Consider the following 69,337-nt stretch of genomic DNA (forward strand, 5'->3'; position numbering starts at 1 on the left):
AAAACAGGGATGCAGAAAAGGGAGGTATGGGGAAGTCGTTGAAATAAGGTTTAAGAAAAAAAGGTTAAGAAATTATACGTGTTTATATGTTTGTTTGTTAATGTGTTATGTTGTGAATTGTTAGTTTTTGTCTGTTAATGCATGTTGTAAAACCAATAAAAATTTATTATAAAAAAAAGAAAAGAAAACTTATACTACAATAAACTTGTTAGTCTTTATAGTGCCACAGACTCTTTACTTTATCCTGTGACCTATGTATTCTCTGTATTATACTGGATTAAACCAAGGCCAAACATTTATCAGTTGTTCCAAGTTTCTTAGTTCATTTTATCACACTTTATTATTGGAGAAAACTATGTATGTGCCACTGAACACACCATTTACATGACTTTCAACAGCAGGTGTAACCCATCACAGTTTGTATCACACTTTATGTCTGAGGCCAACCCACCATGGGCACTTGGCATCTTTCTCTTTTTCTGATTCAGTGCCAAATAAGTTAAGTTGTCTGATAGTTCTGCCTTTTCAGTTTCTAGGACTAGCTAGCAGTTTCTAGGACACTTCTCCAAGTCATCCTCTCAAACTTCATAGCATTATAAGATGTTGCTGCAGGTTTAATGAACTTCACAGCCAAGATGAAAGGCGTCAGCCATCTGTAAAAAGAAAAGGGAAAGTGTAAGTTGGTTGGAGTCTAATAAAACACACAGAGCACAACCCCTGCTTAGAATCCCATCTCACTTGACACAAGAGGTGGCAACTGAGATGGCCCATAACACTTGGAGCCAGAGGCAGAAAGTATAAATGGCGCCTTCACATTGTGAAAATATTATAATAAGCTAAATAATTGGCAGTTTGATGCCCTTTAGTGGCATCTCAACCTCTGTTGCCTGAGGCAAATAACCTCACCTTGCCTAATGGTAGCACCCATTCTGACTGGCAAGAGTATGGAGAAAATACTGATTTCCCCCCAAGAAGATAACGCCCTAATCAGGTCATTTAACAGCAGCTAGACCAGAAAGGGCTACAGATAGAATTTTCGGATGCTCTGTTATGAGAATAAATGACAGCCTCCTCTGCAGACTCCAGGATGGATTGTGTAGCAGTGGCATCAGAAAGTGATGTGTGTGTGATTTTTTTTGTGGTACAATCCATGGACACTGATACCTGCACTTTGATAGTGGTATTCGGGGGGAGGGGGTTCCTGAAGAAATCGAAAAGGTCCATAGCACTGTTCAGGCCTAATGCAAGCTTGAGCAAGGGGCATAAGGGTTCTACACACCAGCCCTGCTCTCAGCATTCTGTGCTTGCTGGCCTTGCATGCTCCACCCCTCATGTGGAATGGTCTGAAGGGAGATAAGTGCATTTGTTTGGGATCACAGATAACACTGAGATAATGGGAGGGGACAGTTTACACACTGAGGGACACCCTTAATAGAGAACTGTCCTTGGGGAGGGGGTTGAGTTCTACTTTGATGGTGGATTTGAAGAAATCTATGTTAGTGGCGTTGTGGGTTAAACCACAGAGCCTAGGACTTGCCGATCAGAAGGTCGGCGGTTTGAATCCCCACAACAGGGTGAGCTCCCGTTGCTCGGTCCCTGCTCCTGCCAACCTAGCAGTTCAAAAGCACGTCAAAGTGCATGTAGATAAATAGGTACCGCTCTGGCGGGAAGGTAAACGGCGTTTCCGTGCGCTGCTCTGGTTCTTCAGAAGCGGCTTAGTCATGCTGGCCACATGACCCGGAAGCTGTACGCTGGCTCCCTCGGCCAATAAAGCGAGATGAGTGCCACAACCCCAGAGTCATCGACGACTGGACCTAATGGTCAGGGATCCCTTTACCTTTACGTAAGATCAGCAGGATCAATGCCTTAGGCTCACGTTTTTGCACAATGGTGACGCTGGGAAGTGCCAGGTCCCTATTTTTCATGGTTCTGTTCATAGACATGGATATAATGTGGAATTTGATGGGTGGGTGTGTAGGGATTAAATATAAAAAACCCACTGGACTCCTGTATTTATGAGGAGACGGTGAGGGTTGCACAGCTTCAGGGCTGACCACATCCCTTTTATCCCGCAAGCACGGAGCGGGAGGGCTGACGAAGAGCAACGCCTAATCCCCGCAGCCCCGCTCCCATTTACTCGCGAGTAAGGCCCGCTGAAAACAGTGGACTTTACTTCTGGGTAAACACTCAGCAGTGGCCAGAGGACTGGAGAAGATCAGTCTACATCCCAATCCCAAAGAAGGGCAGTGCTAAAGAATGCTCCAACTACTGCACAATTGCACTCATTTCACATGCTAGCAAGGTTATGCTTAAAATTCTACAAGGAAGGCTCAAGCAGTATGTGGACCGAGAACTCCCAGAAGTGCAAGCTGGATTTCGAAGAGGCAGAGGAACCAGAGACCAAATTGCAAACATGCGCTGGATTATGGAGAAAGCTAGAGAGTTCCAGAAAGACATCTACTTCTGCTTCATTGACTATGCAAAAGCCTTTGACTGTGTCGACCACAGCAAACTATGGCAAGTTCTTAAAGAAATGGGAGTGCCTGATCACCTCATCTGTCTCCTGAGAAATCTCTATGTGGGACAAGAAGCTACAGTTAGAACTGGATATGGAACAACGGATTGGTTCAAAATTGGGAAAGGAGTACAACAAGGCTGTATTTTGTCTCCCTGTTTATTTAACTTATATGCAGAATTCATCATGCGAAAGGCTGGGCTGGATGAATCCCTAGCCGGAATTAAGAATGCTGGAATAAATATCAACAACCTCAGATATGCAGATGACACAACCTTGATGGCAGAAAGTGAGGAGGAATTAAAGAACCTTTTATTGAGGGTGAAAGAGGAGAGCGCAAAATATGGTCTGAAGCTCAACATCAAAAAAACGAAGATCATGGCCACTGGTCCCATCACCTCCTGGCAAATAGAAGGGGAAGAAATGGAGGCAGTGAGAGATTTTACTTTCTTGGGCTCCATGATCAGAAAGTGAGGGCTGGCCTTGCACGAAGAGTCGGACACGACTAAACGACTAAACAACAACAACAACAAACACACCTAGGACCGGGCTGCTGAAGGCGCTCGAGTCAACCTTGCCGCCACCGGCGAAGGTGAGCGTAGAGGGCGGAGTTTCACCCCCCGCGGTGCAATTGCCCCGCCCTTTCCTCCGCCGACGCTCAAAGCACCTCCCACGGGCGGCCCGAGGCGCCTCCGCGGCCCCGCCCCTTCTCCTCGGAACGTTCTCCCAAGGTTCGGCGCGCGTGCGCAGAGCTCGGCCAGGCCCAGGCCGGATCCTCCCCTGTGGGCTCAGCTCTGCGCACGGGCAGGCCGAGGGGAGCAGGCAGGGGGCGGGGCGTGCGTGAGGCCGAGCTCGTAGCGGCGAGGCCTGGCTTGGCAGGGCCTTCGCGGGGGCGGGGAAGGGGGGGGGGAGAAAGAGAAAGAGAGGGACGGAGGATGCGGTGGAGCTCCGGGCCTGGCCGGGGGGCGCCGTCAATGGCGCTGTTCCCGCCGGCGGCGCTGCTGCTGCTGCTGCTGCTCCCCCTCCCGCCTCTTTTCCAAGGGGCGTCCGGAGACCCGTGCGCCGCCTCGCCTTGCTCTTGCCGGCGAGGTGTGTTGGACTGCAGCCGCCTCCGCTTGTCCGGCCGGAGCCTGGAGCAGGGCCTGCTCTCGCCTTTGCCCCGCAGCGGTGGCCCCTCCGCGAGGTGAGTCTCCTCTTTTCTGCGTCTCCCTCCTCACGTTCCCCAGCGGGGCTTTTCCACCAGGGGCAGGAGGGTCTCCGCCCCGCAGACACGGCAGGTGCTTCCACCTCCCCCTTCAGTCGTCACGGGCAGAGCGGTATCCTGAGTGGGGGTTTCAGAAGTTGTCCTTTTCAGATCCTAAAGGGCAAATCTCGCCTGCCGTCTCGTTTTTTCACCTTGACGCGGGGCAAAGCTGAGTGGGGGTGGTTGTATGCGTGGATGCTGAAGGATGGGCAGGTAAGAGGATCTTGTGGATCCCCTCGCTTGCAGGTGCCAAGTTCGTGTCTCAAAACAATGGGAACTGCTTATGAGTCTTCTCTCTCGCCCTCCTAACTGGGGATTTGTGTTTGTTCGCCAAATGGTGGGACGCTCACGCGCAACTGGTTTGTGTGAAGGGGTCCGCTTTGGGTTCTGCTGCTGTTGCAACAGCATAGTTCGCCTGCCGGTTTCTGTTGTGTCCTATTATCACTTATTGGAACTTTTTTCAGACAGCGTTACCACTTGGTCTTGATAAAAGTTGGCAGGAGTTGCTACTGATAGTCTGAACCTGGCCTTGGTGAATCTGTGGTATGGTCTGTTAACTTTTGCTGAACACACAAAGAAGACCAAAACACCAGTTGTGGAGTTTTGCTGTACTGGCTAAGTGTCCACAATCAGGGAAATCCGATAGTGTTGTTATTTTAAGGCAAGGGTGGAGAACCTGTGGCCTTCCAGATGTTGATGGACTCCCAACTCTCATCAGCCTAGCCGGCGTGGTCAGTAGTCATGATCAAAACTGAGGTCTGACAAAATCTGGAGTGGACACCAGTTGCTCAGCCCTGTTATCAGATGATGTTTACTTCAAGCCAGGCAGATAGGAGACTGTTTTCAATGTCATTAAGGAGCTTGTGACAGTGTTCCAAGAAGTGCTGAAGTATGTTCACTAGAAGATAAAGGACTAGGTAGTTACTGTGCTATTCCCCCATGAGTGGACCCTTTTATCATGTTACACAGATGTTACACTTGCCTGTCAGTTGTCTCACTGAACAATTTGTACAGATATCACTTACTGGTACTGTATATTAGATATGGGTTATTGTGGAGCAATATATAAAGCTATATAGTATGACTCTTGTTTCCTTTTAAAAATGGTTGTTAAAGTTTCAGCATCAGTTACCATCATTATTTCTCTTATTGTTTCTGTAGTTCTGATTCCAACCTTTTCAAGAGTGTCCCTTTTCTGATTGGCAAATTTGGGGCTGTCTTCATGAAAATAAGTTGCCCCAGTATTCCTTTGCTTAGTGTCTATCCACTCAAATATACATGCTGGTAGTTTTTATGTCAGTGTAGTTGTCATGAAACATGTACACCATGTTGAGCTCATTGAAAGAAACGATGGGATATAAATGTACCAAATAAACCAATTTGACTTCTAGCAACTAATTTTGGTAATTGTAGTAGGCTGCAGGTATTGGAAGTTCTCTGTGAGAAGTTCACAAGACCCCTTGATGGAATCACAGTACTTGGGAGAGGGACAACTGCTAAACTTAGTTGTCTTGCCTGGCTTGGGGAAGATCCTGGGATGTGTCTTTGTGTTATTCAGTCAGACACTGAAGCATCATTGATGGTTAAGGTAACCCTATGCTAAATATTGTTCTGTGTAGTCAGCTAGTGTCTATAAATAGCATACCAAAGGCAAGTGAAAAAGGTAAGGTAGTGCACATTTATGTATTTGTATTTGTATTGTTTTGACATGTAAAAATGGAATCTGTCTGCAATTCATATTGTGAAAGACAGAACTGGGATTTCTTTTTGCAGTGTGGTTGCTGTTTTTGTTCCTGATGAGACTCTTCTAGTCATTGGTCATGAGCCCAGGGCTGTTTCTGACCTCTCATAGTTGGCCTTAATGCCAAGTCGTTTAATTATGAGACTACTTCTTCCTAATAATGGTATTGCTACTGACTGTGGAAGGCAGTTGCTAGTTAGATGATTTTGAATATCTTGGGGATATTACAGTCAAGCCAGAGGAGTGTGATTTATTTTTTTGTCACACGTCTAAATCTGCACAATAAAGCAGAGGATGGCTAAACTTGTCTTGTACACAAGAAAAAGTATTGTGGCACTTAAAATCCAGAACTTGGATCCTATTGACATCAGTATGAAAAACTTGCCATGACTTAGTTAGGTCCTGTTGGAACGAAATGCAGCTAATTTACATAGCAATCTTAACCCTATTTACCTGGGAGTAAGCCCAGTTGAATTCAGTGGGCTTTTGAGTAGATTGCAGCCTTTAATTTAGGGAACAACAGATGTATTCCAGCATAAGATTTTGTAGACATGAGCTCACTTTGTCAAGATTCATGAAGTCTTATCCTCAGTTGGCAGATCATATATACACATGTGGGCACAGAGTGAAAAAATGATAAAAAAAGATAAACAATGGGGTCTGTAACATTTCTGTGCAAATGTATACAGGCTCCTTGCTTAGAAATGTCACAGACCTTTTGCATTTTATGTCCTGTTGGCCCCACAGTTCAGAATTTCCATTAGTTTTGTATGCACGGATGCACGGATTCACAACATGTCTTTCTAAATAAAGGAGCTGTAGCATCATTTATTTATTTTTAATTGATCTTTGGAAGAAATGGGTTGTAAGTGTGTAAGCCCACTGTTTGAAATCTGATTACTTTTCTGCATAGATGTTTATGAAGTGTATGTAATCCTTTAGTGCAGTCTAATCTTAAATCTACCATTTAAAATTCATTTTTTGATACTTTGAATATGATGCCTAATTTATTTATCCAAATTTATAGACCATCACACATAGTGATTTCCAGGGTGTCATGAAATAAACAGCTGTTACACAAATAATGTATGTTAGTTAATAAAGCAGAAGAGCCTGGAAGTACTTAAACACAAAAGTGGGCTCACTACTTTACCTCACATGCCTGGAGAATATGAATGCTTTAGTGGCCGAAACCTGTCAGGGTCTCTGTCTTCTCAGCTTCAAGCAATAGCATATTTGACAGTCAGACCACAACAGAGAAAGCTCTCATATACCTACCTCACTGCCTAGTGCAACAAGCCTACCAACTGCACGGTCCAGGATGAATTGTATGAGAGAAGGAGCTTTACCAGTCTTGCAGTCTGATCCTGTGCATATCGACTTGTAAGTAAATTCCACTGAATTCAGTGGGAAATGTTCCTGTGTAAGAGTTTGGGATTGCAGGCAGAAGTACATGAGATGCTTTCTGCTACTTTGCTTGATTAAGTAAATCTGGTGAACAGCTGCTAGCTGCTCTCTAAGTTTAATTGAAAAAATGTTTTTTGCTTTTAAAGGTTTAGAAAAGTGCTATCATTGCTTGTGGTTCCTCCTCTTAGAAAATGCTCTGCTACTGAGCGTGGGCTTTATTTAATCAAGATAAGAGAGCCACGTCATATGGCATTTAGCTTTCTATATTGTGTAATAAATGTGTGACTTAGTTCTGTTGTGCAAGACTTATACCAAACAGCATATAGATGGTAACACATGGAGCCCTAAAACAAAACATTACAGTGTGAAAATCCTTTGTTCAGGGTTCCAGTCTCTTCATTCCATTCCGCCCCTCCAAACCTCAACAGTTAGTCAGCATCCCATTTTCACTGAGTATGCTGAGTCCTCTAGTGCTTAATCCAAGCTGCAGGAAAATCTTTTATTCATTTTTTCAACTCCTTATATACTGCTTAACACTATAGTTTCTAAGTGGTGTACAAAAGGGATATAGTGGGAATAAAATGGTTTAAAGTTAACTGTAAAATCAGAAACAATTATTTAAAATATCTGCTGTAATTTTAAAAAGTCTTCATCAAGCTCCAAGAGCATACTGATGACACTTTGCTCCAAATCCTGAAGTGATTGCTCCTTATGTCTTCACATGGACATTTAATAGCACCGAGGACAAAATAGTGCCTGGTGGCACCTCATAATACAAATGCCAGGTGGGTCAAGAACATGCCTGCCACATTGCTCTCTGGAACCAGCCTTGCAAGTAAGACCAGAAGCACCTTAAAGCAGTGTTCCTGACACTCATCCTGCAAAATGTATGCACCTAGAATTTTGTTTGATCTAATTTTGAATACATCATTGAACCTTGCTTTTTATTTTTTACATGAATGCTTTATGATTTCTAATCCTTGTTCCCTTTTAAAAACTGTTTAATAGTTACTGTTAAACTAAACATTTTTCTTTTAGTTAATTCTGTTTTTACTTTATCACTTGATAGCCAGAGGATGATCACCATTTTCTTTTGCAAAAGCAGTCAACTTAAAAAAAATAATCAGTAATATTAGCTTAGCATGGTGGTAGAGACAAGAACACGCCCCTCTCCCAAGTTGAGGCAGCTGGTTCATGATGACAAACCTTCACTTGCAGTCAATACCAGCCAAGAGTTGTTGACCCTGTTCATGCTGTACAGCAGCTAATGGAGTCCACAGACTATGGTGATATTAAAAATATTTATAGCCCACCCTTCTACAGAATTGTTAGTGCTCAGGGACCTAACATTTTAAATAACAATGAAATTCAAGAGGCATCCAACATCAGAAAAAAAGGCAAGTGCAGAAGATGCAACCAGTCTTTAAAATAAGATCACATAAGTATCCTGAAGAACTCAGCATGTCAAATGCCTGTTGGACTAATACTAAAACGTCTTGAAGTGGCAAAAAGCAAGGAGAGAGAAGGCCAAACTGGCACCCAAGATAGGGAGTTCCGCAATCTAGGCTCACTTCTGTGATCTAACCAGCTGTGCCTTGTTCACAATCAAAACATGAAGAAGAGCTTCCCTAATGGATCTTAGGGTGGAGGCAAGTTGATATGGGAGGAGACAAACCCTCAGGGATCCTGAGCACATGCTGTTTATGAGTTCAATGATAATCACCAACAGTTTGAATTGTGAATAGGCAACTAGTGCAGCTGTTGTAAAACTGGTATAATATGCTCATGTAGACAAACATCAACTAGTTTTGTTGCTGATACATTCTGGATCAACTGACTTTTCTGTAGGCTCTTCAAAGGAAGTCCCACGTAGAGTGCATTGCAAAAATTAAGTCTAGTTGCAGTTGGTGCACCACCCTAAGCAGGGCTAAAGTGATAGATTCATTCACAATCTGTCAAACTGATAGTTAAATAAAACCTCCAGGTTCAGAGGCATTATATAATTTACAGTATTCAGTGCTGGTGACAAACTATGGGAGAGCATTTTGCTTTTGTGCCCTGGCCATTCCCTGAAATGTATTGCTGGTTTGGATAGGCCTTTGATCTTGCTCGTTGGGGCTGCTTTTCTCTTTCCAAAGTATGTAAGGATATGTTACTTTTTTCTAACCTTTATTTGGTCTGACATGCTATATATAAGATTTCATCTTGCATTATTTCACTCACCATGTTGAAGGCACACCATCAGTTCATCCATTCTTTTCCTCCTTGCCTCTCTGTCTTTTAAATAAACATATTAAATAAATAAATCTCCACTTGAGCTTCCAATCCATGCATTTTAACGTGGTGTCCATGTGGAGAATGGATGATGGTATTGTCTTATGGATTGACTGGTTTAACTGTGATCTGTATCTATAGCCCAGGTGTCTTTCTGGGAAAGGATTCTTCATTAACAAACAATGTCTGAGCATCATATTCCCCACCCCAAAAAAAGCATTTGCAGAGTGTGTCAAGTATTCAATTAAAGCCCATAAATTAGAAGATGTACCCTATGATGAGCTACACACACCTGTCATGTATGATCTAATTGAGATTCCTGCATTGCAGGGGGTTGGACTAGATGACCCTCCCTCAGGGTCCCTTCCAACTCTACAATTCTATGATTCTGTGTATTTGCTAGCTCTCTGGATTGTAGGTATAGTGTTCATTGGATTAATGCAAAGCACTCAAATCCTGAGTCTTGTACAGAAGTTTAGTTGCTTTGAGTTTTCTTATAACTAAAAGTATGGGTGGTTTTTTGTGCTAATGCGGTGTGCTTTCCTGTCTCTCCTCCCCTTGTGTGTGCCTTCAAATCTGCTCTGGAGGGTTGGGGACCGAATCAGGAGGTGAGGGGGAGGAAAGTGGAGATCATTCAGTTGCTCCATAAGGCGTCCTTGTGGTGATGAAGTGTTATTAGGAACATAGGAAGCACCCATATACCAAATCAAACCATAGCTCAGTATTTATGCTGACAGGCAACAGTTCTCCAGGGTTTTAGGCAGAGTATCTCTCATCCCTACCTGGAGATACTAGGGACTGTGCCTAGGGTCTTCTGCATGCCCTTCGAGCCACCTTGAAATAAAATAACTGTTGAACGTCTTTGAGCACAATGATACGTACTTCAAAGTAAACATGTAAGATTTGGAATGCATATGTGTTAATTTCCTCAAATTCACTAAATTGAAGGGGTGGAGATGAGCAAGAACTCACAACCTATAAGCCGTTTGGGATTAAATCAGTTCACACCTTGAAAATAAATAGTTCTTGTATTATAGCCAAGTATTTATCTTAATTAAATTTTAAATGTTCTTAATGCCAGTCCTAGCCAAGACAGTTTATGATTTTACAATTACTTAATGTGAAACAAAGGAAGTTCTCTTCTGTGTCCCCTCCCAATCCCCCCCCCCTTTTAACTCAGTATTTGGTTTCCAACAAAAAGTAGGGGGAAGGGCTAGTATATCTGGGGAGAAAAGCGGAGGAGCTACAACACACTTTCTCTTTTTCTTGCTTGTTACATTATAAAAAATTTAGCTCAAGGCTGCTGAGCCATCTAACTCAGTATTGTCGAGTCTGGTGACGGCTCCCCAGGGTCTCAAACAGGGTCTTTCCCACCTCTGGAGATGCCAGGAATTGAACCAAGGACCTTCTGCATGTAAAGTGTGTCCCCTGTCACTGAGCAACAGCATTTCCCCATTACTATAACGTGCAGTGAATGAAACAAAACAATGATTTATCTCTTTTAAAACTATAAAGTCTGTAATTTAAAAAGTACTTGTTTTGGCAAGGGTATCGTAGCCATTCTTAAGAACATATGAAGAGCCTGCTGGAGCAGGCCAGTGGCCCATCTCGTCCAGCATCCTGTTCTCTCTAGTAGCCATTGATTGCCTTTAGACTCATTAATTTGTTTAATTCTCTTTCAAAGTTGGTGGCCGTCACTGTGCACTGTGTGAAGAGTTATTTTGTCAGTCCTGACTTCTCCGATGTTCAGCTTCATTGGATGTTCATGAGTTTTAGCATTATGGGAGAGTGAGAAAAGCTTTTCCTCTATCAACTTTCTCCATGCCATGCATAATTTTCTGCACTTCTATCACTTACTCACCTTTTATCTAAACTTAAAAGGCTACAAATTTGACATCCTTTCCTCATAGGGGAGTTTCTCCATTCCCTTGACCATCCAACTCCACTCTTTGCAATACCTTTTTGTTTTAAGAACTGAACAACTTAGTATCATTAGCATCTTGGCCATCTCGCTGCTCACCTCTTAACCCCAGATGGTTTATGAACAAGTTAAAAAGCACAGGTCCCAGTATTGATCCTTAAGGGATTCCACTGTCTACCTCCCTCCATCAGGAACGTTGTCCATTAATTCCTGCTCTTTGCTTCCTGTTGAGCTCCTCTTGGGGAATAGGAACTACTTATTTATTATTTCATGATTGCCAAAGAATTTATGCTGGAGGAGACTCTTGAGAGTCCCATGGACTGCAAGAAGATGAAACCTATCCATTCTTAAGGAAATCACCTCTGAGTGCTCACTGGAAGGACAGATCATGAAGCTGAGGCTCCAATACTTTGGCCACCTCATGAGAAGAGAAGACTCCCTGGAAAAAACCCTGATGTTGGGAAAGATTGAGGGCACAAGGAGAAGGGGACGACAGAGGACGAGATGGTTGGATAGTGTCTTCGAAGCTACAAACATGAGTCCGACCAAACTGCGGGAGGCAGTGGAAGACAGCAGTGCCTGGCATGCTCTGGTCCATGGGGTCACGAAGAGTCGGACACAACTAAACGACTAAACAACAACAACAACAAACTTACTTGGGGGTCTGTTGAAAGCTTTTTTTAAAGTCCACATACATAATATCAAGTAGATCACTTCTTCCTATTATGCTTGTTGATACTGTAAAAGAACTCTCATAGGTTAGTGAGACAGGGCTTACCCTTGTGGAAGCCATGCTGGCTGTGCTTCAGCAAGGCTTATTCTTCTGTATATTTGGTGATTTTGTCTTTAACGGTGCATTTTGTCAGATGTTAAGCTGTGTGGCCTGTAATTTTTCAGGAAAGCTCCCCCCCGCCCCGATTCCTTTTTTAAAAAATGGTGTTACATTGGCTGTTTCCGGTCCCTGGGTATGGAGGCTGAACTGAGGAAGGGTTGTTTTCCACGTGGCGTATTGAATCATGTGAGAACCTTGCTTTCATTCTAAAGTGGTACAAATAGACCAGAGTTACATTTTGGTTCCTTAACACTTCATGATAATTCAGAAAATAAGTGTAGTTCCTGATGGAATTCAAGTGAAACAGTAGGCTTTATTAAACAAGACACTCCTGCTTTAACTCTACAAAGCAGACTGGGTAGACCAGTCCCAGTACTGAAATTATCTTATTTGTGTTGTAACTGCCTATCAACACAATCATCAGTATACAATTGTGGTATATTCACAAACAGTTCTCTGACACTGACATGGGTTTCTATCATCATTCTCTATGAAGCTGAAAAACTATTTTGCATCAACTACTAGACATTTGATCATTCAGAACCATCCGCACTGCCAAAATGTGAGAATTTTCATGTAAATTGTAACTTTAAAAGTTAATCCTTTTTTTCCCTCACTCAAAACATGCTAGCTAGGAAATGCTCTGCCTGTGGTACCTGTGAAGTTGAGCTTAATATTACTTAAGTGCACTAATAATGTTCCAACATTTATTACATTTAACAAGCCTTTCAAGTCTCTTCCAGGTTACATGTAAGCCTTTGCCAAGAAAAATGGTTTCCTCATCAAGAATAAGTGAGGTGTTTCGTTAGGAAAACAAAAGAAAATCTTTCCTTGACATTTGTAATGAGAGCAGATTTTTAGCTTTTCCAAAAAAAAAAAAAAAAAAACCTTATGTCCAAGCAGGCAAAGGATTGTGTATACAGACCAGCTTAGCAGCAAATACAGTGAGAAGGTGGAGTTCTCATGTTATGCAATCTTCGAAGTGCTGTAAATAACAGCATGGGTACATTCATTGTGATTGTGGAGCATTTTGACAAATAGCAAGTTAATAGTGTGTAAAATTATTACTTTTCACTTGAATTGGTCTATAATAGGTTTTCAAAGACAAAAATCAGTTGCCAGATGTCATACTTTATTGTGATGTGGGGCACGAGGGCTTTGTTTGCCCTTGGCACATCTGCCCATTAGTTCATAACTTGCAGAACAGAACCTCAGGGGATTTTGTTGGCAGTTTCTGTTGGCATAGTGGTGAAAGATACCATAGGCTGTTTTTCTAGGGCTGAATTATGAATCATTCATGGCAAAGGAAAATAGCAAGTTGGATACCCCCATGGGGGTAGCTTTGTGCTAATAGCTGATGCAGTCGAACAGGCTCTGTGGTGGGGTATTCAATATAATCAAAGTGATTACTATTTTCTCTTCCATTTCTAACCAATCTGTCACCCTTTAGAGTGTTGCTTACAAGTGCCAAGTGAAGCCTTGCAGTGTCAAAATAAAAATGTGCTCAGTATAGAACAAATGTCTAGAAATGTTTAACATAGCGAACCTCTAAAACTTCATAGGAATAATAATTTAAAAAATATTAATGGTAATTGAGTGGTGCTAGATGCATGGGTGGTAGTGATTCTGAGGAGTTTTCCATAAAGCATACATGGCTGGCTGCATTTCTGCAGTCATATGCATATTCCTAGGTGGATGAAAATGATACCACTCCAAGTTCCAAGGCTGCCACTCATCCCTTTCACAAGCCCAAGAAAGCACAGCTAGCCAGAGGAAGAATTTTATGCAAGCATCTTCTAAATGATATGGGCATGATAATGAATGCTGTGTAGCAGACTTTCTCAACCTGTACATAGTGCAAACTGCTGCTTAATAATATTATCCGAAAGTTCTACCCTATTTGCAGTTAACTAATAACTATAGCAACTGCTCACTTGGAGCAGTATTATTAGAAAGTCATTTCTGTTGACTCTGGAAATGATGATCTAATACCATACATTAAGCCGGACACTTTGCTGACACTGACTTAATGTTAGAAACCTATGGTGTCAGTTTGACCTTCTTGAAAGAGGAGACTTTTGACATCAGGCAGCTGTACCATTAATCTGGGTCTAGAAGCTGCAGACAGAAGGAAATTGGCAATACAGTTTGAATTTCTGTGCAGCTAAGACAATCCCTGATCCCTTTTTGCCCTGGTATAGGTTGTGGTTTTTGGATGGGCACTGATTAAGCATGAAAGGTTGCTAAAACCTTTTTCTTTTTACCATAAGTGATGATGGTGGGACAAAGATGTGATTAGCTTCTGTGAGGGTGCCTCAAGTCTGCTGGAGTCTGTTCTAGGTCTTAATGTTGCGAAGCTGTGTCTATAAAGTCACTGTGAGTATTTGTGTGAGTCTCTTATTTGCTGCTTCCCTCTGAAACATCTGCATTTTCACTAACATCACTTCTGGCACCAAGGAGCTGATGTTCTTCCCTCATTCATTGCCTCAGGGACCCATTCTAGTGTGAACAAGTCCCTAGTCAGCAATGTTCTTTTTTCCTACTGTGAAGCATGAGCCTGAAGGAAGGTACAGTTTCTCTGGCAATTTCATACTGTGGAAGAAATACAAAAATAAAGGCCCCACTTGCAGTTTACAAATATAGCACAGTTACAGATTGCAGCACAGTTTTGTAGATGTCTTTGCCAAAGTCTGTAATAGCACCATTAATGTGTAATTGGTGTTCTAAGTGTTCCAAGCTAATATTTGAAGAGTAATGGGTTTTTTTTTAAAAAAAACAACCCTGCTGCCCTTGTTTTGATTGCTGAGGAAGGAAAGATCATCTACACTTCTCTGCTACTTTGTAAAATTCAGACCTAACTGCTTCAAAAACGTGCTGTGATTCTTCATACCTTCCTTGAATTATTTACAGCTTCATGGTACCGAACAGCTACATTAACAGCACCTCTGACTACATGATACTGGTATTTTAATAATTCATTGCTTACTACAGCTGAATCCCTGTAGACCAGAATATGTAGATGCTTGGTTTATAACAGCAGTAAAAGACAAACCGCTTTCCCTGCTGAGACCAGCGTTAGTGTATTTTTCCTGTTGATAGTCTCATAGTATGTATAGTATTGAAAAACTGAAGAGAAGACAGTTTTAACGGGCTTTATCCATAAAATTTCATGCTAGTATCCTATCTTCTTCTTCCCCCCTCCAGCCTCTTGTTTATTTCAGGAGTCCCTCCTGAACAATGTTTGATAGGAGGGTATTGGATGATTCTCATCCCAGCAGCAACCCATCCCATATTGTCCATGAGAGCCCTCTATTCTCTACCTCCTACAGAGGCTTTTTAGAAGACAAATGAGAGAACGGGAAAGTTTACTGATGTGAATTTCCTTATGTTTACTTACCTTAGGATTCAGGCTCTATATTGGAATGCTAGACATTAGAATCCAGCTAGGCTGGATCTAAGCATTTCCAGAACCTTAAAGATACTATATTACCTTTTTGTCTGTAAAGCAGGGTAGATAAAAATCAATCATTAAAAAAATTCAGATTTTTAAAATTGGAATTTTTAAAAATTGGATTTTTAAAATAAAATGCTTTTGGAGGAAAAATCTTTATAAAGATATTTTTCTATTTAAGTTACATTATAGTCCAAAGGCTATTCATCAGGAAATAAGGATTAGTTTTAAGTTTTTCATGTGTGCTAAAACTCAGTCTCTTAAAAAAAAAATTGTTTGATCACATCAGTTAACGAACATGGATACATATGCTATACTGTTATTGTTTTAGTTAAATAAATTGTTATTAAGGAAATTATTATTTTTCTCCTTCCAATAAACTACAGCATAAAAGTTGTCCAAATATAAGCAGTTAACCTATTAAACCTCACAATAATTTCATAATTATCTGTCTATGTATTTCTAATAGTATAACCAAATCAGTAATTTTTGATATAACTATAAAAACTTCTCTGAAAATTTATTATTCCAAAAATGAAACCTTTCTGTGTTTGTAAATATTAAGATGATACCAGGAAGAATAAGTATTTCTGTAAAAAAAATGATTTAAATCAAGTCTTACTGACTAGTGATTAAAATCGTGATTAAAATTGATTGGATTTAAATCAAATCCACCCTGGTGTAAAGTACTTTAATGACTTAAAAAACCTGACACGAGCAATTTTCCATTTCCATTATACAGTAACAAAAATTGTTTCACTTCTGTGGTTTGTTTTCTATACAGTAAAACTTTGTGACAGGGGAAGGCTTTCTCTTTAGAGATTTCTTAATTGCCTTTTGTTTGTTTGTTTTGCAACTCTCCGTGAAATCCCTATTGTAGACAAGCGTAACTAGATTTTATTAAGGCAGCTGTACCCTCCTATACAGGTTTAAGTTAAGCTTATTTTAGCAAAGAGATATCTGCTTGATCTTGTAGTCAGCCCTTCAAAGTCCACCAGCTAATGTCCTTGCCAAAGCAAAAACAGAAACCTACAAGATAAACAACCAGCCGTGTAGCGATGAATCTGACTTATTTGCCACATTCATGTCATAAAATTATAACTGGTTGTGACCTAATGACAAAATAGATTGCGTGATTAAGGACACTAGAACAGCCTGCTGGATCAGAAAAATGGCCCATCTGGCATCCTAGTCTCAGAGTGGCCAACCGGATGCCCCAAAGTAACAACTCTCTCCTCACTTGCAATTCCCAGCACCTGGCATTCAGAAGCACTCTGCCTCTAACAGTAGAGGTAGATCAGATTCAGCTAGGTAGCCGTGTTGGTCTGACACAGTCGAAACAAATACAAAAATTGTCCAGTAGCACCTTAGAGACCACCTAAGTTTGTATAAGCTTTCCTGTGCATGCACACTTCTTCAGATACCTTCTTCAGATACCCAGTAGAGGTAAAACAGTTAAGCAGCAAAACTCGACTCAGCTTTTTGTTTCCATTTAAGGTTATTACGAATTTCTTACTTGCCCTAGCATGACTTTTGTATGCTCTGACATGTTTGGAAAGGGGAGGGGGAAAATCTTCTGCTTGAATATGATTATCACTTTGTTCCTAACCAGTTATTGATTGCTTCATATAACAAGGTGCAGTTATTTTTGCCTAATATGCATGTTGCTTTTGCAACACAAGCAGCAGAGCTGCCTTTGGAAAACCTGTTTGTTGCTACTTCAGTCTGTTTAAAACATTACTAGCTAAATATTGCAACGGCATGATGGTGTGGCAGGTTACTGGATTACAGTATAATTCAAAATATGAAGCTGGTCATTGCAACATTTGGTAGAAAGAATAACAGGGTAAATTATTTTGAGGAAATGTTCCTCATGTTTCATTACTAACCTGATAGTGGTGTGTGAATTGGCTCCTAATTGTCCACTGAGTTGCTTTGTAGTAAAAGGATGTATCAGACTAACTAAGCCATATTTAAGAGTAGTGTGAACTTATGACTCATGACTAATTTAAGTCCATTATTTCAATTGGTCTACTCCAAGTATGACATAATTTGACATAACTCAAAGGTTGAAAGTTCAAAGCAGCAAATTTGTATCCTCTTGAGTCTGCTCAAACCAGATTTTTTTTTAAAAAAAACCACAATTAATGAGAATTTATTTTTGATCTTCTGTCTCCTGTTTTGGTGTAGCACCTCCATTATAGCAATAATAATATTGCATCTTAAAAAGAGAGGTGCTATAAAATGTAAGTAGCAGGTTCTGTTATTAGCTAGGGGACAAAGCTTTTAGAAAAATCAGGGGAGAAATAGCTACTATTTCATCGATAGATAGGTATGGCTGACTAGCTGGGCTGGAACTTTCTGTTTTAATGGAGATATTGTTCAAACATGCCAGCATCTGTCAACAGTTCGGTCATTCTGACAAGATAAACTGCTTGCCATCTTTGTTATCTGGACTGTTTCATAAACTTGCTCTAGGTGCCAACCCTGCTCTCTCACATACTGTGCTTGAGCTGTCAGCACAAGCAACCTGGGTCTCATCTCCTTTCTGGAAGAGAGCCAAAATGCATTAACAAGGTAAAAATAGAAGTCTGCTTTGATTATTGTATGTTTGTAGTTGTTTTAGGAGTGCCAGTTTTAGGCCCAAGGTCTCACTCTTAAGAATCAGCAGGGAAATTGTTCTTGCAATAAGAAACAGCAACCTAGTGCCCCTTTGAAAGTTCAGGTTAGAACCTTCCATAAAATGCATACAATCATGCTGATGTTGACGGAATAAGTTTCTTTTTTATTCAACTTTCAGAGCATTATTACTATTATTATTAATTTCAGTTCTATACTGCTTTATATTTTAAAGAACAAAATCTCGAGTGGTTTGCAACACATTAAAACATCAAATAAAACATTAATGAAGAAAGTAAAATATAAAATTACATTCAGAGCAACATATTAGCAGGAAATGAAAATATTATCTAAACAGCAAAGTTAACACACACAAAAAACACATTTCAAAAGAAAACATTACTTAAAGGAAGCCAGTTAGAAAATGCACATTTAAAACAACATAATTAACAAGAGAATAAAATATTATCATAACCATTGAGCATATCTGCTGCTGTTACTGCTAAACCTGCCATGGCAGGTGGCAGCTGAGGCTTAATGACTTGGGTCTGCACCAAGATGGTATCTGTCCACTTCAGCAGTCTCAACTTTTGTAGCTGGAGTCAGTCAGGGTCTTGCCTTCCTAGGCCAGGTGGGAAAAGGCCTACAAGGCAGGGAGCAGGTCTCCTAGGACTCACAGCCAATAGGTTTCCCAAATACAGTATATTATCACAGGGATAGTTAACATGGTGTCCACCACACATTTACTGGACTTCAGTTCCCATAGTCCCTGACCATTGGCCATACTAGCAGGGGCACCACCTTGGCTATATATGTATTTACCATAATATTCCATGTTACAGTTCTGTCTTTTGTGAATATTGTAAATTCCAGGCAAATCTTGTAAATGTTCAAAAACTTACATGCATCTACCTAATCATGACACTCAGCATTTATAACGTAAATTGAATAAAACATTAACAATTTTTAACAGTTAAAAATTCATCTTGGCGTGGTTGGCATTCATGTGCAAATGTAAACATTCACCGGATTTTTAGACACTTGCTGTAACACTCAAATAATATTGGCTACATAAGATTTAGTAGAAAGGTGTGCATGTTTTCTGAAAGCTTTCAGTTAGGTTATAAACCTTGCTTTAATGAAGTCACCATGTCAGTGTTGAATATTTTGACTGGATATGTATGGTGCCCCACCTGTCAACTCTGGTATGGTTTGGATGTTTAAGTTCCTCTTGATTTCTTAACAAATGATTCCTTGCATAAAGCTTTACCTACCTCAAAATGGTTTGCCAGAGTGGTGGTGGGATATATATAGAAGGGAGAATTCCCTGGATTCTAAGATCCAGTTTGGGGGCAAGTATGTTTTGGTGAAAGAACCCCAGGAGAGATTTAAAATCATAAAATACGCAGCAAAATAAAGTGTGGAAATATAGGCTGTTTCACCTTTAAAACATGCCCTTCCAAATTCCTTCCAAAGTTTCCCACTTCCCCTAGCACAGAAAAAGACCACACGTTTGGTAAGTTCATGTGTTTCTTAGACTTAAGCATGTTGTTTGTATGAGGCTGGTAATCCTACAAAAATTATGTCTCATAGGAAAAGTACACGTCAGAAATAATTTATGTATCTGATATAATCTTTTGACATGTGGTGTGATATAAAACAAATGGCCAGCCATACGAAGTATCAGAGTACAGGCCCACAAGAACTTTATCGTGTAAGGAACTGCATGTTTAAATTGATTCTGGCATTGGGTTATTTTAATTTATATTGTATTAATTAAATAAAAATAGTCTAGTGTGCCTTCAACAGTTTCTGCCCACAAATATTTAAATAATCAGTTGAGACTATTGTTCATAGTAAGTAACTTGAAGATGCAGCTTACTACTTTTGATACACAGTATCAGTCAGTTTGTCAATTCCTGCTATTTCCTGAACTTTGATTAGTCACTTTCTATTGTTGAGCCCATTCACCTCTTGTTAAAGCAATACATTCTGGAGTAATATCATAATTATAAGTAGTATTTCTGATTTATCTCAGGTTCTTCTTTAACCAGGTCTTTGACAGATTGATATTCTACAGCCTTTTAAATGTGTTTGTGGGAGGGGTTCTTATTTTGTTGTTGTTTTTAACTATTTATTTGTGCCTTTGCATTGTACGTATTTTTATCTTGTGAACTGCTCTGTGATTTTCTAATGACAGCTCTATCAAATATGTTTCTCTACTTAAAAATTTCTACCTGTGTTCACTTCAGTTATACTGTAATAGTATTTTATTTTATTGCTTCTTTCATAGAAGCTGATATTGAAAAACGTGAGAGATATATCCCTATAGTCAAATCTGAAATATTTTGTTGTAAATCCTGATTCTACTGTAAGTCAGGTGACTTATTTTGCAAGTCAGGTGACTTATTTTTAAAAACATTATATATAACTGAGACTATATTCTTTACATTCCTCCCACACTTACGTCTTGCAGTATGTTAAAAGGTCTTAGTTAACTCAGAATTTCCAGTATGTTGACTGCTTAATAGTATTTAATAATATAATATTGCTAATTTAAACCTTTTCTAAGTAATACATGTGTTATCTTGGCAAATCTTGACAAATTAGGCTTTTTCTCAATAGGTTCGTTTAATTATTCCCCCAAGCAAAAGTTGATATATTTTGGCTTATTTTGTATTTATCTCAACACTTTAGCAGTTGATTTGGAGCTGGCATTTGTCTCAGATACATTTTACATTTAATTTCTTCAATCCATTTTAAAGCTGACATAGGGAGTGCAATAGATGCTTGTTCAAACTAATAGCAAGCATTGGTTTTGTATTCAGTAATTGGTAATTTATCCACGTGGCACCTGTCCAATTGGGATATCACAAGCAATCTGTGTTCGTTTCTAGAACATCTAGAACATCTAAAACATACTAGGGGAAAACCATGTTCTATCTAAGCAGTCTATTCAGTCAGTTGTATAAAAGAACTAAGAGTGCCATGATCCATGTTATCAATGTAGATTAGTTTGCCCAATTTGATATCTTTTAACCAAACTATCATACTTTTAGTCAGAATATTTAAAGCACATTCTGGGCCCTGTCCCCCTTTTAATGAGCATTTCCAGTGTATTAGGACTTTGCACTACTAGCTTGAAGTACAGATTGGCATGTGGTAGTTGCTCAGGACTAGATAACTTGGATGAATTTTTGAATGAATGAATTAAAAGCTGCAGATGTGAGACTAGAAGATTCTCTGTCTCTTTGATGTAACGTTAGATTGTATGTAATCAGTTTGCAAATACAGTGGTATCTCGGGTTACAGACGCTTCAGGTTACAGACTCCGCTAACCCAGAAATAATACCTCGGGTTAAGAACTTTGCTTCAGAATGAGAAGAGAAATCGTGCGGTGGCGGCGCAGCGGCAGTGGCAGGCCCTATTAGCTAAAGTAGTACCTCAGGTTAAGAACAGTTTCAGGTTAAGAATGGACCTCCGGAACGAATTAAGTTCTTAACCCGAGTTACCACTGTACCTCTACCATCATTGAAGTTTTATAAATTTAGTTTTATACTGTCTGAACTATTCATAATCTTGCAATTTTCTTTTTCTATCCTCAGAGATTTGAGTTATTTATTATCTTCTAACTGGAGCATTGATTCATCGGGTCAAACACTACAAGAAGTGTAAGTTCTTCTATATTGTAATACACCATGGGTTTGTTTTGGTGGTAGGCATAGTAATGTAATTTCCGTCAGCAAACAGCTGAGCTGCCGTAATATTTCAGGGGGACAGAACAGGCAGAGGTTTAGGAAAGGAGAAATAGAAAAAAAATCTGCTAAGCAGAGAGGGATGGCCAGCCTGGTGCCCTCAGTTGTTGCTAGACTCCCAAGTCCCATCAGCCCCAACCAGTAGGTCCAGTGGTCAGTGCCGATGAGAGTTGTAATCCTGACAATATTTTGAGGGCACCAGTTGCCTGTCTTTTTGACAGTAAGGTTGGCTCAGGGAACAGTCCCAGGAAGGAAAGCTGATTAGAAGATGCAAGTATGGCAGGTACTATAGGTGGTTGTCATTTGAATACTGATATTAATCGACCAGCATAATCTTTGGCTGCATCCCTCTAGTAATTATAAATGCTTTAGATTGAAGGTGAATAGTGTTGATTTCGACACAACATTACATATATTTTTTCATAAGCAAGTTCCATTGTCTTCAGTGGGTTTACTTCCAGGTCAGCATATGTAGATTTGTAGCTTTGGAGTGCTGTGGTGAATTTTTTAAATCTTTAATCCTAAATGTTGTGACTTGCTTCTGTGACCTTGGCAGACTACAGTTAGTTGGGAGTGTGCGCTTTTTGTTGGACTTCCATTGCTTAATTTCTGATTATTAAGATAGAAATAGTAGTGCTGTGTTGTTGGGAATTTTGTTAATTTTGACTTCAAGATTTAGCAATAATTTCGACTCCCAAATATTTGCATGCTCAAGCGTCTTCAGAAAACAGTAGAGATACTATATTTATGAACATCAGGAGATTTTAGGTGTCAACAGCTCCTGGGATGCCCATCAGGGAAGGCAAATCTATAATCTAAATTCAAATAGTCATATTTTAATCTTCAGAATATTTTATATGAACATCATATCTTTACTTTTCATTGATAAGGTATATCAGGGTCAGTTTTATAGTACTACTACTAATCTTGCTAGCTGAATTCTTCGCACAGCCATGATGATTGAAATTCTTGGTTTTGCTAATTTAAGTAAAACAGTTATGTGCTCTGCATTGCTTAGCTTTCCAGACTTGTAATTATGTTCATAGTTGAGGAATATGCTAGCTTTGTGTTTTGCAGGTGTCAAACCAGCGTGAAAGGGTTGTGATGATATTTAAATACATACAGTGTTTAGGTTACCCTTTGTCTTTATTGACCATCTATATATTCAAAGTGCCAGTAAAGGAATCTCTCTTTCAGAAAAATGAATTACAATGAACTAACTGATATTCCGTACTTTGGTGAATTGACTTCTAATATCACGCAACTCTCGCTGTAAGTAAATATTTATGGGTTTTTTAAATCTGCAGTTGAGCATGAACAGTGCACAAACATTGACTGGTGGGAACATTGTTAAAGGAAATTGAAGCATGCACTTGAGGTTTTTTTAATGTTTGATGTTTTGTTCATGTTTTTATATATACTGTAAGCTGCCCAAAGTGGATGGGTATGGGCAGGGTATTATTATTATTATTATTATTATTATTATTATTATTATTCAGTGTAAATCTATGTTTGAAGTATTGTATGTCTTTACATTACAAAACACCAGTTAATAGCTGAATAGTGTCCATAATCTTTCTAACTTGCCCATCTGATTACTCTGACTTTTGTTACATTGGGCTGTTCAGTTAAGTTCTGGAATCGTAATTCCCAGAGAGAAATGTTCTATCCCTTGATGATGCTTTGCTGTAAACTCAACCTTACACTCATACTAAGAGAATGAGGTTCAGCTTTCAACTGGCTGTTTAAACCAGATTCCTACAGGCATCAAAATAACTTCCGTGTGTTGCATTAGAGACACATGGCATTAGACTAAAATATTTTAAATTTTGCTGCTGAACTTCAGGAATGGTCTAGCACTTTTCTTTCTATTTTTAGAGTGCATAATACAATCTCAGAGATTGTCCCTGATCAGCTACAGCATTACATTTCCTTGGAGAACCTTGACCTCAGCTCTAACCTAATCTCTGAAATCAAAGCCTCTTCATTCCCACGGATGCAGCTCAAGTATCTGTAAGTAGGAGGAGGTTGCTAACCTGCTATGTTGAAAGCACATACTTTAACATCTGTATATCCATCTTCAACACCTTTCCCAAAGGATTCAGGAACTAGCATGGAGTGCTGTGCAACAGAATTCTTTTATGTTTCATCTTCACATAACTTCTCAACAGCAGAATGATTTCTGAAACAAAGTTATAAATCTGTTCTGATTACTAATGTGGTCAGGAAATGCTATAGTTTCATAATTCAAGGTCTTGTAACCGAGTCCCTCTGGATTGCAGGAACATGCAGTTCTGTTTGCTGGAGGGGGCAAGGAGGATGAACATGATAAATGTTTATATAATTGTTCATGGTGTGGATTACTCAACTGAAATTGATTTACACTTGATCAGGGGTTGCCAATGTTTTCTGATGAGTGGGCTCATTTTGAATTTTGAGAGAGGGCACCAGTTACAAAATGGCTGCCATGGAGGCAGCATGGCATAACACAAAATGGCTGCTGCGTGGAGTGTGGCATGACACAAAATTAGAGACAACCAACCTCAATAACCTCATTCTTACCCTGGGAAGTCAGCTATGTCCTGCTGGTGCTGATTATGGAGATCACACACAAACACAGATGCTATTTCTGTCTAATAACAACAGGGAACATTCCACAGCACCAGGGAAAATATACAGCGTAGCCATACCACTCCAATTTCATGGAAATCACTTGTAAGGCGCCTGCACATTTTGTTCCAAAACTACTTTATAAGAGGACTGGAGACTTACTTCTTTTTTTTTAAATGAAAGCTGAGGCATCTGCTCAGGGGCACCACTAGAAGCTTTCATGGGTGGCATGACACCCACAGGTGCTGGGTTGGTAACCCCATACTAGATTCAAGCAGACATAAAGAAGTGGAAATTAGTTCTCCCCAGGAGGCATTGATGACCACCAACTTGAATGGCCTTAAAATAGTATTAGACACATTCATGGGGAAGAGGTCTATCAGTGGCTACCTCCACTGGTTTCTTACAGGAATTAAGTTGGCTACTGTGATAACAGGATGCTAGAATAGATGGGCCCTTGGCCTGATCCAGCAGGCTGCTCTTATATTCTTACGTACATAATTGTCCTTGATTAGCTCTTGACTGTAGCCACTCAGGACCAGTGAAATAACCTACAATAAACTTTCTCCTTTTTGAAACTGGGCTTCCTCGAGGGAAGGAATAGCAGCTCCTTTGAAATTATTGTGTAGTTTGTCAAGCAGGATTCAATGATATAAAGCTGTGTGTTCCTTTTGACTGTGCTTTAACAGGAATCTGAGCAACAACAGAATCACTACTCTGGAAGCAGGCTGTTTCGATAACTTAACCAGCTTCTTAATCGTTTTGAAACTAAACAGAAACAGAATAAGCATGATTCCACTGAAGACCTTCAGGTTGCCTCATGTACAGTTATTGTAAGTGATTATACCCTATGGGTTCTGAACCTTCATGCTGAATATGCCAAGCACTGTTAGCAACAGCATTTAGGGTATGGGTGCAGCTGTGCTTCACTCACTGGACTGGAACAGGGTCAGGAGGAGCGCTAGGTCACCAATAGTGTCCACCTTGCAGGTGCAGGCGCATCTGCAGGGTTGCCACTGCTGCTGCCAACCAGAGTTGGCAGGATGGGGACAATTCATTCTGCCCCACCCTGCCAACTGGCTGGGAGGGCACTGCTACCACTCCACCCTACTCATTTGCTACTGCTAAGCGCTATCAAAAAGATGTGAGATTAAATATATCTTTGCATTTTATGTGCACATTTTTTAAAAAATGAAAGTAGCCTCCAGTGGGATAATCATCACTGCAGGAGGTGGGGAGGGCAAGTTCAAGCAATTCCTTCCGTGCTGTGGTCCGGATGTGTATTGCTCCTCCAAAACTGCAGAGAATTGGGAGGGAAATTCATACTGATAATCAGTGAATTCATGTTGCATGATTTTGCAACTAAGTTCTTGCTCACTTGCATTTGATTTTTTTGTAGTTCTGCTGCTTCCCTTTTGAATGGCTAAATGACATCCACACAGATCAGAAACTTAATAGTACTACTAGTGTTTTTGTGAGACAAGAAGCATAAAGCAAATAAAGATTATACTCTGATTTCAACCAACTAACATTTATAATACTATAATTTAGGGAACTTAAAAGAAACCGAATTAAAACAATAGAGAGCCTTACCTTCCAAGGCTTGGACTCCTTAAAATCATTAAAAATGCAACGGAATGGAATTAACAAGCTAATGGATGGTGCCTTCTTTGGACTGGATAACATGGAAGAATTGTAAGTACACATTGTTATGGTCTCTTCATAAGAAGGCCTGGAGGATTGTACTTGATTATCAACAAACCTAGGACTGGATTTAATTAACCAGTCCTGCTAGCAGAAGCCCATGCAAGGACATCCACTCGCACAATGGGTCTCTTCCCCGCTCTCCTTCCTCCTCATTGTTTTAGGATGAATGGGTGGGAGAACTTCCAGAACTGGGAGGGCACAGAGAAGGAAGATCATTCCATCAGACAAGCCATCTCCTGAGCACTATGCTGAATTACTGGCATGTCTTCTGATTGAGTTGATTACTTCTCAGTTATGTTCCTTCATAGGACAAAACACATTGTTACGATGTCTTCGTAGTGTTAAAGTGATCACCACTTTTTTAACTTTAGAAGAAGCAAAGCAGAACGATAAATGGATGCCTCTAGAGATTTGAACAGTTTCCCAGGGTTGAGTAGTTTGGACCAAGCTGGCTAACTGGTTTTGGTAGAGAGTGTAATCATCACATTTAACAGTTTGTTTCCTATTGTGTAACTTCTAGGTTTCCATAGAATGGTGGCAGGTCATGTTCTCCCAAATAATAGAATCATAAACAGAATTGAGTTACTGAATTCATCAGCTAACCCTGTTCCTGCCTCACTAGGCCACTTTCCCCATGTCTCTTGCTTCCTAGTTAACCATTTTATTTCACTGCGCACTCTGATTTTTACTTGTGTGTTGAGAACTATTATGAAGCTTAGCATTTGTAAATCACTCTGCATGTGTCCCCAGTAAAGTGGTAGAAAAGTATAGTGCTCACATATAACATTTGCTTTTGCTTCTACAGAGAACTGGAACAGAATAACCTGACAGACATAAACAAGGGTTGGCTGTATGGTTTGAAGGCATTACAGCAGCTCTATATCAGCCAGAATGCCATTAACAGGATCAGTCCTGATGCGTGGGAGTTCTGCCAAAGGCTTTCTGAACTGTAAGAACTATGATTTGATTCCTTGGGGCTTTTTTCTGATGTTAACTGGAGTAAAATCAGTAGCAAAAATGATCTTCCTTTAGTTTCTGCAGGGAAAGTTGCTTAATTTCTCCAACAAAAAGGTCTCATTCTTCTTAAATGGTTTCGTGATGTCATTGCACTTCTACTTTTTTATCTATTTAAATTTTTCTCTCCATTGTGTTACATTTCAGCGATCTATCTTACAACCAGCTGACCCGCCTAGATGAATCTGCTTTTGTTGGACTGAGTTTATTGGAGAGATTAAATCTGAGTGACAACAGAGTCAGTCATATCGCAGATGGTGTCTTTAAAGGACTTTCAAATCTGCAGTCTTTGTAAGTGCGTAAAACAGATAAATAAAGTAGACATTTATTATGAAGAGTATAGCTATTTACTGTGATAAGTAAAAACCCAATAAAAAGTAGCAGATTTTAAATTAAAAAATGAATGCAGATGTTAAATGTTGGTTCATTTAGCACATGCCTAAATAGTCACAGTCTTCAGAAAAGCTTATGTAAGCAGTTATAGTCTCTTAATCTTAATACAAACTTTAAATGATCCAGTTAAAACTAATCTTTTAGACTTACAATAGCATGAAAAAGAGCAGCAGTTTAATTAGTGGATTTTGTTAGAATCTAAGGAGGTGTCAGGCAGCTGACCCACAGGCTTTTTGGTTCAGGGTCGCTGGCTCTTTAGACAATGGGGTGAAAATGTTTAACAGGGCTCCAAGCATTCATGCCTAACCAGGCATGAACAGCAAACTCAGCTGGCCCACACAATAAGGGCCTGCTTTGAGTTTCTTAGGTTCTTCAAAAGAACTTGCCATGCTTCAAAGTGGGATGGAAATGTGGGAATTTTAACAGCCAAGAAAATTCTCATAAAATTGAATATATTCTATTTTTATTACTTTACCACTTCAAGGACCTAGTTCCAGGCAGAAAAGTGGCCCTTAGAAGATTTGTTATGCAGTACAGTCATACCTCGGGATGAATACGCTTCAGGTTGAGCATTTTCGGGTTGCGCTCTGTGGCGACCTGGAAGTAATGGAACGTGTTACTTCCTGGTTTCATCACTTGCGCATGCGCAAACACTCAAAATGACGTCACGGGCATGTGCGGAAGCAGCAAAACGCAACATGCGCAGTCGTGTGTTACGTTTGCTTCAGGATGCGAACAGGGCTCTGGAACGGATACCATTCGCATCCAGAGGTACCACTGTACAAGCTTCTCTTTGCATTTGTAAGGTGTAAGTTAACGCTAGCGGACCTATTGGCTGTGTTAATACATCACTCTAAAGCAGCTTAGGTCAGAGACAGCCAATGTGGTGCCCTCTAGATGTTGTGGACTGCAACCCCCATCATCTCTGACCATTGGTCATGCTGGCTGAAAGTACCACATTGGCTATCCCTGGTTAAGCACAATTTCAGTAACTAGAATCAGCCATAGTGAGCCTCAGACTCACATGATCCCCCCTCCCATCTCCTCTTCCCACAAGGTCAGCAAGAGGCTTTCTGAAGCTTCTGAACCAACAAACTGTGATTTAACTTGGCTTGTTTCAAACACACTAGTGTTAACCACAGCCTCACTACAATTTGATGATTTGGACAGAACAAAAAACCACAGGGAAGCAGAAACCACACAGAAAAAGAAGAGCTATTATGCATAAGCCCATAGCTTGCTTCTTTGGGCCTATACATATTTTGCTAAGCTATGGTTTAGCCGCTTAATTTTAGTGTGACCCGTGAACACAGCCATTGAGAGAAATCTTTTTAGTTATGGAACCAGCCAGTAGGCAAGGCATTGGACTACAGACGTTTATGCAGTTATGTATAAAGCATTGCAGATCTTCTTAAGTGTATTCTCATTTTATAATATTAATGAAACAAATGAAACAACATATTTAATGTTGTGATATATACCAATAGATTGTATCAAACAGCAGAATCCCCCTATTTAAAAATGCAGTATTGATTGCGTCTTATATGCCTTGTCACTGATAAACTGCTGGCTAAGCTCTAAATTCCTCTGTTCACTGAGCTGTAATCAAAATGAGAATTGTTGCTGTGATATATTTATGACCTGCCTTGTAAAGGAAATGCACTGCTGAATCTATTAGACCTTAATGAAGCATCTTCCCCTGCCCAAGAGGACCTTGCTGAATTGGTTTTAAACAAGAGCCTTCTCTTCTGTGCTGGGGGTAGAAGTGCAGTGTAAGGGTCAGACAGAAATCCCATTAGCCTGTAACAGGATTTGTGAGCAGAACCACCCACACTTCTCTCTGAAACTCTACTCTTTTATGCCTAGCCGTTCTTCACCTGACCTGTATATAATCTCTTAATATGCTAACGTTATTACAAGCTTCTCACTCCAGAAGATTAAGCAATGTACAGGCAGCATTAATTCAATTCATAAGTCTCTTATGAAGGCTCCCCCAGTTCATTGTCAATGGCATATTGTGTTTACTAGATTAACAGATGTTACTCTGCTGAGGAAACAGTGCTGCAGGGCATGTGAGTCCCAAGCATGCTGGTAACTTTAGTTGACTGAGCAGTTGTCTTTCACTTTGTATTGGTTCCATAGGGACATTTTCATATATTAAAAGTGCCCAAAATTGCTTTCATGCAAAGATGTCTGATCATAATGGGTTAGGGTAGGGTATGTACTATGCACTAATATTACTGTCTCTGCAAAGAGTTCTGCTGTCTTGAAGCCAGCAGATTTCTCATTATGAGGATCTATAGTCCCAGTCTAGTAAAACAGGCGGACAATCTCTTTGCATAGATGAGATTTTACGTTTCAAAAATCACAAGCCAGCAAAGGGAACAGAGGGGAGCTGGTGTTGGAGTTGTGGCTAAAGTTCTCATGTGTTGTTCTTTGGTGCATTTGTTTCTTTAGAGACTTGCGAAATAATGAGATCTCCTGGGCCATAGAAGACTCAAATGAAGCATTTGTTGGACTTGACAGGCTCAGTAAATTGTAAGTCTTACTCGTTATAGAATTGACATACCTACCAGAATGGAAGTGAAGACCCAAGTATTTGTATTTAGTAAAAACTTCAAAAAGGTATGCAACAGTAGCCCCACTCAGGCATGTGATTGTGCTGGAAAGCCTCCACCCCGCCTTGGTTACCCTATCCATCTTTACAACCACCATGAATTAAGGCATTCTTTTGAACTGGGGAGCCTCTTCTATTATTAGAAGCTCCCTGCTACACAATTTAGAGCTTTGATTACACTCATACAAATGATCACCTGAAGAGTTTTACTCTGAATTGAAAAATCTATTTAGTAACACTTATGATCAAGGGACGCGGGTGGCGCTGTGGGTTAAACCACAGAGCCTAGGACTTGCCGATCAGAAGGTCGGCAGTTCGAATCCCCGCCACGGGGTGAGCTCCCATTGCTTGGTCCCTGCTCCTGCCAACCTAGCAGTTCGAAAGCACGTCATAGTGCAAGTAGATAAATAGGTACTGCTTCGGCGGGAAGGTAAAACGGTGTTCTGGTTCGCCAGAAGCGGCTTAGTCATGCTGGCCACATGGCCCAGAAGCTGTACGCCAGCTCCCTTGGCCAATAAAGTGAGATGAGTGTCGCAACCCCAGAGTCAGCCACGACTGGACCTAATGGTCAGGGGCCCCTTTACCTTTACTTTATGATCACTAGTACATCAAGAAAAAAATTGACTTGGACATTCCAAATTTGAGCTAGGATTTTTCAGGTAATTTGTCTCTTACAGTATATTCTTACAGACATGGTTCAAAGTCATGCCCATTTTCATCCCATATGGAAGGGAAGTCAGGAAAGGGGTAATTTTTAACCTTTTGATTTCAGGGTCCAAGGGCTTTTGTAGCCTTGTAGATAGCACAGTTCAGCTTGTGTTCTTCCTCTCCCTTCCACCGATCACACTAAAGGTTTCTTACCCTCACAATTTATGAAGGAAAAGCCCCTGCACCACCATGTGGTGGGACACAAATTACTTTTCACCTCTTGTATGTTTATTGGAAAACAAATAGCTATGGGGAAACTTCTAGCCACTGTCAGGGACCCCTAACCTGTAATTTTTATATCTTTTCCCAATTCTGCCCATGCAATTTGCGACGTGCCTACCACTTGACTGCCTGTCTCTGCAAGTTGCCTTTCCCTCCTGCTGGTTATTTTCTGACCCTTAATTCTGTGCTTTGGAAATGTGTATACTCTCCTCTTCCTCCTCTTTTACAATCTTAAGGCCAGAGAAGTAGGAGGGGCGCTTGAAGCCATTATAGTAGCAACACATTCTGCATCAGAGTTGGCGGGGGTGGTGGTCCTAAACACTTATTTACCAGGCTCCCCGATTCTGATGTCGTAACAAATGTTGGTTAATTTACTTAAGATTACTTAAGATTTTCCTTTGGGCTATATTTTAGGATTCTGCAAGGAAACCAGATTAAGTCAATCACAAAGAGAGCATTTTCTAGCCTTCAGGCTCTTGAATATCTGTAAGTATATGTTGCAACCTTTTCTCTGTCAACCAAGTTTTCTCTTCAAATTTGCATGCATCCCAGTTTTCAGAGGTGCAGAACACAATTCACTCATGCAGGCATGATTCTTACTTAATTTTGCAGAGATTTGAACAACAATGCAATAATGTCTATTCAAGAAAGTGCTTTTTCCCAGCCTCTTCTTAAAGAACTGTAAGTATCTAGTCCTACATATTTTACTTCAATAGAAATGTTACAACTGGTATAAATATTTTACTTGCAAGGCACTTGTGATCAATAAAAGTATATTGGAACTCAGTTTCATTTCTTCATGGTCTTTAGTAATACATTCTCAAATGCTCCATTGGTTCTCCTCCCTTGTTCCTGCTGTTGCACCACAGATAAAACAAGCCAAAGTCTTACTTGTCCTGTCTGATCATACGCTTATGGTTAGTTTCCTTGGCTTGTTCTTGGCTTACTCCTCATGGTCTGAGAGAAGCAAACCACTTCTTTCAGGGTTTGGATAACATGACAAGACAGACTCTTGTTTCATCTGCAGCATGGCAGGCATTGGGAATGAATGCCCTGTGAATATTTGAGCAGGGTGCGCCAACACACTGCTTGTTCACATTGAACCATAGTTTGTTTTAAACTATGGCTTGATATAACATGCAAACTGGGCTAACAATATAAATGGCTTTAGAAATTTCCTGACAATTTCAGTTAATGACATAGTACTGGTCTGAAGTACACCACAATCTGTATACGAGTTCATTTTTGCTGTAGAGTATATGCAGTACTCTAAAAACAGCCTTAGGTCATACATAAATCATTTAAGCTGATAATAGAAGTTCAGGATGGGGGGGAGGAGCTGGTAAAGCTGGTCCTGAAAATATTTGTGGTGTTTCATCTGAGAGGCCAATGGTTAGATGACCCTTTTAAGAATGAATATGGAATACCAACTGTTTTCTTACAAAAGAAATGGCGGGATACATATACGGTAAGCCTGATGTCTGAAGCAAAATGTTAATATGGTTTGACATCAGAAAACAGAACAGTCCCCCCTCTCAAGGTGCTAGAGTCAACTCAGTTCCACACAAGGTAATTTTCAGGCAGCAACCGTCTGTTGAAGCTCTGCATAAAACACAGATATGCAAACAGATTCATGACACGCCCAGCAAGTCATATTTTTTGGTGGCGTGGAGCATGTGGTGGTTGGCTAGTCAGGTATCTGGTACACCATTCACAGGACTGAGTTCCAAAAATTGGCATGAAATGAGTACCTGAAAGTAATACTGATGAGAAAATGGACAGTGAGGCTTAGGAGAGAAAAATAAGAAAACATCTAGCCTTGCAAGGTAATGAGACAGCTTTGTGTACTTTGAAAGGGCCAAGGTCACAGTGCTTTCTCTGTAATTGGAAGAAGATGGAGAATGCTGTTCCACATTATTTTCTTGTGGAAATTAATATTTTTCTCTGCCTTGTGAGTAGCTGTTGTCCTCTAAGCATCAGGCTTGTTTTTTCAGAATCCTGCTCTTTCCTTTACAAGCAATATCATATAAGCACTCTCTAAAATGAAGAATATGAAGACTGTTTGTTAAAACTGTTTCTCAGTTAGCTAATTCTTACCAGATGGACTGTAAAATGCAGTCTTGCTGAAGGTTCTTCCCTGCACAGGGTATAGAGGTCAAAATTGGCTCTGCACTTGAGCAATTTAGGACCATTTCCTGTGTGTGTTCAGGAAAAGAGTTCTCAAATGGACTGATACATTACTCTGGGTTTTCACCAGTTACTTTCATACCTGCTGTCAAGAATGGGAGACATTTTCAGAATTACAGTGTTTGCGAAAGGCATTATTATGAAATCAGTTATATAACCAATAAGATACATGTGTATAATGCAATGCTAGAAATTGATTTAGTCCCAGAGGTATTCTGCTCAGCATCATCTAAACAGTCAAATTACAGTGTCATGTTTTATTTCTCATAGACTGCTCATTGTTTTGATGGAAATCTTAGGTTTATCCTTGAGGCATGATTGTGGGTGTGGATATAGTTTTTAAGGGTATGGATTGGGATTTATATTCTTTTGCCACATATTTACACTACAGTATATTTTATATTAAAGGCCTGCAATCCCCTGAACTGTCTAAAACAGAGATAGGAAACCTGTGGTCCCCTGGAAGCCAAGAACCTTCAACTCCCACAATTTATGGCCATGTGGGGCCATTGGAGTTAGTTCAACATCACCTATAGGGCCAGATGTACCCTATTGCTGTCTAAAACATAAAGAACATCTCTTAATGTCTTTTTACGCTCTTGACTTGGTTCATAGTGTGTGTGGGGGGGTGTTCATTCTTACTTGTCCTTTACGTGATTGTACTTCTACTGTCCTGCAAAGGATGCTTTTAAAAAAGTGTTTTGTAGGAAGGTGACCTTTTTGTGGAATAGCTTCTCATTTAGAATAACACATTATATGTGAAGATGGAGAAATGTGAATTTGTTTACAGCAACGAGAGACACTGAAGCTACTCAGAATACAGTTAGGACTCATTACCAGGCAGTTCACATATATAGTGTTACAAATACTTTAGCAGATGTATGGGGGGGGGGGGGAATCTGCTTGGTGACTGCAGATGAAGTGTCATTTGCTTACTTACAAAAACTTAGACATTTTCCTTTTGCCTTTACATTTTCAGGGTATTGAACACTAGCAGCTTACTGTGTGACTGCCAGTTGAAATGGCTGCCCCAGTGGCTTAACCACAACCATTTGCAGGATGCTGTCGGTGTCATTTGTGCCCACCCCGAATGGCTGTCTGGCCAGAGCATCCTCAGTGTGAACCCTGAAGACTTCATCTGTGGTTTGTGCTCTTAACGGCTTTATTTATTTACTGCATTTGTATTGTAGCTTCCCAGGGCACATTGCCCTTATGACATCTGCCTTGGAATATAATCATGTGTGAGAGTTGGGGAGAGGGGAGATGGCTTCAGTGGGATATATTCAGTGGATTCTTGTTCAGTGGATATATTACAATCCTGTGCATGTCTAGTCAGACATAAGCCCCATTGAGTTTTGTGTGGCTTACTTTCTGTAAGCGTGGTTTGGATTGCAACCTGAATTGGATTTTCATGGATTGTGGTGTTACAAGACAACATTTATGCTTCCTGTTTATGTATATTGCGCACTCTTGTATCCAGATTCCAAAGATTAACAGGAACACTGGTTCATTTAAAGATACTTCTAGATCATCATCTGTAGGAGTTTTCCCACAGTGGAACCATTATAGGAAGTCACTGGAAATGAGGGGTGGAGAACTTGTGGACCTCTAGAAGTTGTTGGACTTTGATCTCTCATCAGCCCCAGCCAGCATGACAGAGTGTGGGGATTATGGGAGTCATAGTCTAGCAATAACTGAAAGGCCTATGGGAAATCTGTTGTGGAGGGAGAGAGTTAGGGGCAGAGAGTGTGAAAGAAGCCTTTGTTTTGAAGCCAGTGAAATTATGTCATGCTGAAACGTAAAAGCTCTTCCTCTCCCAGGATCTAAGCCAGGGGGTGGCAACCTTCATTTGGCCCATGGGCACATCTCAGAACATAAGAAACTATTGAGGGGACAACTCACCCCACACTACAGCCCCAGCAATTAGACTTGCAAAAAAATAATTGTTTGTTTGTTTGTTTTGTTTCAAGCCTAAAGACATTGCTACAGTTAGGCTTGCAAGAATCTAATTTTCAAATCTAAATGCGGAGTGGGCTACATTTTCTGGGGTTAACTCTTCCTTTCCCCAGCTGTGGCAGTCCTGAAATTTTCCGTCCTCTGTTGTAGAGACTGTAGCCAAAAGAAAATTTCTTTCAAGGCTAATTGACAGGTGGGGGTGGGCGGGTGTCACAGTGGTGTCCACACCCAAATTCAGCCCAAGCTGTAATTAGCCTTCAAAAAAAGCCTTCTATTTGCCACAATAAATGACATTTTTTTCAATTGCAGCAGGGATAGGAGGGTCCCCTCAGGGCTACCAGGAAAGACCTTGACATATGCATGTTGACTACCCCTTAATCCAAAAATCTATTAAGAAGAGGCTGCAGTATTGCTGTTTAGTACTACTGTTGAATCTTTGCACCTAACTGCAAAGACTTTAAACTGGGTTTTTAAAAAAAGCAATTGTAGATATTAACATTGTAGTCTGGATCTTCTTGAAGTCCTTTAGGTAGGCAGAATCTGAGCGCTTGAGTATCAGGGCCTTTATCTCCCTTCCAGCAACAGTTGGCTGCACATAATACATATGCATTGCCAAAATACTCAGGAAAATGATGAGTGTGTGTTAACAACTAAATTGTAATTAGGGAAGGAAATTAATATTGCCCAGTGCAGTATGGCTTAATTCCTGAAAGTAGGTAGCATTCAGATAGTTAGTGAGCAAACATTGTGACAAGGAAGTGGTAATATCACTTGTGGTGAATGCATAAAGTGATTCTTTTCCCCTCCATTTGTTTTTTTTTTTTTTTATAAAATTTTTATTAGGTTTTAAACACATAATAAAAGACAATACAAGACAATACATAAACAAACAAACATATAAACACGTATACTTTCTTAACATTTTTTCCTTAACCTTCTTTCGGCGACTTCCCCATACCTCCCCTTTCTGCATCCCTGTTATCAATCTTTTCAGCATCCCCTAATTTCCATATAAGACTTTCTTTAGATCTTATTTCTCATATCCAATTGCTAGTCGCTGCAATTCTGTTTTGCATTACCCAAAACATTTTAGCATTCATTAATTTTACAACAGTTCTTAAGATAGATTTTAAACTTCTTCCAATCTTCTTCCACCGTCTCTTTCCCTTGGTCGCGGATTCTGCCGGTCATCTCAGCCAGTCCCATATAGTCTATTACCTTAGTCTGCCATTCTTCCAGTGTGGGTAGTTCTTGTGTCTTCCAATACTTTGCTAATAATACTCTTGCTGCTGTTGTAGCGTACATAAAAAACGTCCTGTCTTTCCTTGACACCAATTGGCCTACCATACCCAGGAGGAAGGCTTCTGGTTTCTTCACGAACGTGCATTTAAGCACCTTTTTCATTTCATTATAAATCATTTCCCAGAAAACCTTCATCCTTGGGCACGTCCACCAAAGGTGGTAGAAAGTACCTTCAGTTTCCTTACATTTCCAACATTTATTATCGGGCATGTGATAAATTTTTGCTAGCTTGACTGGGGTCATGTACCACCTATAGATCATTTTCATGATGTTCTCTCTTAAGGCATTACATGCCGTAAACTTTATACCGGTAGTCCATAACCGTTCCCAGTCAGCAAGCATAATGTCATGGCCAATGTCTTGTGCCCATTTAATCATAGCTGATTTAACCATCTCATCCTGTGTATTCCATTTCAACAGCAAGTTATACATTCTTGACAAATTCTTAGTATTGGGTTCCAAAAGCTCTGTTTCTAATTTTGACCTCTCCACCTGGAAGCCAATTTTCCTGTCCTGTTTAAAAACTTCATTTATCTGGTGGTAATGTAGCCAGTCTCTTACTTTAGACTTCAACTTCTCATAACTCTGTAATCTCACTTTCCCCTCCTCATGTTCTATAATTTCCCAATACTTTGGCCATTTAGATTCCATATTAAGTTTTTTCACTTCCTTAGCTTCCATTGGTGACAACCACCTGGGGGTTTTGTTTTCCAGCAAATCTTTGTATCGAGTCCAAACCTTATACAATGCTTTCCTAACAATATGGTTCTTAAAACCTTGATGGATTTTTACCTTGTCATACCATATGTATGCATGCCAACCAAATCTGTTGTTAAACCCTTCCAAATCCAAAGTGTCTGTGTCTTCAAGAAGCAGCCAACTTTTCAGCCAGCAAAACGCCGCTGATTCATAGTACAGCTTTAAGTCCGGCAGGGCAAACCCCCCTCTTTCTTTTGCATCAGTTAATATCTTAAACTTTATTCTGGGCTTTTTGCCCTGCCAGACAAATCTAGATATGTCTTTTTGCCACTTCTTGAAACAATCCATTTTGTCTAAAATCTGCAATGTTTGAAACAAAAACAACATTCTAGGCAAGACATTCATCTTAATAACAGCAATACGGCCTAACAAGGAAAGTCTCAAATTTGACCATACTTCTAGGTCTTTCTTAATTTCTGTCCAGCATTTCTCATAGTTATCTTTAAAAAGATTCACATTCTTAGATGTCAAATTAATCCCCAGGTATTTCACCTTCTTTGCTATTATTAAACCAGTTTCACTCTGGAACTTTTCCCTTTCAACAGCTGTTAGATTTTTGTCCAGTACTTTCGTTTTCTGTTTGTTCAACTTAAAACCTGCTACTTGACCAAATACTTGTATTAGTTCTAAAACTCTTTTCGTACTAGTGTCTGGCTCTTGTAAGGTTAAAACTAAGTCATCTGCAAATGCTCTCAGTTTGTACTGTTTAGCTCCGACCTGAATCCCTTTAACCAGCTGGTCCTCTCTAATCATATTTAATAGAACCTCCAGGACAGATATGAAAAGTAGTGGGGATATTGGGCATCCCTGTCGTGTCCCTTTTTCAATAGCAAATTCTTCAGTGACCACATTATTTACAATCAGTTTTGCTTTTTTACAATCAGTTTTTCCCCTCCATTTGAGGTATACAACTGGGTTTTAAGAGACCTTGCAACTGTCGTTCTGCAGATTTATTCATGTTCATATTCCTTAATGGTGAGTTCTAAGGACTCATGACAAAATCCCTTCATCTTGCAGTGTACCTCTTGCTTATGCTCGTAACACTGACATCCTGCTTCATTCCCACATAGCCAGTTCTAGTATAAACACATAGATAATAGATGTCTCTTAGTTAGAGGAATTAAGGGCAAGTGTCACCTCCAGCACAAGCTCAACTGTTACAGTCTGCATCAGTATTTGTTAGCTTAGTTACATGCTGAAGAAATGTGATCTGTGTTTCACAGATAACTTTCCCAAGCCACAGATCAGAGCGCATCCTGAGACTGCCATTGCACTAAGAGGCACCAACGTCACCCTGACTTGCAAGGCGGTGAGCAGCAGTGATTCGCCTATGTCCACCACCTGGAGAAAGGACAGTGAAATACTGTATGATGCAGACATTGAGAATTTTGTCAGGTACCAGCAGCAAGATGGCGAAGTACTGGAGTACACTACTCTCCTGCACCTTTTCAATGTGAACTTCACGGACGAAGGAAAATACCAGTGTATCATCTCCAATCACTTTGGATCTAATTATTCCAACAAGGCCAAGTTGACTGTCAATGGTATGCAGTAGTTTTTGTTTTTCCTTTCTCCACATGCACTCAAAAATCACTAAAACGGTTTGGAAACTTTGGATAGTTCACTCAGAGGCCTAAAGGAAAGGCACCCCCAGAGGTCTTCTCTTTTGTTAATCCACTAGAGCAGGGGTCAGCAAACTTTTTCAGCAGGGGGGCAGTCCACCGTCCCTCAGACTTTGTGGGGGGACAAACTATATTTTGAAAAAAATACTAATGAACGAATTCCTATGCCCCACAAATAACCCAGAGATGCATTATAAATAAAAGCACACGTTCTACTCATGTAAATACACCAGGCGGGCCCCACAAATAACCCAGAGATGCATTTTAAACAAAAGGACGCATTCTACTCATGTAAAAACATGCTGATTCCCAGACCGTCCGTGGGCCGGATTTAGAAGGCGATTGGGCCTGATCCGGCCCCCAGGCCTTAGTTTGCCTACCCATGCACTAGGGAAACTGAAGACATTGGAATAGTTTTGGATGTAAAAAAGCTTGGATTGCACAAGTCCCCAGAGACTCCTTCTAACCAGACATAGAGAGCTGCCCAAGCAGCAGCATTTCCCCCGAGCATTTTCTAGTTTGGAAATGAGCAGTGTTTGTACCAGCTGTAATCTCTTTGTGCACAGATTCATCAATCCAAGACTGCCTCTTTAGAACTAGTCCATGTCTAAGAAGCAGCTTCAGCTGCTTATTATGCTAGGCAAATAAAGATTCTCTCTTGCCTTGCTAAAGGTGCAGCCAGTTTCAAATTATTCCCTTGTGTATTACCCTTTACTAAATGAAAGCAGCCTAATGGGGTTGTCTTTGCCAGGGCAGGTTTTTACTTACCTTTGGCTGAATTAAAATAACTCACATCCGCTGTAATCAGTATTAATGGGTGTAAGAGGGACAGAAAGAGAGCTCTCGAGGGGTGGCATATTCGAAAAAGACAAAAAATCATTTGTCTCTCCTGTGAAAAATTGTTAAAACTTCTGCAAGCAACCTCATTCAAGAAAAAAGCTCAAACATGATGAGGACTCACAAGCTTGCTGTGTGCCAGTTTATTTATTTCTTTTAAAGAAAGGTTAGGTGTAACATCCTCCTTTCTCGTGAGATCTGAATTGCTGTTTAGGGTGGTTTTTAAGAGCAGTATGCTAGAATTCTTACAGATCTAAATTAAAGAGCTTGAAAAACTTAACAAGGGTTATGCCATTCTTAACAAAGTGAAAGTTAGGGATGCTGTGACTAGTATTAGGAAACCTTACTTAGTTATTTTAATGTGTGTCTTCATTCAGAGCTGCCTTCTTTTGTGAAAACTCCAATGGATCTAACAATCCGGACTAGAGCTGTAGCTAAATTGGAATGTGCTGCAGAAGGCCATCCACCACCTCAGATTTCCTGGCAGAAAGATGGAGGCACAGACTTCCCTGCAGCTCGTGAAAGGCGCATGCATGTGATGCCAGAAGACGATGTCTTTTTCATAGCAAATGTGAAAATAGAAGATATGGGCATCTACAGCTGCATGGCACAAAATGTGGCCGGGAGTCTGTCGGCAAATGCCACATTGACAGTGTTAGGTAAGCAAATTATTGAAGCCTGCATGGGTTATTTGATTACTGTATATTTTCATGCTTGTAATTGGTGGTATTTGTGGGCTGCCTGAATGCTCTGGCTGCAGGAGGAGTAAAGTTCACGCACTTCATCCTCATCTCCGTTCGCCATGTGGAGAAGGTAACAACCAATCTTGAAAGCCCATTCTTATCTGAACATGGCATTACTTTAGTAACCAAGGTACTCAAATTACTAAAGGATAGTTTCAATATTTGGGGTTATAGTAGGCCAGATGTTCAGATAAGTACAGGATCTCATAGTTTAGATTTTTCCTTTTCTGATGAAAAGATAATTGAATCGTAGAATTGTAGAGCTGGAAGGGACCGTGAGGGTTATCTAGTCCAACCCCTTGCAATGCAGATACAATGGTACCTCGAGTTGCATATTCTTCAGGTTACAGACTCCGCTAACCCAGAAATAGTACCTCGGGTTAAGAACTTTGCTTTAGGATGAGAACAGAAATCGTGCTCCAGTGGCACGGCAGCAGCAGGAGGCCCCATTAGCTAAAGTGGTGCTTCAGGTTAAGAACAGTTTCAGGTTAAGAACGGACCTCCAGAACGAATTAAGTACTTAACCCAAGGTACCACTGTATCTTTTTGCCCAATACAAGACTCAAACCCATGACCCTGAGATTAAGAGTCTCATGCTCTACCGACTGAGCTATCCCACAGGCAAATGAAGGAAGCATACAAGGAGGAGGAGGAAGCCTACAAGTCTGAGAACTGCTCTAAGTCTCACCTTATTTGGGGGGTAGGAACAAACTTGGGAGATAAGTTAATTGAATCAGCTTCGCCTACTGGTTTGGATTTGCTAAAATTATGTGGTACTTTTCAAAAGTAGTTTTGAGCTCATTCCAGTGGATGCAATTGCAGCATTGAAAAGGGACACCACAATTTTCTCCTTCCTTTTTTGTTTGATTTACAATCTGGGAAGAAGCTGGTCTGGTATTTCCCATAAAAAAAATTTCCTAACACAAATAATTCAAGAGCATCTGTTTTTAGTATGGTTGCCTGCTGCTGACCCACTTAATTTTGGATCATTTGAAAGAGATCTGGTTTAATATGCTGTCACTGCTATGCTCTCCTGTGCTAAGTTTTTAGAGACAGACTCTGTATAGGGCATGCATGTGCAGTAAGAATTTAATTAAACAAATGATACGTCCCCCTAAAACTACTTCGTCTTTAGAAAACCAAGAACTCTTTTAAAGGTGGCTGTTCTCATACTCCCATGAGCTTTGGCATATGAACTGGACAAAGTCTGTAATTAAGCAGAACACCCCTAGACACTTTCAGCAGAGGTAGTTAACCAGTGGCTGACTGGAGTTGTAATTCCACAACAATTTGAAGGCCACAGGTTAGCCACACCAGGCTTCTTTCTCTGTCAGAGAGAGTATAGCCTAAAACACACACATTCCCCTTTTGTTTTGTCCATGAGCTACATTGCTGTCAGATCAGTCTTCAAAATCACAATCTGCATATATGTAGCAGTGTATCTTTGGTTTCATGCAGTTGTCATTGTAATTCTGTAGCATTAAATCTAATCTGGTCCTTTTTTGTGTTCAGAAACGCCTTCATTTGTCAGGCCCCTGGAAGACAGGACTGTGGCCCAAGGTGAAACAGCAGTGTTGCAGTGCATTGCTAGTGGCAGTCCTGCCCCTCGCCTTAACTGGACCAAAGATGATGGGCCTCTCACAGTAACAGAACGACATTTTTTTGCTGCCGCCAATCAACTCCTCATCATTGTAGATGCTGGATTAGAGGATGCTGGAAAATACACTTGCATAATGTCCAATACACTTGGCACAGTGCGTGGCCATATTTACCTGAATGTCATATCCTCACCAAACTGCGACTCTTCCCAAACTTCCCAAAGTGGCATGGAAGAAGATGGTTGGACGACAGTTGGCATTGTGATAATTGTTGTAGTCTGCTGCGTTGTGGGCACCTCCTTGATATGGGTTATTGTTATCTACCATATGAGAAGGAAGAGTGAAGACTACAGCATCACTAGCACAGGTGAGGAGCACTCGGCATAAGTATGTGTGGGATTGGAATCATTCAGCTCAGCATGACCAGAAGAAAATCTTGTGTTACGGTTAGGAGTTTTGGTATGTGGTCCCTTTGCCAGGGTGGTTCTTCATTTGGAAAACAGCCTGACATCTGATGGAGAGGGTATATAATGGATATTATATGCACATAGGTATGGACAGTCTCTGATACCATGTAACAGTCAAATGAGCAAAGGGACGAAGTAGGGGTTGGATAGGAGAGGATTTCAAACCAGTAAATGAGCATAGACAGGATTTAGTCTGGCTGCTTGTGATGATCTTGTAGCTTTTCAACAAAGCCACAGAATTTGAGAGAGAAATTGCCATTATAAATGGCAAATGTTCAGAATATTGGTTCATTATGCTTTGACAAAGGGGTGTTGTATCGCAGTGGGGAAATTTCATTTTTACAGTTGTGATAGATTGCCATAAATCAGCATTAGAAAGGAATAAAAGGAAAATATTCCTAGGAACTGCATTCTATCCCCACAAGGTGATCTTTATTTACTTGTATACTGTCTATGTGAGCACCATCATTTTTACAGACATCTGCTGGATGATTTTGTTGCCATAGCAAAAATGCAGTATCATATTGCTGTTGTTTTTTTTCTCTTTCAGAGGAGGTAAATTTACCTACTGACATTCCCAGTTACTTATCCTCCCAAGGGACTCTGTCAGAGCCACAGGAAGGCTATAGTAATTCTGAAGCAGGAAGCAACCAGCAACTTATGCCTCCCTCCAATGGATATGTGCACAAAGGCACAGATGGTAAGCCCTGATTCTCTTGATCAGAGGTGGACAGAAAATAGATCATGGTCCACTGGCCAGTTTCTAGTGGCTCACCAAGTGCCTGCTAGTTGCTGAAGTTATTGCAAAGAATGCTGGACTTTGTGGTGCTTGATGTGATCAAGCAAAACACTTTTTGCATTCTTAAGCAAAAGTGCATGTTCAAAGCATAACTTATGTGTTAAGTGATCTGATCCCAGCATGAGACTTCACTTGCTACATCGCTGAAAGTCCCCTCTGCCTTCCTTTCTACTTCTGTTGGCTTATCACAGTTAGCCTCAAGGGAGCAGATATCTTCTCAAATAACCAGGTACTTGTACCAAATACATGCTCACAGCTTCTATCCTGTGTAGGCAAATTGTCAAATACTGGAATCAACACACACCCACGCTCTCTGTTTTTTGTGTTCCTGTGCTTCTTTTAAAAAAAAACAAAAAAACCCTAAGTGCTACTATGTTAACTGTGATGGGGGAAAGAGTCCTTTCCCTTTCGGCAAATGTGTATAAGTGCCTCACTCGTTGACTTTTATTTTGAAGCTTTCTTCTTGGGGCTGTGACACTTGCTGATAAGACTCTTCTATGCTTTCAAAGTTGTTTCCTAATATGCACAGAATTTAATATATGCACAGCTGCCAATTCCAGCCAGTTGGCTCAAAGGACTGCCATCTCTGCAAGCTAGGCTTTATGCTTCTGCCACCTTGTAAGGGTCTATAGTGATGACCCATGCCAGAATATTCTGCTAACTACCCACTATTCTGCTTCCACTAGGTGGCACAGGGCCGTTGGTAATCTGCTCAGATTGCTATGACAATGCCAACATCTACTCCAGAACCAGAGAATATTGTCCTTACACATACATCACCGAAGATGACCCACTTGATCAAACGCTTTCCAGCCTAATGGTGCAGATGTCTAAAGAGCCCTATCCAGTCTGCCCCCAGCATGAAGCCATCACTCTGGATAGTCTCTCAGGTGACAGAGACATGTCTGTTTTCCTTAACAATCAAGACAGACTACATGAGAGGAAGCCATGCTCTCAACCATGCAGCAGTGGTAAGTGGTGTATTTTGATGCTATTGTATCTTGATTTTAAAATTATTCCATTTTCAGCTGAATAAGAGCAAGGCAGTCTGTCACAGAACAGATAGTTAAAGTACTAAGTGGCTGCATTACAAAATAAAATCAAACATTCTGCTTTCAATATGATATGATATGGTATGTGATATGATACAAGTATTCCTTAATGCGTATATTCTTAACACTTGCTTCAGCTCACTTAGAAATCTGTTCTGGTTTTTGCAGGTTCAAAAGAATATTCTTGTGGTTGTGTTTTTGTAGGGAGCCTCTTGTTTCTTAGGCTTGTGTTTGTTGGTTCTAGCAATAATTTTGCAATATTAGGAAGAGCAAAACCAGTTTGACTTAATAATGTGCCTCTCACTGCCAGAATTTCAAAGACAATGGAGAACCGTTGTGCTGGGAGCTTTCTTCATAAATTCAGTCTTTCTTTTTTTTCATTTTCCTTCCACAGATCCTTTTCAGCTGCCTTTATGGGGCATCAATAAAGATATGGGATCATTGCATCCTCACTTCTCAACTCAACCAAAGACCCATGAGGTGCCTCGAGTTCTGCAAAGTGAATGCATCACAGAGACTGAACGTGAGCAAGCTATTTCCCCCAAACCTTGCCACAGGTTACATGAACATAACTTTGACTTTAACAGGACTCGGAACATACAGGAACATCATGAAGCTACATAAAATGCATCAAAAGTAAGAAGCCTTAGCAGCAGGCTTGGAGTTAACAGTATCTTTACTACCTCAGGTTTGGCCTCCTGGTCAAAGATGTTCCATGCTTGCAACAGAGGCTTACAGAACAATCTTAGGCATCTCTACCCAGAAGTAAGTCTCTTTCAAGTTAAATGGGTCCTACTCCCAGGTGTATGTGTGTAGCATTGCAGCATCAGTGGACAAAATCAGTGACTACAAGCTACAAGTAAAGAGGGAAAAAGGAATGACAGAGTCCTTTCCTTCTGTTCTGCATAAGATGTGCACAAGGCTCAACAGTTTAATGAACTGAATGGTGGGCAGAAAAGAATAAAGGATACACAGCAATGGATATGATAAATGAGAGGTTTTTGTTTGCCTGGGAGCAATCCCCTGAAAGCTTCACAGATGTTGTTTCCTGCTGAAGAAATAAACTTGTAAGAGCCCATTTTCAAGATCCCTCAGTAATCGTAAGCATGAAGCACTTGATTGACTTATATTCTCCTCCTGATGACTAGCAGGGACTCATATCATTGTGCCCAATCACAAACTTACTCTACCCTTTCTGTGAATAAATACTTCAGTTGTAAATACATTTGCATAATATAAATATTTTGTATACACTACTAAACACATTCAGGCTGAAATGTTAAAAAACACTATGCCAAAAACTACACATTGTCCTGTCATTTGGACATTTGCTGACCAGATACTATAAATGGCTTGTTTCCTAGGATTGAAGGCTTGAGGGCCAGTTTATACAATCATGTTTTGCACACGATGGTTATAATTACCATATGATACTTGGTTTGTAGAAGTTTTCATTATGTGATGGCTCTTCACACATTTTTTGTCTTAGGTGTGGGTAGTAGCTGTCTTGCATGGGGCTTTCATGTGAACTGGTCCATACCAGGGCAAGCCCAAGTCATTGTGCTACCTGAGGTGGAAGGAAAACATGGTGCCCCTGCCCCTTTTCTGTACAGAAGCCAAATGGATTGATGGTTGAACACTGGCAGTGGGCAGCATCCCTGTCACATCTGAGGGCAACAGACTAGCTAAGAAGTGCAGGGTAAGCCATGGGGGCGCTCAAATGTGTGTATTCCAACACTGCACTGCTGCTACCCTTTCCCCAGCTTCTGCTGCCTGAGGCAGCCATCTCATTCTACCTAATGGTGGGGCTGGCCTTGCAGAGGAGCAGAAACAAGGTTAGATATATGTAATTTGGGCACCAAACTTAGCTCAAGTGTTTTCCTGTGTCAGTTACTGTTGAAAGTCTCAGGTAAATGAGCTGTCAAGTTGGGTCATTTTCTAAAATTCACGACTGCTGTGAAAGATTAACACCATGGCAGCACTGTGTCCTAGAGATTAGAAAGATGGAAGTGATAACGTCTATATGTGGATGAGCTGTCAAAGGTTAGGTAGAACTTTTATATCTCAAATAATGCTTTCCGGTGAGATCTGAGAGAAATCAAGTGTCGGACATACATGGGTCTTCAGATTTAATGAGGCGAACACCTGTAGCTAGCCATAGAGGAAATATTGGTTATTCCAGCTGTCACAGCACGAATGGAAATGAATTTCTCACTCTTCAAACATGCTGTTGTACCCCAAATTGTCTCCTATAGCACATGATCAAAAGTAAGGGGATTTGGGGAGAAATTGCAAGCAAAGAAATGTTAACTCAGGGTAAAGAAGGTCAAACTATTAGTTCTTGCTAATCTTAACATGCTGTGACATTTTGGGGTTCTAGAGTGCAGCTTGAAGACATCCTGCAAGCTGTAAACATGGAATTAGATATAATTATATTATCTATGGCCTGGCATGTTCTTAAGTCGGAACAAAACACATGAAAAACTATATGTGCAGATTAGCCACAACTCCTGTTCTGTGCAGCAATCTTTCCATACAGCCCAGTAAAAAGTGTTACCTGGACTGTTTGGGTGTCATTTTATATTAAGATGATGTGGGTAAGAAAGTCCTGCCAGGACAATCGAGATCCTAGTTAAGTCAACTTATTTGCATACAGCTCATTATGAATCAGACTGGGCCATGTTGATTGCAGGCTTCCTTTTAGTAGTTAGAATTCTGGGATTCTCTTATGGCTGTGTATCCTCTTACACGAAGCCGGAGTTCTAGCTGAGAACAACTGTACTTTCTTCTTCCTTTGTACTTAAGAATCCCCAAAGGGCTTGTCCCAGTTACAGCAAGAGCCCAGCCAGGCACCTCAGCTATACAAGTGCAAACTCATTTCATGGCAGTTCCTTGCCTTTATTTTATTGGCAGTAGTGGATAGTGCCAACTCTCATGCTGCTTATTCCTGCTTTATATTACGCCCAAAAGTCTTACAGGGTTCTAAAGCAGGGGCCTTCAAAAGTGTCTTAAACATCTAAAGCCAAGTCAGCTTGTGGTCCACAAGAAGCCTAAATCCGCTCTTTCTCGGAGCAGAGAGATGTAGCCATCTATCTTTGTCTCTGCCAGGTGTTTGCTTCACAGTACTGAATGTATATGATCAGCATTAGAGTATCACTGCTAACTGCCGCCTCCTTCACTGCTTGATGCCTTATTGTCTGTGATAGCCCATATCTGATCTATAGAAGCAAAAGTGAAAATACTGGATATGCAATATTTGGGTGGGGAGAGGGAGGAGGAGAGCCATCCCATCATTCACAGAACAAAGGCACTTTAGTCTCAGATGTCAGGGGATTTGGTCTTAGGCCAAGAGTTGTGCAAGAGAAGTGTCTTTCATTTGGACAGCCCCTTGTGAAGTACTACGTGCTTTTAAGGGTAAGAGTAATGCAGTAGCTAAAGCTGATCTGGTCTGCTTCACATCTTTTGAAGAAAGGGCAACTGGCATGAATTGCTCTTTTGTAATCCAAGTCAAAAGTGTGTCATGATGTCACACTGTGGTTAAAACCATTCATTAATGGAAGGCTGTACTGCAGTGGTATCTCATGTTGCTGATTCTGCATGTACAGCAGCACATGCCTCCAGTTAAAGCATTCCTCTCCTGCCTGATGTAAAGCTGTTCCAGTAAATGAGCCCTTGCAGCTCTCATCCCACACCCACCTACCCCGAAAAAGTTAGGACAGCTTGACTTTCCCATAGAAAATCTGGTATGCCTTATTCAGGTTTTAGGAAAGAGGCTGGCAAAGTGTACAGTGACAAGGTCTCATCCTGTATCAACATGCATTACTGGAGTGAGATATGCCAGGATTCAAATGAACCATGGCATAAATGGTGCTGAGTGTTCACACTAGAAACTTAAAAGCATAAATACAGAGAGAAATTTACCAGCCCAAGCCTTTTCGTCAGTCACTCAACTTCAGTGCTTTACCATCGTGGCAAGATTGTTGTGTAAAGTACCGTATTTTTTGCTCTATAAGACGCACCAGACCACAAGACGCACCTAGTTTTTGGAAGAGGAAAACAAGAAGAAAAAAATTCTGAATCTCAGAAGCCAGAACAGCAAGAGGGATCGCTGCACAGTGAAAGCAGCAATCCCTCTTGCTGTTCTGGCTTCTGGGATAGCTGCACAGCCTGCATTCGCTCCATAAGATGCACACACATTTCCCCTTACTTTTTAGGAGGGAAAAAGTGAGTCTTATAGAGCAAAAAATATGGTAATTCACGCAGGTTTAGAGGAGTGATGGGATTTAGCAGTAGAGCTGGATCTTTGAGCTGAGCTGAGAATATTCTTGCACGTAGAGGAAAGAATCTAAGAATTGTGAAGTGCCTCATTCTATGTGTGGTATAAATTGGGGGGGGCGGGGGGACTCCTTGGGTGAATTTTTTCTCTCATTCTAAAATAAGAGGCACTGTGAGGGATATTGTTTGGGACTGAAGCAAGGGCACTTAATTTTGAAACATGCTTCACCCATCTCTTCTCTATGTTTAAATTGATGGGAGGAAAGTTCTTTCCACTGACTAATACTTCGATTTTTGCCAATGCCAAAGTAATTGTAGCTGGACCTTTCTAAGGCAGCACAAACCAATGCCTCCTTGCTTGCAGCTGTCATTTCCTTGTATCTATTTATATTTTTCTCACTTATCAGAATGTATATTTTGTATAGCATGTGTAATATGTTTGTCTATTGTAATATACCTTCATCCAATAAAGAGACACAGTGAACTCCTTGGTTTTTCATGGTAAATATAGAGGAAGAGGAAAGTCTTACAAAGGACTAAGTGCGTAGTCCATTTCTTGTGTCCAGTATGAATATATTTTACACTTGTACTGAAGGAAGGAGTTCCTGTTGAATGTTATTTCTGTTCCTTGGAATACTGGTAACTTGTAAGTGGCTGTCCTGAGCATCCTGAATAACTAGAGTGAGTCTGAACTTGATTTTTATCCACTCCTGAGCCTTGATTTCCAATGACATGATAATAAGCTACCACCATGAAAAAAGAGACTTTAGGTAGATGCTACAGCCTTGAAATTACGTTGGGAAGACATGGGTGTTTCACTTATCTGTTAAAGCCACTGGCATATGTTGAAAAGAATTGTCTGCAAATGATATGAACATATTGCAAGGCTATGAGTACTAGACTGTCAATGCTGCTATAAATAAGTTGCTACCCCATAATTACTTTCAGGGCTTCTCATAAGCATAATGAAGAAAGGAGGCAGGCATGAAACTTCAATATGCATCCAACATCTGAGTATCAGTGAAAGTGTATACCAAAGTTTCTATTTGCTGTAATGTTGGCATGTGGACCCCAACAAATGAGAGTTCTAACACCCAGATACTTGGATGCTATGAAGCTGTGCAGCTCCTCACCTTCAGCTTGGATCAAGAAAGCAACTCACACTATAGATTTAATTGGGCAAGGTAGCCTTGTATGCAGAATTAGCCATTCAATTTGAAATATATGTGGAGGGAGAAGCAGTTCAGCATGTAACTAAAATTGGCCTTTAGTGTGGGTTGAGTTGTGCTTCACTAACAGACTTTGCTCTGTGTTCACTTTGACATCTGGTATCAAAGATCTCATTTAAAGAAATACATTTTCCACGTTTACATGGGTTACATGTTTTAACTTATATCAGAATGCTGGTCTGGAAGCGGGATTGTGTGAATTCACTAATTTCCCCACCATATTAATCTTTAAAATGTATTAAATTAAGCCACTGTTATCTGAGGAAAGCAAAATACTGAATCTGAATATTCTCTGTGAGAGGTCTGAAGTGGTTGAAAAAGGATTTCAGAAGGGTGTATTACATACAGCCTTCCCCAATTTGGTGTTTTTCAGATACTTTGGACTATGGCTGTCATCAACCTGGGCCAACCAGCTGTGCTGGCTGGGGCTGATGGGAGTTGAAGTGCAAAACATTGCATAGTCTTTAACGGCCTTCCTTCCTTCCTTCCATCATTCTCAGTATCAGAGCTGCACATGGGGGAACCAATCTCATAAAAGAGAATTCAATAAAACCTAAATTTTAAAAAGACTGCCAGCTGGCATTTGGATGTTTCAAAACTGGCCATCCCATATCTGAGAATTGGCACTTAACTGCTTGCATGTGCCGTGGCAGCCATTCACAATTTTGTAATTAAGTACTGTGTTATCTATCACGGCTTTGTTCCAGTATTCTGCTTTCCAGCTGAACAGCAAATTATTTTCTGTTGAATTCAAGCTATACACCTTTTGCGTCACATAGTTCCTAAATGTGTGTATGCCAAGGGAAAGATAATGTTTTGTGCCTCTTCAGCTGACACCAAATGCATTTATCTACACAGGGAGTTGAAAGTCCCTAGGCTAACAAATGTAGGGCACACAGCTATGGCCTTCATGGCTTAACCATTACTCAATCCCCTGAGTAAAAGATACTTTTGAGCAGAGCTATCTGAGGCAACTGTGAATGAAATATGTGACAGACCTGTCCACCTGCTCCTTTGGCTGAGCTTCAAGTACCAATTTAGGGACTTCTAGTTCCAACAACCACTTCTGGGATCCCTTCAATCTAGACGGAAGATTACTTCCAGATTGTAACCCCCATTGTACTGGCCCAGGGCCATTTTGGTAACTTTCAAGAGGGTTAATCTATTAGACTTAGCATACTAACAGTCTCGGTGGTGTTGGTTGATAAAAGTAAGAACCATAGATACATTCAATTATATGTGTCAAAACTTGTGTTTTGTTAATTGTTCAGAGATTATCCACCATACTTCATACTAGATTATGTGATTGCCACCTCTCATACAGACACTCAAGTTTTAATATCAGCAGAGAGGCGACCTTGGCAGTTCTAGCACCTTTAGAAGGGGGGTGGGGGAGCCAAGATGTGGTGTTTTCCCCCCACAGAAGTGTATCTGGCACCTGCATTGTGTAGTTTTTGTCATAATTTGAGGATGCACATCTTTACCATGGCCTTTGTTATGTTTTAAGAATCCACCTTATTAATTTGATTGTAAATTGTTTTAGCTAATGTTAATACTGCGCTTTTGCACAGGGACCTTACAGCAAAGGGCAGAGAAGAAATAAAACAATCCACATTCAAACATGCGATGAGTTCTGGCAAGACTGTTTTTAAAAAGTAAATATCAAAATGCTAACTTCTGCAGATATTACATGTGCTTTTAATAAGATACTGTCCTGAGCTTTTGTAAACCAAATGTAAAAATTACAAATGCCACAGTCAAGGGACACAAATGCTTTTAAAATTGCATTTTAAGGTGACATATCAAAGCGATTTAGAGGCTAAGAGTGTGTGGTTTTGTGACTCGGAGAATTCCTGGTTCAGATTTCATCTCAACCATATTGTTGAGGGGACATTGCACATGCTGCTGTTCTCTCGCTCTCAGGTTCCCTTCTGCAATACGGAGGTTGACTTTCCTTTCAGAATTAAGGCTGAATACAATGCACTTTTAAACACTTTATGAAATGCCAACTACAGTGGTACCTTGGTTCCCGAACTCAATCCATTCTGGAACTCCGTTCAACTTCCAAAATGTTCGCAAACCAAGGCATGGCTTCTGATTGGCTGATTGGACCTTGAAACAATGCCGATAGCCGAAATGGACATTCGGCTTCCAAAAAACAGTCGCAAACCGGAACACCTCTGGGTTTGTGACATTCGGGAGCTGATTTGTTTGGGAGCCAAGCTGTTCGGGAACCAAGGTACCACTGTATTAGTATTAAATACAGTTTCCAGTACATTTCTACCATTTTCTACTAGCTTGCAGGAATGCACTGGTTTAGAATTCATTATGATAGCCTTTTTTTCTGATGGAGATGTTTGTGCTTCCATCATGGGCGTAGCCAGGATGGATGCAGGGAGGGCAGCTGCCCCCCATCAAGTATATAAATAAAATACATAACTAACTGACCAATTACGTTGTGTATAACTCAGTTCTGCCCCCCTAACATAAAGCCTTCCGCCCAAAAAACAAATCCTGGCTTCCCATTCTCCTTTGCCGTGTTGCTTGATGCTCCAAGCCTTTGACTTGCTCCACCCTTTTCTGCCCTTACTTGGTAGTAAAATCCTATCTTTGCTACCTGCTAAACCAGCAGGCTACACCTGTATGAGCCCTGGAAAAACGTGCACTGGGCACCCCAGCTGCAGGGAGTGATGGTTGACTCACGTTTGATATTCAAGTCACACACTTGGCCTGGTGCCACTTCTAGTAGGAGGAAAAACTTTTGCCCTACTTTTCTCTTAGCTGTTCTTGCCGCTGCAGAGCTAAATACCGTCACCCACAGGACAGTTTCTCAGCTGCAGCAAATTTCAGACTGCCTTGGCCAGAACTGTGCTTTTCCAGAAGGGCACAGGCTCCAGCTTTGCTGCCAGCTGTCGAAACAGCCTCTATTCACTAAGAGTTGGCTGCAGCCCTGCTTACTCAGAGCTTTTGCCAGACGGGGGGGGTAGTATTTGCCTTTTTCACAGGCATCCTTGCAATCTGAGTATGTCTTGTCCAGGCAAGGAGTTTAGTTCCAAACTGCTATTTGTTTGTGAACCAGAACTATACTTGCCAGTATAGCTGAATCCCACTGAACAAAGATCCATGCTGGGGTTTTAAATCAGTATTTTGAAACTGAAAATCAATGGGCCGTATCCAGCCAGTGCAACAGAGCTTCCTTTTCCTCTCCTGCCCCATATGCACCCTCAAGATTGACTCCAGAAGATTGGGCCCTCTGGAGCAGATTTAGGGGGTGCATGTGGGGAGCAGAGGAAAACAAGTCCTCTTGTGTGACTGAAACCCCATTGGTGCAACATCAGATGCAAACCAAAATGTCTTAATTATAAACTAATGATTACAGAATCTTGCAACAAGACCACCTGGGGTTGCTGTTAGAAATACCTGCTTTCCTATGAAAGCAGAATAAAATTAAAATCCATCCGTTCTACCTGCAAATATGTCCTGGCAAAAGCACTCTTGGCAGTACCAGCATGAAATCTGGCATTCTGACTTCATTAGTATCCTTTATTAATACAGTATCCTGTAAACCACCCTGAGACCTGCAGGTATAGGGCAGTATACAAATTTAATTAATAAATAATAATAAATAATTAGCATGGCGCGATTACAAAAATACAGGCATTCATGCTACATGCGAACTAGGGAGCAGGGGTCCAAAATCATGTGTGAATAGGAATTATGTAATCAGCTCTTTCCGCTTTTAAGTAGAGCAGACAGCTTGTAATCACAAATAAAATATACAGCAAAACTACTTTTGGTGAGGGGGGAAGAACCCAAACTTATTGAAGATAAAACCATGAATATTTAATAGCCTCAGTTCACCAAGCATATTTAAAAATTAACTCTGCAGGCTGGTGCAGCCAAGATTAAAGATCTGGGCCTTTGGAGGGGGGGGGGAGAGCGCAATGGAAAACAATCGCTTCCTCCCTGGGGTTTCCTTAATAACATTCCTTATTCTAGTAGTTTTGTGTTTATCTGATTCTTGCCTTAATCCTTTGGTGGCTTAAAGATAATTGGATGCTGCATTAGAGCCATTTTTCTCGTCCTTAATTTCTGGCTTCTGGAGTTTAATGTTGTCTCCCTAAACAGTGTGTGGCCTCTGTGCAAACCTCACTGAACGGCGAGGCTCAAGTATTAATGAGCAATGAGCCTCTACAGGTGGAGAGGGGTTTGTCTTCCAGCAACAGGCTCCTTTTTCTCCTCTTGAGGGAGTTGATTGTAAAAACCAAATTGTAAAGGTCTTGGAGAATACCCCTTCCTGCTGAAGGTTATGTGTGCAGTGTAGCCCCTAGATGGCACACTAGCACCGTGGATATCACTGTCAAAGGGCTGGGAGAATTCTGATGGGCGTACTTATGTAACAGCTTGCATCCATCTTTGGCAAGTGCAGCGTGGTGGTAAAACAACAGGAGAACAAAAACACATTTAACACCCAGTAGGCCACTTCCAGAGGATAGGGATGATTGCCAGTGGTGACGAAACCTTGGTTTAGGTCACCATTACTCACTTTGAGTCTGCAACAGCCTGCAACTCACTTTGAGTGTCTGTGCAGTAAGCGTAGGGCTGGTTTAATTGACCCGATTCAGCTAATTCAAGAGTGACTGTCCTGTGCTCACTGCAGTGTTGCTGGAATTGGCCTTGCTGGCTGGGGCAATGGGAGCTGGAGTCCAGCAACACCTGGAAGGCCACATGTTAGCCACCCCTGAGATAATGAGTACAAATGTCACCTATCTGAAAAATTTAGGACTTTCATCTTTCCTTAGGTCTGCAAGGCTTTTCAATCAATGGCTTTTTTGGTATAGTAAGCATGCAGTTACTCTTGCAGGGGGACCTAGATATCTTGCCCTTAAGGCAGTACATCTGTTGCAAAGAGATTGTGGTTGCCGGCGAAATGCAATTGGTGCAATATAATGCCATGAGAAATTTATTTCTGGCTCAGGCACCTATTGGATACAGCCAGAGACAAGCATCACACACATTCTCTAACCTATTCTCTCCCAACTATTGTGTGGCCTTTAAAAAAGTGTGTGGAGTAGTTGAGGTTGTTATAAAAGTAGAACACTCTGATATTATGCCGTTATATAGATGTTTTCAGAAACCTGTCGAAGTAGTAGAGCTAAAATGAAGTTTTTGAACTGTTCCAAAAACCTGCGTTCTGAGAATCAAAACTTAATCCCATAATTCAGACTGGAAAGTCATTCATCTAAGGTGATTTAAACAAATGACTGGAACAAATAGAGAACTTCCTAAATCCTATTTCAAATTGTTCATCATGTACTGTTAAAATGAACTGCAGTTGAAAACCATTGATGTCAAAATGTTGCATATCAAAATAAAAAAACATCCACAGAGAATCTTTGCCATTAAAATACAAATAAGGGTCTTGACAATAATTATTTGCGGCAAATTAGGCTCATCTCTACAAAAAGGCTACCTCCAGCCCTCTCCCCATCAGCTGTTTTCTCCTCTTTTATGAACCTTGAGTCTATGTGCGTGTCCCTTTTGAAAATACAAAAGTCAACAACTATTATTTTTCTGTCCTTAGAACCAGTGGTGGTGGTTGCCTGTGGAAACTATTATAGCAAATGGCAGAGAGGCCAACTGTAGGTGGAGCCAGAACCAATGCCAGGCGGAACCAACTAATTTGCCCCTAACTTCCTCCCTCCTGAATTATATAGTGCCAATATTAGACTATGGAAGAGGAAGCCGACAGCCAGTGTCACTCCCTGGATTGGATGTAGGGCAGGCAGCCAGGGCTGGGTAAGGGCAGATTGAAGTCGGTGGGGAAGCCACCAGAGAAGCTGGTGGGATTTGTAGTGCAAAACAGCTCAAGTGCACCAAGTTGAGAAGGCTGGCCTACCTATACTACCCGAATTACACTGCATCACAAATCCAGAGCAAGGATTAGTAGTATTTCTAGGGTAAATTTAGTAAAGCGTTTCAGGCACCTCTACCACCACCTTGGTTGTTTTCATTCAGTTCTTGATTGTGCAATACTAGGGTGCCCTGAGTTAGGGCACTGAACAGGTGACCTCTGGGCTCTTAATTGTGATCTGCCATTATAAAACAATCCTGTCATCTTAACACTATGCTACACTAAGACAGCCGGTACTTAACACCGTTGCTGTGAAGTCAATGTGTTGTACAAAAGGACGAATCCACTTCCTTTCCTCAGTTTGCTCTTTACCCTGCAACTTTCTAGCCCGCAGGTGGAGAACCTTTAACAGATCGATGGCCACTTTACTCCAGTGCTGTTGAGGGTTGAGTTTCAGAAGTTGGCAAAGCCAAACCATCAAATAGTAAGACCCACAAAGCTATTTCCCAAAGAAACAGATGCACATGTTTTCATTCTTAGTAACTCCTCTCAAGCTTTATCTAGCATTTTCTTCAATGGAAGAAAAGTGTTTTTGTTTTTAAGAAGAAGACGCTCACCAATACCCTTTATGTACAGGGTACTTTCTCTTTGGGAAAGGGACATAGGTCAAGGGTAGAGCACGTTTTGCCTGCAAAAAGTTCTAGGTTTAATCCCAAACATCTACAGGCAGGACTGGGATGAGCCACTGCTAGTCCATGTAGACAGTATAGAGATTGACAGGCAGTGTGACTCAGTATAAGGCAGCGTCCTCCAAGTTTTGACCCTACAAAAGGCAAAGAGACTTGGCAATCCCAGCAGAAGAATGCCAGTGAGGTCGGTGCACAGCTAAACTGCAAGTCCTGAGTTACAGCTATTCGAACAAAGGCAGGAACTATAATGCAGTTGCCTTCTGAAAATTGCATACACGCAGCTGCAGAAGTTTACAACTTCTTGCATGTTTCCAAGGAACAGAAGTCTGCTGAGAAATTTTCCCTTCCATTCCCCCCTCCCCCAGCAGAACTTTTTTGCAGAGTAAGGTGCTGCAATGTGCACACTTTGCACAACATCAAAGCCCTTTCCCCACTCTCTGCTGAAGTGCAGTTGGTGGGTTGGGAGCCAGAAGGCTTAATGAAATCTGGCTGCAGGCCTAGACTGAGAGTTGCTCACCCTGCCCTAGTCCTTGTTCCCCAAACCCAGAATCAATTTTGAAAGCATCATCCAAGCCTCACTTTATGAATGGAAGTCAGTGCTACTTTTAGGCACTCTTTCTCCCTATTGAAGAAAACCTATTTGGAAGACAGAAGAGCTGGTGCTGAGAGAGGCAACTCTCATCATTGCATTGTGCTGTAGTTCCATTTATCACAATGTGAATAAGCCACAGTCAACCCCTTAGGGCCATCTGTAAGTCAGAATAGATGAGGCTTGTACAAAGCTGTGTAGCTGAAATTCAAAGCATTCATGTTTTAGTTTGCATTTTCCAACAATTTTCTTTTATAAAATAATCCTCAAAATGTGTTTCAAGTTTATTCTTATTCACCTTAGTACATACTTGTAAACCAGTTAACTCAAGCTATGGTCATATATACTTAGGTATGTGTGTGTGTGTGTGTGTGTGTGTGTATGTGTGTGTATGTATATATATATATATATATATATATATACACATATATATATAATTTTCATTTTCATTTACTTCCCCAACCTCTTCCTCATTCTTTCCCTGCAGCACAGTCCAATTAAAACTATGGGTTTGTGAGTGTTTTGGACTTCCAGCCACCCCCTTCAAAGCTCTTTGCCCACAACAAAGAGATAATGAGGAAATCCCATATCAGAAACAAGAAATAAAAAAGAGAGAGCACACCCACAGATGATTCTTAATGAAGCACTGCTTTGCTTGGGTCCTAATTCTCACTCAGCCACGAAGCTTATACCAGTCTCTGAGCTGGTTGTCATGAACTGGCAGGATGACAGACAGGAGGACAGGGGATGAGGAAGGAAGTACTCACAGGGTGATAGGGGATGGTGAGGGGATGGGGTTCAGTGCAAGGAACCAGAACAACAGGACGCATCACAAGAGATAGAGGGGGCCCTGTCTCCATGAACATGGTGGGCTCTGTGGTGTAGGGAACAGTGGGTGGGGTGCTCCAGGAGGCTAAGACAGGCAAGGGCCCACAGCCCAGCACCCTAGCTGGCCAGGTGGGGCTCGCTAGTTCTGTGAGGAGGTGTGTGATTCCTCAGGTGGAGTAGGCTTGGAACAGGTGAAGGTCACCTGCCTCATCAAGCCCAGATGCTGCAATCAGCATGCAAAGTACACAAAGGAAGCAGAGCTGAGGTGCTGGGTCTGCTCAACTGCCCTTGTTGATGCACCTTGGCTTGGATTCTCCTGGACCTCCATGGGAAGCTTTGGGCTTGACTCCAGACTGTATCCTGACTGCTGGACTTCAGGTTTGGCTTACTTGCACTGACCCTGGGCTGTGTTTCCTGACCTTTCGACTTTGGATTTTGGACTTGTGTGGATTGTCCCCTGGATTTTAAACTTAGGACTTGACTTACTGACTTGTCACCAGGTACATCAGGGGTTCAGGACACTGCTTCACAAATCATAGTAAATCAAGCTATGGTTTAGTGAGACTATGACCTAGCTCCCAGAGAGGAGCTGGCAACAACTTTGCTCCTGCTTAGTCCTTTTTACTGCTGTGCTGAGCCAAGGTTTGGCTTAGTGTGCCTTCTAAAGTGAGACTCATGGTTAAGCTAATAATAATATTAATAATAATAATAATAATAATAATAATAATAATAATAATAATATCTTTCCCCACCCATCTGGCTAGGCCTCCCCAGCAACTCTGGGTGGCTCCCAACAGAGGACTAAAAACAGGATAAAACTTTAAACATTAAAAACTTCCCTAAACAGGGCTCCTCACTAGGCATGAAGCTGTAATCAAGGCAGCTGCAAGTTCCTTCATGGGAGCCTGCACATTCTCACAGTGGCACTAAACCAGAGTCTGGCTTACTGTGTTGTGCAGACCAGCTTTCTGTCTCTCAGGCTACCCTATCTCATCGGGTCATTGCGGGAAGGAACCACAAATGCCACCTTCAGCTCCTCAGGGAAGTCTACCAGGGCTGGGCCAATATATTTTGCTGCCTGAGGAGAAAGACGAAATGGTGACACCATTCCACATACTAAAGCTGACTGGACTCTTGCATTTGACTCTTACTTCAGTACTGCTGACAGGAAATCATCCTCTGCCACACCTGAGGGCAACAAGCTAATTTAGGGAGTGCTGGGCAGGTTATGTGGCACATGGAACTTTGTTGACTGTGCTTCACCATCATTCCCCATTGCCTCTCCTGAGCAGACAGCCTCATTCTGCCATGTGCCACTAACTATACACCAGAGAAGTGCCTGGTTTGGTTTTGTCATTCCATTTTTGCAGTGCCTGACTTTTCACAACCAATGCTGCTCTTTTGGCTCAGATCAAAAATGAAAATGTATATATATATAACTTTTCAGCAGCCTCTTTTCACCCACCCAAAAGTAGAGCTTGCTACCAATCTGGCTGAAAACAGCTTGAAAATGTGAAGATTTGGAAAAATATCAGTTTTTAAGCACATTTCCTAAAAAGGCAACAGAGATTTTGATGAAACTGAACCTAAACTTTATACTTTAAAAAAGAGGGAGAGTACAACCATCCTATCCTATAGGCCAGAAGACTCATGTGACTGATATAGGCTAGCTTGTGCATCCACCAGCCGAAGAATTGATGCTTTTGAATTATGGTGCTGGAGGAGACTCTTGAGAGTCCCATGGACTGCAAGAAGATCAAACGCATCCATTCTTAAGGAAATCAGCCCTGAGTGCTCACTGGAAGGACAGATCGTGAAGCTGAGGCTACAATACTTTGGCCACCTCATGAGAAGAGAAGACTCCCTGGAAAAGACCCTGATGTTGGGAAAGATTGAAGGCACAAGGAGAATGGGACGGCAGAGGACGAGATGGTTGGACAGTGTTCTCGAAGCTACTAACATGAGTCTGACCAAACTGCGGGAGACAGTGGAAGACAGGAGTGCCTGGCGTGCTCTGGTCCATGGGGTCACGAAGAGTCGGACACGACTAAATGACTAAACAACAACGTGCATCCACAACTTTGGCAGCATCCTAGATGAGGGAACTTTAAAAAAGCCTGTCAGTTGAAACCGCAGCAAATACAATTTCGGACTCCTTGGTGGATGAAGAAGTATAAGCCCATTTCTATGACCATATTTCAGGTGACAGAATCTCCTCAAGGTAACATTTCCTCTCAATCGTTATATGATATATGGCCATCTTGTGATCCTACCATATCCTTTGTTTTCATCTCAAAAATTGTTTGACACAGCCCCGCCCATGCTACACTCTTTCTCTACCCATATACAAATGTGGGATGAGAAAGAGTGTAGCATGGCTCTGCTTTGAATTAGACTATTAGAGACTCTGAAAGGGTAGGCTGAAAATTCAGAGGATAGGGCAGGCCTCATTAGGCTAATATCATTAGCACAGTTTGCTGAATGGTATCGACCCATCCTTCTCTGAAACTCATTTTTACAAAACTCATTTTAACTGCATCTTTTCCCAGTCTCTGTCACTGCAGTTCTTGCCTTTTCTCTGGTGTGCAATGTTTGCAATGTTCAGCAAATTTTATTTATTTGATTTGGGGTAATGGGGATTTAAACTTTTGATTCCCCACCTGCAGTCTGGAATGGTATAGCCCAGCAACAGACCTCTCTCTGTGTGTGTGTGTTTTCAGCTAAGCAAACTTGCTGCTTATCTCTAAAGTCATTATAACAGTAGTTTAGAGTAATACGTATCATTGAACTGAACAGAAAAGTGTAATTACAAACCGTACACACCAAAAAAAGCCCACCTTTCCCACAAAATCTTTGGTTTCATCCTTCAGCTGTTCTCCTCTTGACTAAGCGTGTGACATTTTGTAGCAGATACTCTACTTCACCCATTTTCTAGCACTGAATAACTCAGCTATCTAAACTTTTTATCCCTGTCCCTCGACTCATTAAGATCAATGGTGATTATATAAAGAACATTATTTTTTTTAAAACCAGGCAAATGTCGGAGGCCTGAGTTCCTGAAATTATAGCATGTTTCACTGCATCCATCCCGGCGGCCCTGTTGCTCTGCTCCAATTCTGGAATTTGTAACCATGGGGGGGGAGGCAATGCTATTAGAGCTGCTGTTTATCTCATTTTCTTTCTGACAAGTCGCTATTGATTTGCTCCGTTAAAGGGACATATGTTGATTAAACCGTAAATGTATATTGATGGGTGCTGTTAAAGGGCAGTGCAGGCAACTCTGCGCTCGTGCTCATCTCCATTCCTCACCATGCTCTCGCTACCACAGGGATCCCGAATCACAGCTGCTGGAAGGCTGTTCCTCCTCTCTGCCAATAACATTTCACACTGCGCTTTATCTCACTGGCTGACAGCCACTTTGTCCTGCATTGGGGAGAGGGGAGGGGGGGGAACGCAATCCCTCTGATGATATGCACAGCAGGGTCAGAGCCACGGGCTCTGCTTGCTTTTCCCATATGGAAGCTATTGTGCTGGTGGGGTGGATCCCTCTATATCCAAACGAGGAGAGCTTTCAGATAGCCTTATTCATTAGTGTGCCTGAGTATTTGTCTCCTCTGTGCCATAGGCTCCACACAGCCAACATTCATGTAGAGGCGGAGCATGTAGGAGGAATGCTAGAATTTTGTAGGCAAAGCCAACATGGGTGAGAGCCAAGAGCAGTCAGCACTGCAGAAGTTTTTCTTCCTGCCTCCTCCTTTGCCTGGAGAGGATCACCACAGCTGTTGGGCTGAAGCAGTCTCTACAGCAATTTATTCCACCACCCCTAGCTATGCATGGCATCAGGCTTAATAATCTGAGATGGGTAAAAGAGCACCTGGCATGAAAACTTTTTTTTTTTGTAGCAATTACTTTCATGTAGGCAAAGCTACCTTTTAATTAAACAAGCAAAAATAACAGGCTCCTGAAAATAAACAGAGCCAGGGCTTTTTTAAAAAAGGCAGCCAGCTGCCAATGTATCCCAAGATGACTCAACATGGGACTCAATTTGTGTGTATTTGCCAACATATTGCAATGGGCGTAATTCACTCATACTGTGGGCACAATATCTGTGCTTGGAGAAACCTGGTAAGGTTCAACAGCCGTGTTTTCTGCCCTCCCCACTAGATTTAGGTAAAATCTGCCTATACCTTTAAAAGGCATCTTCCATATTTAGTTTAGGAGGTTAGGTCCAAGCAGGAGACAGGGCTAGAAGCTAGTGAGAAAATAGCTAAAGGAGAGAAAACATGTTGTACATAGTTCTTTAATAGAACTCTCTTTTTTGCTAACCTGCTCCCCTTTAAACAGAGAACCTTATGACAGCCACCTATGGGTAAGCACATGCAAAAGTAGCATATGGGGCAAGCAGTCTGTATGCCTATCCATATCCTAATTCAGCCCTGTATATCCTCATTTGCACTGCATCCACTTCAAGTGTATTGAGTCCAATGTTCTAGTGCCAAAAGGTCAGCTACAAGGCAACTGACTTACACTGGGAGCCCCAGGCGCCATTCAGAGTGGGCTTATGTATTTTAGCACAAATACATTTAGAGAGCAGTGGCAGAAGTAGCTCCTCACTCTGTTTTTCAAAAGACTGTCCCAACTCCAAAACATCAACAATATCACATATATTTTAAAATATGGGTCAGCACTGCACTGCTATCAAAGCTTTTTCCTTTATCTCTGGTTATTCTGAAGTACTAAAAAGTATTTCCATCAAATTCTTTTGAAATGCATGGTATCTTGGCAGTTTAATATTTAATATATGCACAAGCTTGTATTTAAACCTTGCTCTGAATTTTCATCCCTCCTAAAAACCTTGAAGTTAACAAGAGCTAGTTATCTGGGCAGCAGACGGAGGAATAAGCAGTTTACCTGGTCACAGTCTTTCCTGCTATGGTGAGATGCCTATTTAATCTATTTAAATAGATTTCTGTTTAAATTACAGTTAATAATTTATACATATAGAATGTCACATGCACATTCTAATGCAAATTTATATCCTCTTTCCTTACATTTTTTGATAATTCATTATCTTATAATTGGCAATATATAAGTGGTACACCTCAATCTACATCTAAATTACGGCACATCATGTGTAGTATAACCAAAAACTCTGAAAACTGGCCAGCAGAACTATACAAAGACTTGCTCAAGCTACCAATTCAATTGCACCATCCTATGCATGTCTACCCAGAGGTAAACCACACTGAGTTCAGTGAGACTGTGTAAGATTGCAGGATCGTCCTCATAAATTTCCTTAGTGAAGCAAAAGGAGCAAAAAGCACAAGGCCAGCCATGGCACAGAACATTTTTCGTTTGCTGTTGCTAAACTACTGGGAGTCAGAAATCCTTGCTGATCTACTACTGCCCATAGTTCCATAGTTCCATAGTTGCTGATCTACTACTGACCATAGTTCCAACAAAAGATCCCAGTCGACATTTTGTCATGTGTTTCTCAGCAGCCCATCTACCTGGCATCTGTGTGTCTTGTCTGTTGTGACCCAAACCCTCCCAGGTTGTACAGAACCTCAGAATGTCCATCTTGTTGCTTCTACCTCAGCCTTTCCCCTCTTATTTTGGGGGCGGGGTGTTTCTATGCCAGAAACAATTGCATGTGAAATTCAGCAACTGAAGGGCTGCTGGGGAAGTTTCACTGGCTGAATAATGTCAGCTCACTTTGTCAGATCATCGATAAATGAGGTTATTATAGAGGAGAGCTTAATACTGTCTAAATTGGTACAGTGTGTGTTGGGGTGGGCACTTAACTACTTTAAAAAGTGTGACATAATTTCAGGATGGCTTCTGTTAAAAGGTCCAGCACCCCTGCCAGGGGGAAATAAAAATGCTGATGAAACTGTTTTCAGCACTGAACACCCTAAGGACTCGGATAGCTCCAACTACAAGTATTCCCCCCTTCAAGCCATGAGTAGTTTTAAAGACCTAATAATGTGTGGCCATTTTGCTGGGTTTCATTTATTATCTCTCTTGAGCCAGGTAGGTCTCTTGAGCCTTGAGGTTATATTCCATTTTTCACGCTGTCAAGGTTTTCTCCAAAACCCAGGAGCACTAGAGAGTTTACTTTTGGTTTTGAAGTGACAACTGATATTCCTAAGTCTGGTCTGCAGTAATATAATAACATATATTATTGCAGGAAAGACTCAGGAATATTAGTTGTCATTTCAAAACCCAAAATGTGTGTGTGTGTGTGTGTGTGTGTGTGTGTGTGTGTTTATCTATCTGGCTATCTCACAGTGAGGACTATAGACAGTGAGAAGGCATTTGCTCAGCAGGTCTCTTAAATTTCTGCTTATTTTATCAAAAGCTTAGCATGTTGCTCTGATGCTCTTTTACTTCCTTAGAGACAGTTTTGAGATTTAGAGCAACCCTTGGTTTAAGGCGGTGATTCTGAAGTCATGTCCCAGGGCATGCTGCTGTGACTTGAATGTAATGTGAGAAATAAATTGTATAAGAATATAAAAGCTTGCCTAGATGATCAGACCAAAAGGCCTATATAGTTCAGCATCCTGTTGCTCACTGTGGCTAATTAGACACTTTTGGGAAGCCCACAAGCAAGTCATGAGGGTGATAACCATTGGCAATCCAAAGCACTTATCCATCCCTCGTTAGAGGGCCTACTCGCAGACTTCTAGCATTTTTCAACTTCTAGCTGCTGCCAAAAGAAGCACATCCTGTTCTATATTCTTTTTCTTTGGCAATCACTCATAGCTGAGTAAGATTGTCTTCCATGAACACACCTTTGGTAAAGGCTGTTCTCCAATTGGAGCGCTCACAGGCCAATGTTTCCCAGTTGTCAGTGTTTATACTATATTTATTAAGATTTGCCTTGAGAGAGTCTTTAAACCTCTTTTGTTGATCACCAGTATTACACTTTCTATTTTAAAGTTTGGAGTACAGACGCTTCAGGTTACAGACTCCGCTAACCCAGAAATAGTACCTCGGGTTAAGAACTTTGCTTCAGGATGAGAACAGAAATAGCACGGTGGTGGCACGGCGGTAGCCGGAGGCCCCATTAGCTAAAGTGGTACCTCAAGTTAAGAACAGTTTCAGGTTAAGAATGGACCTCCAGAACGAATTAAGTTCTTAACCAGAGGTACCACTGTAGTTGCTTTGAAAGACGATAATCAGGCATCCGAACAACATGACCAGTCAAACAAAGTTTATGTTGAAGAATCATTGCTTCGAAACTCGTGATCTTGCTTCTTCCAGTACACTGGCATTAGTTCGCTTGTCTTTCCAAGTGATATGTAAACTTTTATGGAGACAACATTGATGGAATCTTTGGAGGAGCTGGAGACGGCATTTATAAGTGGTCCAAGTTTCACAGGCATATAGTAAGGTTGGTAATACAATAGCTTTGTAAACAAGCATTTCGGTTTCCCTGCAAATGTCCAGGTCCTCGTACACTCTGCCCTTCAATCAGGAGAAAGCTGCACTCGCCAAGCTCAGGCAATGCTGGATTTTGGCATCAGCGTCGGCCCTTGTGGAAAGAGAACTGCTCAGCAAGGAGAAGTGATCAACACTTTCCAATGTTATACTATTGAGTTGGATTTGTGGTGCTACAGAGGTGTTTTTTGTGCTTATTGGTGCAGCACTTTGGTTTTTTGGATGTTGAACGAGAGGCCAAGCTTTTCGTAGCTCTTCGCCCTTGACCCTACCATCTATATCAGTGAGAGAAGGACTGGAGTCAGTCCCAAGAGATAATAATGTTGGGACTTGGGTTACAGGAAGGAATTTGCAGTGCTTAGTTTTCTAAGAATATACATTTCTTAATTAATTTATGGCCCCAGGAAAATAACAATGGACTACAGTATTTGGTTGCATGAGGCACTCTGTAATATAAACATAAAACACTGAGAATGAGTTCTTTTGTCACCTAGGCAGTCTTTCCTTGTGAAGTAGGGCAGCTTTTATAATGTTCCCTGTGCATATAATTACAGGAATGGCTGCACTGGCTGCTTTTTCCAGAAGCTGTTAAAGGCTTCTGTCCATACTGTCACTATAACCCCACACAGCTAATTCTTGCTTGTCACACATTTTTCTTAAAGTTTTTGTTCGTAATCTAGTCATGCTGCTTCCACACTGGGCATTTATGTGGAATAGTTCTTGTCACTCACATTTTCAGAGCATCTGCAGGATGTTGTGATGAAAACATATTACTCCTAATGTTTCTTTGTTTCCTCCCAGCTCACAAAATCCATTTTTTTAAAAAAGCACCATAGAACAGCTGCACAATTTCTCCAAGTGTAAATGACCCATCACACAACTGTTAGTGGGTTGTTTCATTAGTTATGGCTTGTATAAATTGCTTTAGCCATTTCTTTCTCAGCGGTATGCCTCTCCTCTATGAATCAGTTCTATCACTTTAACGCTTCCCTTTCCAAATAACTTCAACCTTATATCAGTTTGAGGAGGAAGACCAAACATGGCTCAGTAGTTGAGTCCATTCTTTGCATGCAAAAGGGCCCAGGTTCAGTTCCAAGCATTTTCAGGTGGGAATGCCCCCTGTCTGAAACCCCAGACACCCACAGCCAGTCGGTGTAGACAAGACAGAATTAGATAGACCAATTGTGTTACTCAGTATAAAACAGCTTCCTGGCCCTTAAATCCCCCTTAAATAGGACGTCTCCCCTTCTAAAATGTATGAGTGCTGGCTCACTTTCAGGAAAAGAAAAGGTGGATATTTCAAGCTGTCCTTTTATACTTCAAGAGCATTTCAAGGCCCCATCCATCAATGTGTATATTACAGCTGTCTGCTTTATGAATGAGACCCAAATATACTCCTTCCAGCTCTGAGGTCACAGAAGCACTGGGAACACAGTGATGATTTGGCTGAAGAAGCATGCTCCAGAGCAGAATCAAGGCAGCGTGCTCTCTCTACCATCAGGTTAATTGTTCAGATGCATTGCCCCATCAGCAATAGCCCCTGACAGTAGCACAGGTGAAGTGAAATTACCATAATGTCCTTTGGAGCTCAGTTCATATTGCAGCACTAATGCAATCTCTGGCAAAAGGCTCAAGAACTGTAAGCAAAGGCTAGCTGATGAGTCAGCTCTCTGCCAACTGTTCTGTAAATATGCTAAGTATGAAGCAGCCTTCCCTAAGGAGGCTGCAAGCAACTCCCTCCCCTTGCCCTTAGTATTTGATCTGTAAAATGAGAGATTCTGGGTCTCCAGCAGAGCCTGAGGATGCAGATACAGTAGCATTGGGGTGATTAATTTTTCCTCTATACGGTATAAGGAAACTTAACGACAATTGTAGAAATTGTCCTGCTTGCTTTGAGCCTGAATAGCCATTTTCAACTTTACTCTGTTCAGTAGCAGGTCCTGTGGCAATGTGGATTCAAATTAATTGGCAGTTTTATTTTTGCTTTTGATATCACCTGTTTGGGAATGTTGATACATGTTTGTCAAATGCAAATCTGGACCGTACTCCATGAAAGCTGCACTACGCCATCCTGTATTTCTTAGGAAGGCATCCTAACTTCCCCTTGCCAGCCCAGCAGGGCTCTAAGGTGCACTATGACTACCACTGCATTCACAACCCTGCCATGCACAGTGGCCAGCATGGAAGGTGGGGGCAGGAAAATCACTGTACCAGCTTGAACCTGGTGCAGCAATCACATCAGTTGCTGTCATGTGATGGCAGTGGGACCAGTTCAGGATCCAGTGGGAGGGACATCTCTGCCCAAAGGGGTTTTGGATTGCTCTGCCTAGTCTTTAAGGTGCAACAAGATTGTTTTTGTCTTGATTGCTCAGCCATTTTGTTGATGCTTTATTTGTTGGGAGTAAAGCAACAATGCTTGCAATTTGTTACCTGAACCAGGGTTGGGGGTGATGGACAGAAAGGCAACCTGCTCTCCCTCTTCGCTGATTCTATCTCTTTTAGTTAACTATTCGTTGGCATTTCTTTCCAGGCTTTACTTCCTTTCTCCTTCTTCTCCAAGCTCAGTCAGCTCATGCCTCCAAATTGCCCACACGTAAAGCTTGTACTCAGAATGGCTTTGTTTGCCACGAGTAATAAACCCTTTATCCCTTCAACCAGTCAGACTGTTTCTTTCTGCACACTGCTGCAATATATTTACAAAACTCCAGCACAGTGACTTCCAAGTTAATTTGCTTAGAACCATGCTGTATTCTAATCTCTAGGTGGTCCTCAGAAAACAAGGATAGAGATGTGAGACTTGTGGTAGGAAGTTAAGGGAAAAAAGCATATGACTGAAGTTTAGTTTTAGTGACTGAAGCAAGGAAACAAAAGGTGTGCAGAACAAATGGCGGAGGTGGAGAGGCTGTCTGGTGCAAGAGCATGTAAGGCAGAGCTTTTCAAACTTTTCATGTTGCTGACACCCTTTTGTTTTTGTTTTTTTATAGAATATTTATTGAAGTTTTCAAAAAATTAAAAAAAAAACAAAACACAAAAAAAGAACCAAAAACAAACATATAACTTTCGATAACATTTTTCCTTGACTTCCCCACATCTCCCCTTCTTGTATTCCAATTCAATTTTTAATTCAACAAGTTCCTATCCCCAAATTTTACCTTATTATATTTAAATCCTTTTGCTTAACCAATTTTAACATAAATCTCAATCTTTATACATCAAAACTTATTCTTAATACCTTTTTCTAAAGTCAACCCCAATTCCATTTCACGATTTCCCCATTTTAATCTAGAATAGCAAAACAAATTATTTACAAGAAAAAACAGAATATATTTGTACCGCCTTTGGATACCCAAAACCCCACTCCCCGCTTTTCCCGGTTTCAATCTCCAACCAATGTCCATCAGTCCATCTGGTATCAGCCTGGTGACCTCACATCCGAGGCCCTTAAGTCTCTCTCCTTTCCTCTCTGCCGTTTTTTTTGATAGTCCTTTATGATAAACGCCAAATCGCAGAGAAGCTCTGTCCCCATAAGATCCATACTTCTTCCTGCCAGGCCTCCATATTTAAAATTGTAATCCAAATCTTGTTTTTTACTTCTTTTAAATCCAAATGTCCCAAAAACTCCTGCTTCCACTTTAATCAGATTTATCTTTTCCTTTATATCCATCTTTACGGGCCTTTGGCCTGCCAGGTCTCCATATTTAAAATTGTAATCCAAATCTTGTTTTTTGCTTCTTTCTTTAATCCTCTGCTGCATTATAGCTCCTCCTTCCTTTCCCTCTAAATTGTCATGTGTAGCTTCTTCAAGTTTCTCAAATTTCTTTTCTTGTTCAGCTGCAAGAGTTTTTAGTTCAAAAGCACAGTCCTTTTGTTCTGGTACCAAGACTTGAGTCAAGTCCCTTCCAATTTCCGCAGGTTTATTTACTTTTTCATTCAATATTGTAACATTTCTAGCCAAAACAATGCTTTGTTCTTGAAGTTTTCCCAGGCTACAAAAGATCTTCTCAAGTGCAGTCTGTATTTTTCCACTTACAGCCATTCTGTAATGTCCCAGAGCCCCCTCTAGGGGAGTACTGGTTACT

The 69,337-nt window shown here is 41.0% G+C and overlaps 1 protein-coding gene and 1 long non-coding RNA gene across 2 annotated transcripts; one reads left to right on the forward strand and one right to left on the reverse strand.

Annotated features, from left to right (window-relative positions):
- Window positions 1-295: 295 nt before the first annotated feature.
- Window positions 296-3,204, reverse strand: LOC310764198. Its single transcript, XR_014549054.1, has 2 exons — window positions 3,055-3,204; window positions 296-653 (listed from the first exon to the last, which is right to left on the reverse strand). It is a non-coding gene; the product is annotated as an uncharacterized lncRNA (long non-coding RNA).
- A 64-nt stretch (window positions 3,205-3,268) lies between these two features.
- Window positions 3,269-45,574, forward strand: LRIG2 (leucine rich repeats and immunoglobulin like domains 2). Its single transcript, XM_083617343.1, has 18 exons — window positions 3,269-3,698; window positions 21,609-21,674; window positions 22,956-23,030; window positions 23,637-23,771; window positions 25,058-25,201; window positions 25,920-26,063; window positions 26,881-27,024; window positions 27,237-27,380; window positions 29,940-30,020; window positions 31,444-31,515; window positions 31,642-31,710; window positions 34,196-34,359; window positions 38,457-38,777; window positions 40,070-40,351; window positions 41,948-42,400; window positions 43,051-43,200; window positions 43,986-44,270; window positions 44,746-45,574. Exons 1-18 carry the CDS (start codon window positions 3,451-3,453, stop codon window positions 44,973-44,975), a joined length of 3,207 nt encoding a protein of 1,068 aa, XP_083473469.1. The 5' UTR covers window positions 3,269-3,450; the 3' UTR covers window positions 44,976-45,574.
- Window positions 45,575-69,337: the final 23,763 nt, after the last annotated feature.

The sequence above is a fragment of the Podarcis filfolensis genome (genome assembly GCF_964270895.1).
Source record: "Podarcis filfolensis genome assembly, chromosome: 6".
NCBI classification, from domain to species: Eukaryota; Metazoa; Chordata; class Lepidosauria; order Squamata; family Lacertidae; genus Podarcis; species Podarcis filfolensis.

Bases quoted from the DNA above. Each gene is read 5' to 3' on its own strand.
- LRIG2 (XM_083617343.1), top strand. From the start codon at position 3,451: ATGCGGTGGAGCTCCGGGCCTGGCCGGGGGGCGCCGTCAATGGCGCTG. The intron at 23,772-25,057 runs GTAAGTAGGAGG...GTGCTTTAACAG, and splicing joins CGGATGCAGCTCAAGTATCT to GAATCTGAGCAACAACAGAA. The intron at 42,401-43,050 runs GTGAGGAGCACT...TTTCTCTTTCAG, and splicing joins CTACAGCATCACTAGCACAG to AGGAGGTAAATTTACCTACT.